This window comes from Emys orbicularis, chromosome 17, assembly GCF_028017835.1.
Source record: "Emys orbicularis isolate rEmyOrb1 chromosome 17, rEmyOrb1.hap1, whole genome shotgun sequence".
NCBI lineage: Eukaryota > Metazoa > Chordata > Testudines > Emydidae > Emys > Emys orbicularis.
This window is the reverse complement of record NC_088699.1, coordinates 20,618,408-20,671,963: the sequence shown is the minus strand read 5'-3', so window position 1 is coordinate 20,671,963 and position 53,556 is coordinate 20,618,408. Positions and strand designations below refer to the sequence as shown.

At 50.0% G+C, this 53,556-nt stretch overlaps 2 protein-coding genes across 2 annotated transcripts; one reads left to right on the top strand and one right to left on the bottom strand.

Moving 5' to 3' along the window:
• The first annotated feature begins 15,496 nt into the window (after window positions 1–15,496).
• Window positions 15,497–29,611, top strand: RASL10B (RAS like family 10 member B). Its single transcript, XM_065418533.1, has 3 exons — window positions 15,497–15,712; window positions 28,424–28,548; window positions 29,341–29,611. The coding sequence occupies exons 1-3, from the start codon at window positions 15,497–15,499 to the stop codon at window positions 29,609–29,611; spliced, it is 612 nt and encodes a 203-aa protein (XP_065274605.1).
• Window positions 29,612–42,219: 12,608 nt separating this feature from the next.
• On the bottom strand, window positions 42,220–53,162 carry GAS2L2 (growth arrest specific 2 like 2). The gene is made up of 6 exons (XM_065418499.1): window positions 52,748–53,162; window positions 49,554–49,792; window positions 48,632–48,739; window positions 46,658–46,754; window positions 45,200–45,485; window positions 42,220–44,239 (listed from the first exon to the last, which is right to left on the bottom strand). The coding sequence occupies exons 1-6, from the start codon at window positions 53,160–53,162 to the stop codon at window positions 42,220–42,222; spliced, it is 3,165 nt and encodes a 1,054-aa protein (XP_065274571.1).
• Window positions 53,163–53,556: the final 394 nt, after the last annotated feature.

The window sequence follows — 53,556 nt, the reverse complement described above, 5'->3', positions numbered from 1 at the left end:
TCTTGACTTTTGATATGGTCTCACATGATCTTCTCATACACAAACTAGGGAGATACAACGTAGATGGAGCTACTATAAGGTGCGTGTATAACTGATTGGAAAACTGTTCCCAGAGAGTAGTTATCAGTGGTTCACAGTCATGCTGGAAGGACATAACAAGTGGAGTCCCACAGGGATCAGTTCTGGGTCCGGTGCTGTTCAATATCTTCATTAGTGATTTAGATAATGGCATAGAAAGTGCACTTATAAAGTTTGCGGACGATACCAAGCTGACAGGGTTTGCAAGCGCATTGGAGGATAGGATTAAAATTCAAAATGATCTGGACAAACTGGAGAAATGGTCTGAAGTAAATAGGATGAAATTCAATAAGGACAAATGCAAAGTACTCCACTTAGGCAGGAACAATCAGTTGCACTCATACAAAATGGGAAATGAGTGCTTAGGGAGGAGTACTGCGGAAAGGGATCCGGGGGTCATAGTGGATCACAAGCTAAATAAGAGTCAACAGTGTAACACTGTTGCAAAAAAAGCAAACATCATTCTGGGATGTATTAGCAGGAGTGTTGTAAGCAAGACACAAGAAGTAATTCTTCTGCTCAGCACTGATAAGGCCTCAGCTGGAGTATTGTGTCCAGTTCTGAGCGACACATTTCAGGAAAGATGTAGACAAATTGGAGCCAGTCCAGAAGAGAGCAACAAAAATGATTAAAGGTCTAGAAAACATGAGGAAAGATTGGGAAAACTGGGTTTGTTTAGCCTGGGGAAGAGAAGACTGAGAGGGGACATAAGACTTCAGGTACGAAAAAGGTTGTTATAAAGAGGAGGGTGATAAATTGTTCTCTACTGAGGACGGGACAAGAAGCAATGGGCTTAAATTGCAGCAAAGGAGATTTAAGTTAGACATTAGGGTAGTTAAGCAAGTTACCAAGGGAGGCTATGGATTCTCCGTCACTGGCGGTTTTTAAGAGTAGGTTAGACAAACACCTGTCAGGGATGGTCTAGATAATGCTTCATCCTGACTCAGTGCAGGGGGCTGGTCTAGATGACCTCTCAAGGTCCCTTCCAGTCCTACGTTTCTATGATTCTATAATTCCCCCCTTACGCATTGGCTGCCAGCTGCACCCAGATGTACAGGCTGAAGGGAAAATGAAAGAGAAGCAGAAATCCAAGCCAGCCCATCTGTTGGATCCTTCCCCACCGCCTGGCACCGAAGGCTGGCTTTTGCTGCGAGCAGGGGGGAAGCAGGTGTGTGTGGCTGCCCCGCACAGCTGGGAGCTGAGGGACAGCGCTTCTATTTTGAGCTCTGTTGTGAGATGGTGCCTCTGGGTTTTTCAGCCACAGACGCAGGAAGTGGGAGGGGCCAGAGACGCTGATTCCTAGGCAAAGGGAGCATTTTAGCTGAACAAAAACAAACAGCCCAGTTCTTAGAGGGGCTGAGTGGTGGTCACTCCTACTGAAGTCAATTGGGGCTGCGGCTGCTAGACACCGAGAGAGATGAAGCCCCATAAAGTTTTAGCAGGTGGGCAAGTCACTTAATCTCTATGCCTCAGCTCCTTCTCTGTCCCCTACCTCCCAGGGATGCTGGGTGTGTGATGCGCACTAGAGGTCACATACATGCCTCGCTAGAGAAAAGGGAAGACTTTTATACACAGCACATGTTTAGCCGGTGGAACTCACTGCTCCAAGATGTCCTGGAAGCAAAGAGCGTAGCAGGATTTTTAAAAAAGGCTTGGACATTTCTCTGGAGAACACGAAGGCCCACGGCGACCAGACAAACGAAAAGGTGTATGAGAAGTAAATCCTCACACTTCAACCTCTAACGGCCTGGGATTAGGGAGAGACTGGTCAGGTGCTCCCATAACTGTCCAACGGGTTTCTGGCATTGTTCCCTGAAGCCACTGGCACTGACTAGTGTCTGAGAGGGGAGGGTGGACTAGATGAGCCGGTCTGGTAGTGCCTGTGGGCCATTCCCTCTCTGATGCCATGCACCATGCAAGCTCCCTCTCCCTCAGACCCCAGCTCGATCCAAACAGTGAGTTAGCTGGCTCTCTGCTGTCCCAGCCTTGTGACTTGATTCTGTGACTTCCTTCCTCTAGCTGCCTGGCCTGACCTCCCCAGTGGGTCAGAGCAGATTGTAAGCTCCTGGGGGCAGGGACTGTATCTTTACTTGCAGTGCCAAGGGCCACACGCACGCTGTACAAAGGCTAATGGTTTTTTGGGGTGCTCTCAAATGATGGAAAATACACAGAACACTTGTGAAAAGACACCGGCAGGCTTGGAGGACGCTCAGGATTCTGGGGGCTGAGTTTTCAGGCGCCACTGGGACTGAACCGCCCTTAGAAGAGAGTTTAGAGCAGCCTCCAGGATAGGTGTAGCACTGATTGTTGCAAACCTCTCTGCTTCCTTCTCATGGGCTGGGTTTCCAGACAGGCTTGGAGAAGGGAGCTGGCAATGGGACGGCAGCACCCAGGGAGTCCTGCTTAGAATTCCGGCGGCCACAGCCAGCGCGTGGTAGGATGGCAGAGGCTGAGTATGCCGGATGATCGCGGGAGAAAGACAAACTGTTTCCTTGTGCAGAAGCCCTCGGGGAAGCATGATGGAAAATCAGAAGCCTGGTGGCTGGCGCTTGCGTCTCTGCTTTCGCTCACACGCCACAACAAAGCGAACGCGGCTGTGTGTGCCAGGACTCACTGTGGTGAAGCACTGCGGGGAGGGGATCAGGGCAACGAATGCTGAGGAGACAAAGCTGCAGGTGCTAATCAAGGCGCTCACAGGGGGAGAGTCTGAGCCATAAGGCAAGTGTGATGTGCCACCCCGCGCTCTGGGTAAGGCCTGGAGCATGCTTTTCTATCACGGCTAGCTGGGCTGCTCGGACGTGGTTTGCAGAGGGCGGACCCAAAGGCAGCTCTGATCCTCCATAGGCTTATCACAAGCTTGCCCTTGGGGGGAGGAAGAGACCTGCATGGGACAGGCAGCTTCACAGTAATTCCCACCTCGCTGCTGCTTCCCTCCTGGACCTGTTCCCGTTTGACTAACGCGCTGGCTTATCCGCCCGGGAGGCCGGTTCTTCCAGCCTCCGTCTTCCTCCACCCCAAAGTTACGGGGCTCGGGGCAGGGCCAGCGCGCTGACTGGCTAGCAAGTTCAGGGATAAACCGGCCCCATGCTGGGCAAGACAAGGGTCGCCTTGCCATGGGGCTGGGGCAGATCGCCCCATTGCTGAGGAAACAGCTGGTTTCCAGACGTGCTGAGCACCCACAACTCTCGCTCCTCTGGGTCTGGAAGGAAGAGGAGCCTTGGCGCGAGGAAGGGGCAAGGTGAGGCCATGCAGGTCCATTGCAGCTGGGTGACCTATGACCAGGCATCCCCCTTTCCAGCTGGCAGCCCTGACAGAGCGTGCTCCGAGAGGCGGGCACATGCCAGCTCTGTGGAGCAAGGCCCAGCTCTTAGTTCTGTTTATACAGCACCTAGCACAGCAGGGTCCTGGCCCATAGCTGGGGCTCCGAGGTGCCGTGATAATACAAAGGCCCAGTGCCTCTGTCCTCAGGGGACCATGAAGAGCTGTCACTCACATGGCACAGCTGGTGAAGGGCTCTGCTGGCCATGGTGGGCGGGGTTGACACACTCATGGCAGGTGCAGGCAGCATGGGCCTGTGGGTGGGGCATGGGGCTGGGGGTCAGGAGATCTGGGGGTCTAAGCAGCTCTGCTGGTGACCTGGGACAAGACACCTCCCTTCCCTGTACCTCTGTTCCCCCTCCCACCCTTTGTTCAGAGGGTGAGTTCTTCAGGGCAGGGCCCATCTCTTACTACGTGTGTGTACAGCACCAAGCACACTGAGCCCCCGATCTACTTCGCAGCCTCCTGGAGCTACAGCAACACACTGAAATGAAAGCGCAAGGCCCACGATAGGGCCCTTAATGCACCTGCCTTCCTGCTGCACTTCGGCGGAGCTATTTCACGGAGGCACGAAATGAGCTTAGAGGAGCCTGTCTGGCACCTGACGGTGGGTGTGAGACGCTCTTGCAGCTGTTAAAGTCCGCACTCTCCCTTCCTTTCAATCCCTTGAGCTCAGGCAGCAACTTCTAGCTCTTGCCCCATCTCAAGTTAGAAGGTGGAATCTAACTTTTCTAGCCAAGCTTTTAAAACCTCCCTCGAAATTTTGCCCTGTGCCCACGATGGACCCAGGAATCTGGGCAGAGTACCAGCCCCCTGCTGAAATGCGTGGGTCTGATGCAGAGAGAGATTATATGACTTGCCCAAGGAGTCCAAGGCCAGGGCCATCCCTTTGCTTTCTGGAGAAGACCTGGCGCCAGGAGTTCCTGAGGGCCTTGCAGCTGGCTTTATGTTTGTCAGTTTCTTGTTTTAGTGGGGTGAGGAAGAGAATTCCCAGGCAACTGGAAATAAGGGGAATCCAAGTCTTTTTTCCCCCCATGTTAAAATTTCTTTTATAAAGAAAAATGCTGCAAGTGGACAACCTCTCTGTGGGTATTATTAAAGCCTCCAAAAATAGACTTGGATCCCCAGTGCAGACAGGAATGGAGGCTGAATTTTCCTGGAAAGCAGCAGAAAGGTTTATACGAGCTAGCATGCAAAGATGGTCACTGACTGGCCCCGTCCCATTCATACCGCAGGGGACTGACATAGGGGACGGTGTTTGATTTCTTGAAAAGCTGTGGAGGCTGTGCTTAGGCAATATACAAGAATAACAGAATAGATGAGAGACGGGAGAACAGCTACTGTACGCTACTAGGGCCAGGCCGGCCTCTACAGATGTCAGCAAGCATTGGATCAGACCTCTATAGAGCTGTCAGCTGAGGAGCTCGCCCTGATTAATTAAGCTTCATAACAGCTTTGGGAATTAGCCAAATGTTAGCTCAGATGCTCTGACAGTCTAGATATGATGTGGGACAAAGGTGCCTTTTCTATCACCTTTCACAGCCCCGGTCCCAGGACCACTGCTGCCTGGTCCCAGCCGTAACATAAAGCAACATGAATCTGCTCTATGTTCCACAAGGGCTGTGGGGCAGCTGAGTGCAGGGAGGTCCCAACCTCTCCCCCTTTCCCTGGCTACACCCCTATGCAGAAGACAGGCTGGGATAGCAGTTACCAGAGGTTTGTAGGTACAAATGTAGGGGGTTGTGAAAACAACACGGCTGTGTGTATTTCACCGGGTGCATTGGCTCCGTCCTCCTTTGAAAATGTGGCTTTCAAGGCCTGATTTTGAGCCCTCCCTCCCCACGACTCCATCTGTGCACCCACAACTTTGCCCCGGCGCCCCTCACTGGACACGCCTTTGGGGCATTAACTCCCCCGCCCGCTTGTCAGTGCCAAACGCATTTGTGCACAGATGCAAACTCCTGCAGCGTGGCATGCGCCAAAGCGGGGGCAGTGCACAGTACGCCTCAGCAGAGCCCGGCGTGAGCCCCTCCCCGAAAATCAGGCCCAAACCATCTCATGCCACTAAGAAATAAATGAAGCTAGAAACGACAGGGTCCTGGTTCTTTCCCCAGAACCATGCCCGATTCAGCATCAGGGAGAAACTGTGATCCATGGCACGGCCGGGACTGTATGGGTGGGGAACCGAGGCACAACTCCTCCAACGGTATTGAAATCAATGGACGTGAGGACACGAAATCCCTTGGAGGGTCTGGCCCTGAGAGATTAAGTGATTTGCCCAAGGTCACACGGGGGGCAGTGGCAGAGGCTGGGAATGGCACTCAGCCCTCTCCGGGGCTAGCCTGACCCCCAGGCCCGAGAGGGGCCGGGCTCCAGCAGCTCCACCCCTTGGAGGCTCTTGCTAGTGCTCAGGGCGCCAAAGACCTGGTGGGCCATGCAGCTGGGCCTGGTGGGTCCCCCCGGCTGCTTTTGGGGGCTCCTCGTGGTCATCCCTCCCCAGAGCCGAGCGAACAGCTGAGCCGGGTCCCCTCCCCGGCTGCAGCCTCCCAGCGCTGCTGACGCGTTGGCCCGGCCTGGAGCAGCTGCAGCTAAAAATCCCCCCCCCATGACTGCGGGAACATGGCAGGCGCTGTGACCCAGTGGAACAGCTGCAAGCCGAGGCGGGCGCCCTGCACGCAAGGAGCTGGAGAAAGGGGCAGCAGCCAGCCCGGAGGAGCGAGCAAGCTTCCCAAAGAGACAAGCCGAGTCCCCCCCCGGAGCAGCGGCAGCCCCAGCTGCCTGGCCGGAGCAGAGTCCCCGGGAGCTGGGGCTGCTGGATGGAAAAGCGACCCCCCCCCCCCCCCGCCGCCCCACTGCCAGGGGATCCGGGCAGACAGCAGGTGCCTGGGCTGGGGGCAGCGCGCCCTTGGGATTCGCACCGCGGCGAGGTAAGGACCCCGGGGACGGAGGGAGCTCCGGCCCCATAGACAGTCCTCGGGGCAAGGCAGAAACCCAGCTCGGGGGGCTGCGGGGGGGGGGGGGGGGGGAGTCTCAGGGGCTGCTGCGCCCAGCCCGCTGCAATAAAGTTCCAGATGGGGGGGGAGACTGTTTTTCCAGGCAAGGAACAAATCAGGAACCAAAGTTGAAATTGTGCAATTGGGGGGGGAAGCAGCCAGGCCGGCTGAGTCCAGGATCCCACCAGGACAGGGGCAGGGGAATTCAGTATGCCCTCCCCAGGCACACAGCTCTCCTCTGGGAGGGCTACAGGCACCTGGCGAGGGTGGAGGGCAAACCAGCCAGTGCATCGCTTCTCCCCCCCCCCCCCCCCCCAGTGCTGGAGATGGGCTACTGCATCCAGCAGTGGGGCAGACAGCCGGGGGGAGAGGGGTCGGCCTGGCAGCAAAGGGCTGGTCCAGGGAAGAGCTTGCTGGAGCGTTTCAGGGCTGCTGGCAGGAAAGGGGGAGACGGGATGGATTGGGAAGGTCCTGGGAATAGCCGGTAGTTTCCCTGGTGAGATTCCCACGCCGGGGAGAATGGAAGGGATGCTGCCTCTATACGGAGGAAGAAGTTTAACCTCAGTCTGACTCCCTGGGCCCCTTCCGGCTCCCCAGATACTGGACTGCTGAGCCCCCCACCCCCAGCAGTGCACCCTCTCCCTCCTGCTGCTGTTTGCTTGGTCTGTAATTCAAGAGAGAGCTAGTCAGCCTGGAACTGGGGAGATGCTGAAATCTGAACCGGGAGCTTCTCCCAGACCCTGTGTCCCTGACACACAGGGGAATCCACCCTCCAGGCTTCAGGGCTGGTCGGTTTCACAGGAGACCCCCTCCCTCCCCCAGGCCCAGGGCTGGTCCATCCAAGCTCTCCGTGGGCTCCATATTACACGGAGCTAGTTGCTAACGTTCCATCTGGGTGTCGCTGACTTTCCCTACAGCATATTGTGGTGTGCGCGGGTGGGCGTAGCAGCTTATTTTTCTTCCAACACCGCCATACAAACTCTCATGCATATTCACACCCCGACATCCTGACACATGCTCCCCGGCTACGCGCTTAAGGGCACACGCGGGCTGCCTGTGCTCACCTGCGCTCACATGGGCACTGGGTCCACGCTGAAGTGCACACACTCTCTGCACAGGCCCAGGCGCTCGCTTGCATGCGCCTGACGTGCAAGTGCTCGCTGCAAAGGCTGACCCGCCGAGGCCACTGCGCGCATCCCTCTGTGGATGCGCCCGTGGGCCGATGTGCACATGTTCACTGCATACATGCACTATTTATGTGCAAGCTCTAACTGCCAAACTCCCCCGTGCACGTGGTACTCTCCCTCGGAGTGTGAACCTGTAGCTAAAACCTTTGGCTGCAAGGGGCAGTAAGAAGGTGTCTAACCACGGTGGGAATTTGGCCGATATAAAAGTCTCGGCTGGATTGAGCTAGTTGCTACTTTAGCTCAGGACACGGCAGTGTTTGAGGTCCCACCTTAGAGTGCACTGTTAGGGGCACCGGTCCTGTGAAGAGGAGGGAGTTTTGCCTAGTGGTTAAAGCACAGGGCAGTCAGGAGACCTACATTCTATTCTCAGCTCTGCCATTGGCCTGCTGGGTGACCTTGGGCAAGTCACTTCCCCGTCCATGCCTCAGTTTCCTCCTCTGTTGGGCGGGGCTAACAGTCAAAGGAGGCTGGTGAGCCTTGATTGGTTACGAAGCACCGGAGGAACGGAAGGCCCCATGGAAATGTAGGGGGCTAGGAGAGTTCAGATTATTTCATTACTATTCCAGTTTCACTCTGCCTGTAGAAATCGTCTTGTTTCACAGCAATAACCTGGCTGTTTCCTTTGCTGGGAGAGCAGGAGATTGGCCTAGTACCGAGAGTGAGAGCTGTGTAGATTGCTCCTTGTGGCCGCTGTGAAGGGAGGAGGAGAGGTATGCTTTGGGCCTTTCAGATTCCCAGAGCCCAGGAACCGCTGGCCTTGTCCTCAAGCAAAACAAGCGGCTGCTTTGGACTCGGCATCGGCAACTCAGGGCCCAGTCTCGCTCTGGAGACAGGGACCAACTGGGGAAGGAATCACCACCCTGCCAAGCTCCCTTGCCGTCTCTGAAAGCAGGACCCCACGGGAAGGCAATTCCTGGCATGGTCCTCCATCCCCCACTTCTTCTTCCAACAGCCTGCGGACCCATCCCAAACTCTGGCCAGGGGGGCTACATATCTGGGAAGGAGGAGCAAAGGAGGCTGGGCCTAGCATTGCCACACATCCTCTGCCACTCTCCCCACCCCCAAACACATCAAAGGCCCCTCTCAGAAGTGAGTGGGACTTTGTCTGAGGAGAAACCACACAATGGAACGTGGTTACCCATGCTGGCCAGAACCATGGCCCTCCAGCCCAGCTCCCTAGACGAGGATCTCCCTGCCTCTCGTATGGAATCGGCTTGGTGGCTCGTGAGCTGCGTGCTCATGAACTGGTGATTATGTTGCCTTCTTGTGGGAGAGACCCACCAAGAGGATAAAAGCTTAAATACTAGCTAAGGGAGATGCTCCTGCAGCGTTCACAGCCACAGGTTTTGAGTGGGGGAGAGATCTAGCAGAGCAAGTGTGCTACCAACACTGAGGCCTGGTCTACCCTTAAAACTGAGGCTGATGTACCTTCATCGCTCAGGGGAGTGAAAAATCTCACCTAGTGTAGACACAGCCAGGGCAGCAGAAGAACCTTTCCATTGACCTAGGGAAGTGGTGTTCCTACAGTGATGGAAAAACCCCTTCTCTCTCCGTAGGCTGCATCTACGCTCTGTATACCAGCATAGCTCCAGTTGCTTGGACTCTGGAGCTCCAACCAGCCCCCCATTCCAAGCCCCCCTGATTGTCCTGTTAACATAAAGTCCCCTATTTTCTCTGCTTCCCCTCCATTAGTCCTGCATCTCAACCACACCTTTGCAGTGAAGGAAGAGAGCGAGCCTGTTGATAGGGGTTGCTGTTGGGCCAAGCGAGCCTCAACCTTCCCAGGGGTTCAGCACCCTGTCTTCCATCCAGCCCGAGTCAGGGCTAGCCTCTGTGGTTCTGGCTATTGCTAAACCGCTGGGTCATCTGTTTGACTAGGCAGCGCCCTGGTGGCAGTAATTTGGCTCCCCAAACTGGAAAAAAAGCAAGGCTGTTGCCTGGACGATGCAAGGAAGGCGAGGATCAATCATCCGAGCTTTGACGAAAGCATCGTACCTGGTTAAGGACACTCCTGCATTTCCCCATAATCCTTGCAGAGCTGTAGCCTAGATAAAAGTAGGGCCTTTGGTCCTGCACATACCACCCTTCTGGGTTATCAGGGGCACATCTTGATTTTTATGACGTTTAAATCTTCCTAAAATGCGTTGACCTCCTCCGCCCCCCTCACTCCCCCCCGCCCTGGGCTGACCTAGCTCCATTCATGTTGCACGTGACCCGGTGGTGATGTGATGGGTGGGGGGCATGTGATGCTGCTGATGCGGGGATGGCTTGTTGTGATCTGACAGTGTGACATGCATGGAAACATGGCAGCCTATGATGGTGTGAAGCTGCCTGGCCAAGCACTTGGTTCCAGGAGACAATATTTTCTCCAGGTGGCGACCAGCACCCTGGTTCTGGTGGCTGAATTCCAACCTGGGACCCCAGGAATATGAACCAGGCATGCACCTGCCGCAAGCCTGATGAGAGATCAAAGAAAGTCGTGCTGGGAGGAATGTGTCAAGAAAATGCAAGAGCAGGAGAAATACTTTATAGTGCGTTCCATTTGAGCATGACCAAGTGCTTTACAAACATTAATTAAGGCTCACAGCCCCTGTGAGGTTGGTCAGTATTATTATTCTCATCTTACAGGTGGGGGAAACCGAGGCACGGAAAAGGGAAGGGGCTAGTCCAAGATCAAGTCAGTGGCTGAGCCAGGAATAGAACCCAGGAGTCCTGACTCCCAATCTTCTGCCTTAGTCATTTTGGGGAAAAGAGAAGAAGTTAGGCTGGAAATGTTGCTGCTATTAAAGTCCGATCCTACTTCCTTTAAGACAAAACAAGACAAACACACCCAAGAGGGGAGAGAAAAGAACAGTCAAGATTGAAAATGCAGCTTCTGTGTCTGGCGTTGACTTTCATGTGCAACCTCACTGCTGGAAAACCACAGGCATGGCACAGCTACTCCGAGACCTGGCAATCTCGTACCGGCATCGGGGTGTTTCGGGCATTGGATTTAGCTGCCTCCCTGGTCACAGGCTTACAGCAGTGTTGTAAAAGATCAGTCTTGGCTTAGACAGAGGGTAAAACGGAGAGAGGAAAGAGAAGACGTAAGGTGGGGAGGGAAAAGGACACACTTGGAAAGGGGGTGTGACAGTTTCACATCCCAAGCAGTGGTAGGGATTTAGCCGGAGCTGCTGCAGGTGGTAGTGTCATTGGGCTCCCTGGGTCTGGCCTGGTTTGGTCAGGACATCTCTCAGGATCAAGGCGACGAAGACACAGCAGTATCATAGTGTGTCTCGGAGTGCCAGGGGACGGTATGGGTGGCAGCCGTGACATTGGCGAAGTTCGCTCCTTCCCCCTCTCTTGTCTTTCAGGCAGCCAGCATTCACGTCTGTCCATCTGTTTATTTTCTCCTCTAAGGCTCTTTTATGAGCTGGACAGAACACCCCCCTCATTGCTTTGTTCACCAGTTAGGCCGAATTTCCGACACACCAATTTTGGTTCATTGATTTCCAGTCCCCCGCTTTTCTTGCTTACCAGGTGTGATTTTAACATTCTTTGAGGAGGCCTTTGGGTTTGGATTAATTCAATCTGTCTCCCTTTTGCACTTTTTCCCATCAACATCTATTGTTGTAGGCTATTGTGACACTTTATCAACTTTGTTCCACTTTTCACAATGGAGCTCACAATCAGGGCAAAGTCGTAGACCCATGCGGGTCCCCACATCTGTACCTCGGGGGGGACCCTGACATGGTGGCAGCAGTGGGATTTTATGCTACTGCATACATAAAGGTTGCTAGCCTTCCCCTAGATTCATGACACAGTTATTACCACATAATCGGGGACAGTGCTGTTAGCCACAGCTGGTCAGCACTGCACTGTCACGGGGACTGGGTCAGGGCTTGCCAGCAGGCAAAACTGGGCTCACCCCGAGGTCCCTGTTTATTTCTTTTCTGAATCCTCTGCTTCCCCTAGACATAAAGAAACCCCTTTTCTTTCTTAACTGCCTGTGCCTGATGGGAAACCTTGGGCTACAACCAGACCTCTGCAGACAATGGCCCCATCCAAGTCAATGGAAGTTTGATCATTGACTTCAGAGCAGACAGGGTGCAACCACATGAGCATGTCTCCATATACATCTGTCCGACTGTGTGTGCATTGTTGTTTGCCTGTCTGTGAATGTGGCCAGGTGCATTTGTCTGTGGGCAGTGTTGATGCATGTGTTTGGGCTGGCATGTGTGGATGAACGTCTATGTGTGCCACGTTCTGTGTGCGCGCTTGTGTTGTGAATGTGTAGCCACGTCTCCATGAGTCCCAGAGTGTGTCTGTGTTCACGCGCACATCCCTGAGAGCGTATCCACATTTGTCTCCAGACACGAGCCTGCGTCTCTCCGCGTGTGTCCACGTCTGTCGTACTCGGCGGATCTGCCTGCTCAGAAATTAGCCTCCGTCAAGTTAATCACATAAATGATCAAACCCTGAAATGAAACATTAAGCCGTTCACGCAGCAGAGTGGTGGCCCCAGCTAAATACGATTCCACTTGTCCGAGCGAACACAAGATGGATTTCCCAGCTCTGGGAGGTGTCAGTTTAGAAATGCCCTAAGCTGTGGCTGGTGAATTCCACCTCTTCATCATCCCGAGCAGCCTGTACTAGTTTATCCTAGCCATTCATCTAGAGCTGAGATGATAATTGATTTTGTTTGGTTTGGGTGCCAAACTGAAACATTTGGGGTGGGGTGGGGTGGGGGGCAAGGGGAGAGAATCATTTCAGTTCAAACCAAAATACAAAATTTTGGTGGTTTTTTTTTTTGTTATTATTATTATTATTATTATTTTCTTGCTGAAACAAACCTAAAAAGATAATTTCAGGTTGAACAAAACACTTTGTTGGACGCAAACCAATTTTTTTTGTTTTCCGTCTGGGTTGTTGTCAGGTGTTTTTCACCTTTATTTAGTTTGCTAAATTTCCAAATGAACTGTCAAAATGCTCTAAAATTCTCTCATTCCTGGCCTACACTTGATTCTCTGGGGGGGGCTGCTACCAGGTCACTTTGGCCCTGATGGAGAAACAGATACAGATCCCTTGGGATATGCAGCTATCAAACACTTTCACATTTGGGCTGCCCCATTTTGGTCTGCCCCCAGCACGGGGCCCAGGTTCAGCGCTTGTCTACATGGGAACTCTCAGGAAAGTTAATCAGAATGAATGTTTAAAGTGGTGTCAAATATCAGAGGGGTAGCCGTGTTAGTCTGGATCTGTTTGTTGCTGTTTAAAGTGGATTAGTTAAAAATTGCAGAAAGTAAATGTGAATTAAGCTAAACTGAATTCAGAATAAGAGCATGCAAACAGGGGTTTAATGTGGTTTAACTAGTCTACTTTAACTTCGCACCATTAGTTAATTCAGATTAATATTGCTGAGGAATAACTAGCCTCATGTGGACATGCCCTTACGCAGTTTAGTAGGAAGGCCTTGAATTAACTTGCAAGAAATTGATCCAATGACTCGGACATTGGTTCGGAGCTCTGGGTTCTGTTCCTAGCTCTGCTGTTGGGTAGTGTTGGGCTAATCATGTCCCCTCTCTTTCCTTTATTTTGACTGTTTAGATTGTAAGCTATTTGGGGCAGCGACCATCTCTCACTATTCTTGGACAGGGTTACTGGCTTAGCAGGTAGGTGTAAGCAGTAGATTCGTCTGTTTTGATTTTAGTAAGGCTTTTGACGCAGTCCCACATGACGTTCTCATAAGCAAACTAGGGAAATGGGGTCTAGATGAACTTACTATAAGATGGGTGCAAAACTGGTTGAAAGACTGTTCTCCAAGTCCATTGAAGGCAGGACAAGAAGTAACGGGCTTATTCTGCAGCAAGGGAGATTTAGGTTCGATTGTCGGAAAAGCTTTCTAACTATTAGGGTGGTGAAGCTCTGGAATCCCTGTCACTGGAGGGTTTTAAGAACAGGTTGGACAAACCCCTGTCAGGACTGGTCTAGGTTTCCTTGGTCCTGCCTCAGAAGAGTGGGCGGGACTTCATGACTTCTTGAGGTCCCTCCCAGCCCTCCATTTCACTGATCCTATGTATCTATGCACAGCACCTAGTGCAATGGGGCCCTGATCTAGGTTGGAGAGTCTAGATGCTACAGTAATACAAATCCCGTTCTTTCCCTTTGGCTGGAATTGATTTGTGGCAGCCTCTTCTGACTCATTGCCTGTAGCTGGGGAAGGGGTAGGTGGAGGGATAAAGCTGAGGTGAGGTTCCCTCTGGACAGGGGAGGAAGGCCCGGTGAGAGGCGTGATCCTGAGACCTGCTGCTCCTCTTTTGTTCCTGTTTTCTGCCTGGTTTCTTTCTGGTCATCTGAGGCTAGGCCTGCCTTTCTTCCTTTATCAGAAGCTGTGCATGACCTGTGCTGTCAGGCAAGTCAAGATGCTGCTAGCTTAGCATTGGGAAGGCGCTGTCAGGACACGTGTGCTTAGCGCTGTCTTGCCCGCCCTGGCCATGACTTCCAGTGCAGCCTTTATGAAGTCAGGCTAATCAAGTCTCATGCTTCATGGCAGAAGCTGGTTGCCTGCAGGGGTCAGGAAGGAATGGGGCCCCTACCTTGTGTAGCACTGCGCAATTGGCCATGGGAATAGTGGAGGACCTAGTGGGATAATGTGCCTGCAGCCAGAAGCTGAATGTTGAACTGGGTAGACCTATGATATCATCCAATATGGGAACAAGGGGGCAGGAGTCTGGATTAGATGGGCCTCTGGACTGATCCAGCAGAGGAGGGGGCAGGATGGCAGGCCTCATGGATCTACGGAGCGATCTGGTATGGGAGAGGTAGGATACTGGTCTCTGGATCAGTCCAGTATTGTTTGGGTCTGTTACAATCAGTGTGTCTTCTATGTGCAGTACTAGGGTAGTTGTTACAAGAGTTGCACTGTTGCCCTTTGACGAAAGTGTTCCATTCTCAGCCTCACCACCCTCAGCCTGTTGTGCAATGCATTATGTGCCTGGCTGCTTCCTCCACCCCAGAGGTGGCTGCATTTCCATGCTGCTGAATGTAGTGAGTTTGTCCAGTTTGGGTGCGAGGCAAGGTGCTTTAACTGGTCATTACTGTCTCCCTTTTAATTGTTTAAAAAAAGGGGGGTTGTGACTTAATATCCTGTCTCATTTCCCTTCAGTGTAGCTGGTTACCAGACTCTCTGGCTCATTCTGCTCCCTTTGAGCCACTAGGGCTGCAGAAACATCTCTAAGTCCTCTACTGGGGGTACAGCCCAGCCAAGCCTGGAGCCCTCTCCTCAACCTCCCTCCCTGCAGCTCCCTGCACCGGAGCAAGGAGAGTGATGGAAACGGGATCCCTAGGGGACCAGCACCAGCTGGCGTCATTTAAAACAGCCCCCAATGGGACTGTTAAGAATCTGCTACCGAGGTGGCAGTGAGGGGGGAGGTTGGAGAGAGCCAGGGCTTTTTCAGCATAGGTGACGGAAAGGGGCAGAGGTAGGAGGAAGGATGGCCCAGTGGTTGGAGCACTCGGAGCATTTGGGAGACCTGGGTTCGATTCCCTGTTCTGGACAAGTCACTGAGTCTGTGGCTCAGTTTCCCACCTGTAAAATGGGCATAACAGCCCGGTGGGGCTGGGATGATGAATACATGAAAAGGCTGTGAGGTGCTCAGATACGGTGGGGCCAGGTAAGAGCTCTAGCTAGCTAGGCAGGGCTGTGTTTGTTTGTTTGGCGTGAGGCTGCCTGGGATACTTTGGGAGGGCGTGTCTTGTTTGACTAGGTCGCTCTTGGTCTTGCAGTGACAGGCTGGGCGGAGGAGGAAATGCTTCCTGAATGGGGCTGAAACCGCAGCCGCTGGAATATGCAGCCCGGGGGCCTTCCTGGCAGTGCAAACGCAGTGGCCTGCGCCAAGGAGCCGATCGCCACGTCGCGTGGGGAGGCCACGGCCGGGAGGCATGGTGACAACTTTCAAGGTCGCCGTGCTTGGGGCTCAAGGGGTCGGGAAGAGCGCCATCGTCCGCCAGTTCCTCTACAACGAGTTCAGCGAGGCGTGCGCGCCCACCAAGACGCGGCGTGTCTACCTGCCGGCCGTGGTCATGAACGGCCACGTGCACGACCTACAGATCATGGACTTCCCACCCATCACATCTTTCCCAGTTAACACGCTGCAGGTACGTGTGCCAGGCGCTGACCCGGTAACACCAGCCAAAGGCAGATGGGCCTGTCGGTAATAATGGGAGTCGGTTCTGAGTCTCCCCCCGAGGTCACATGTGCTCTGACTTATCAACAGAAGAGACCCAATGCCATGAGTCTCTTGCCATTTGACTCAGCATATGATGGGTTTCCGTTAAGGACACTAATCCACAGCCCTGCAAAGATGCAGCCCAGGGATATTTTTGCAGTAGTTTTCCTCTTAGGATCATGTTGTGTCTTGCATGTCCGGGGCAAGATTTGCCTGGTAAACAAATGTGTAAGAAGGGGGCTGCTCGGGGAAGGTTTGTTCTAGTGTTCTGAGCCTAGGAGTGGGAATCAGGACACCTGGGTTCTAATCCCTGAATCGCATCATGGCCTCGGTGAGTCGCTTCCACTCTTGGTGCCTCCGTTTCATGAATTGCTTTGAGACCCTTGAGTGGAAGGCGCTAAACCAGGGAAGGTGTCTTTAACATATTGCAATCTGGCTGATTCTCATGACAGTTACAATATATGGCCGGGCACGATCTGCAGTGTCATGGGAACTGACGCCTTTCAGTGCTGGAGAGATTAGGTCTCAGTGAGAATTGCAATGAACTTTAGGAATCACATAAACATGCAGAAAACGCATTGTGACCCCCATTATCCAAACCCCAAATAACCAACCTGCCCACCTGCGGCTCCGCGCTTAGCCCCCTCTCCTGTCACATGTGCCCCTCTCCCACAGGCCTGAACCCCCATTTTTGATGCCCCCAGAACATTTTGGATACTGTACATCATTCCAGAGGAGAAAGTAGGAAGCTAGAGCACTGGACTGGCATTCAAGAGGCCTGGCTTCTATTCCCGGTTTCGCCACTGGCCTACTGGGTGACCTTGGGCAAGTCACTTCCCCTCTCTATGCCTCATTTTCCCCATTTGTAAATTGAGATAATGATACTGACCTCCTTTGGCAAAGCACTTTGAGATCTACATAAGCGCTAGGTATTAATTATTAATTATTATTATTATTTATTAAAAGGATGGTGTCTTCTTAACTCAGCCTAGGCATTTGAGTGACCGTAGGAATTGTGGCCTGTCCAGCCCTGTTCAGCAAATCACCGCAGCATGTGCTTTCCGTTAGACACCTGCTTAAATCTCACTGGATATGTGTACCCCGCCGCTTGGAGGGGTAATTTCCAGCACGGGCAGAGGAACACGCACTGGCTTGGATCGAGCTAGCGCACTAAAACTAGCAGTGTAGCCGTGGCGGCATGGGCTAGTACGATCCTGTCTACGAACCTAGGTACGTACTCCTGTGGCTAGCTCATCCTGCCGCCCCGGGGCTGTGCTGTTGGTTTTACTGTCCTAGCTCGATCAGAGGTCTTGGACATCCACTAAAACAGCCCAATAACGTGACGTTTGGCCAGACTTGGATCTCTGAAGTCAGGCTCCTGAACAAGTAGGTTTGATTATCCCAGGCACCTAACTCCCTGTGTGAATCTGGACCTGCGTCTCAGTCCCTTGCTGTCCCTTCCTACCTTCCCCGATGTGTCGTATGTATTTGATCTGCCGGGTATGGTGCGTTTCTCTCGCCGTTCTTCACGTACAACAAACCTGGCGTCTTTGGGGGATGCTTGGCTGCTGTAACAGAAACAGGCAGTTCTGTTGAAAATTAGTCCTAGGTGGGATATTCTGCCCTCCAACATCAGCCGGCGAAATCAAAGGCTGTAATGGAGGGCATCCCAACCGACAGTCTGAGGGAGTGATTGAATTCGTAGTGTACCAGGGCATCGTGCTGAAACTGTGCAGTACAATTTCATTGATCTCCCAGCAGATGCAGAACGTAAAGTCGCCACTAATGTCTGACTTGTTTGCTGAGACGTTAACTTTATGCCTTCTGTCTGGGGAGGTCAGTACATTTTCTTGGGCGATCAGTCAGGGAGTGAGGGTGATTTCAGAATCTGTAGGGGACTGGTGATGGTTATTGAGGTAGTCAGGGTAGTGGCTCCATAGTTAAGGTGGCAGGACAGAATCCATGCTCTGATTCTCATCTCCAATGTAGATACTATGGGGATGGGTGCTTTATAATTAGCTAAATGCATATCGATTACCCAAGGGTATAATTGTCCCAAAAATGCCCTTTGAGGCTGAAATTTCATGTGCTTAATTTCAACCCAAAGCTGAATCCTCACAATGTCCCTTCTTGCAGATTGGTAAAGCGTAGTCCCAGAGAAGTGTAATAAGAACATAAAAACAGAACAGCCATACTGGGTCAGACCAATGGTCCGTCTAGCCCAATATCCTCTCTCTGACAGAGGCCAGTGCCAGATGCTTCACAGGGAATGAACAGAACAGGGCAATTTTGAAAGACCCATCCCATTGTCCAGTCCTGTGTTGACTCTTCCCAACCTATCGTGTTCATCTGTGTCTGATAATTCTGTTCTTTACTATAGTTTCCACCAATTTGCCTGGTACTACTCAAGTTAGGTTTACTGGTCTCTAATTGCCAGGATCACCTCAGGAGCCTTTTTAAAAAATTGGCATTACGGTAGCTATCCTCCAGTCATCTGGTACAGAGGCTGATTTACACAGTAGATTACATACCACAGTTAGTAGTTATGCAATTTCATCTCTGAGTTCCCTCACAACTCTTGGGAGAATACCATCTGGTCCTGGTGACTTATTACTGTTTAATTTATCAATTTGTTTCCAAACATCCTCTACTGACACCCCAGTTTGAGACAATTCCTCAGATTTGTCACCTAAAAAGAATGGCTCAGGTGTGGGGATCTCCCCCACATCCTGTGCAGTGAAGACCGATGCAAAGAATTCACTTAGCCTCTCCACAATGGCCTTGTCTTTCTTGAGTGCTCGTTTAGCACCTTGATCATCCGGTGGTTCTGCTGACTGGTTGGCAGGCTTCCTATTTCTGATGTATTTAAAAAGTTTTGCTGTTAGTTTTTGTGATCTTAGCTAGTTGCTCTTCAAATTCTTTCTTGGCCTGCCTTATCATACTTCGACATTTGACTTGCCAGAGTTTGTGTTCCTTTCTATTTTCCTCAGTAGGATCTGACTTCTAGTTTTTAAACTATGCCTTTTTGCCTCTAACTACCTCTCTTAGTCTGTTGTTTAGCCATGGTGGCATTTTTTGTCCTCTTACTGTTTCTTATTTGGGGTATACATTGAGTTTGAGACTCTATTATGGTGTTTTTAAATAGTCTCCATGCAGTTTGCAGGCATTTCACCCTTATGACTGTTCCTGTTGATTTCTGTTGGGATAGCTTCCTCATTTTAGTGTAGTTCCCCTTCTTGAAGTTAAATGCTACTGTGGTGGGTTTTTTTGGCATTCCTTCCCCCCCCCCCCCCAAAGGATGTTAAATTGAATTACATTATGGTTGCTATTACCGAGCAGTACAAGCTATATTCACCTCTAGGACCAGATCCTATGCTCCACTTAGGACTAAATCAAGAATTGCCTTACTCCTTCTAGGTTACAGGACAAGCTTCTCGAAGAAGCATCCATTTATGGTGTCTAGAAATTTTATCTCTGCGTCCTATCCTGAGGGATATTTGCCCGAGGGAGTGGATAGCAAGGGCCCTGTGTAGGACGAGAAGCCGTTCTTGACTTAGTTTTGAGTAACACTAAAGAGTTGACGGAGATCTCTGGCTGTGGGGAGGAAGCATTTCAGCATGAGTGACCAGAATCTCATTCAGATTGTGAAAGCCACAAAATGGGACCAAAATAGAGATAATTAAAGGCTGCTCAATTTCAGATGAGCTGCTGTTGGAGGACGTGGGCCATGCTGTGCAGAATCTAATGGAGGGGTGGGTATGAAAGGAACATATGCCTAAGGATTACACACGAGGCTCTCTGCTATTAAGATACAAGACAGTAATTTTTCATGGGGAAACAGCCTGGGTAGAATCCAAACAGTCCCCTCCCCAAACTTGAACTGAATCTGTTCTGAGTTGTGAAAAAACATCATGTGACCCTTTTCTTCATTTCCCACTGGCTCTGGCTTCAGTTAGCCCCAGGATAGGAAGTGCTGGCACTTTATTTATTCCAAGCATTTATCTAGAGCTCATCCCCATAATATCTGCACATGACGTAGATTAGAGCAAAAGCAATTTCCAAATTTAAGGCCTGATACAGTTTTGGACCAGAATAATTGTTTCAAGCAGAAACATCATGTCTACATTGCAATCACGGGGCATAAGAACGGCAGTACTGGGTCAGACTAAAGGTCCATCTAGCTCAGTATCCTGTCTACCGACATTGGCCAATGCCAGGTGCCCCAGAGGGAGTGAACCTAACAGGTAATGATCAAATGAACTCTCTCCTGCCATCTATCTCCACCCTCTGACAAACAGAGGCTAGGGACACCATTCCTTACCCATCCTGGCTAATAGCCATTAATGGACTTAACCTCCATGAATTTATCCAGTTCTCTTTTAAACCCTGTTATAGTCCTAGCCTTCACAACCTCCTCAGGCAAGGAGTTCCACAAGTTGTCTGTGCGCTGTGTGAAGAAGAACTTTCTTTTATTTGTTTTAATAAACCTGCTGCCCATGATTCCAGGTCATATAGACATACCCGAGTTAGCTTTAATCTAGCTAGCTTGAGCACCAGAAAGACACAATAGCATGGACTTCAGCAGGGCTAGTCACCTGAGTAAGTATCCAGGGTCCCGGCTTGGGCTTTTACAGCCTATGCTTCTGCAGCTTCCTTGCTATTGTTAGCCCTGGCCTACACTAGGGGGGGGATCGACCTAAGATACGCAACTTCAGCTATGAGAATAGCGTAGCTGAAGTCAATGTATTTAGGTCGACTTACCGCGGCGTCTTCACGGCGCTGAGTTGACTGCTGCCGCTCCCCCGTCAACTCCGCTTGCGCCTCTCGCGGCGGTGGAGTACCGGAGTCGATGGGAGAGCGCTCGGGGATCGATTTATCGCGTCTAGTCTAGACGCGATAAATCGACCCCTGATAGATCGATCGTTACCCGGCGGGTAGAGCTAGCTCGGGTATATCTACCCATGCTGCAGCCACACCTCTGATTTCAGTGTGGACAGGGGCCCAAATTTTTTAAGGTATTTATTGCAATGCCTAACTGATTTAGGAGCTAGTCTCATTTCCACCCAAGTGCCTAATTCCCTTTTGAAAATTAGACTTCGGCTCCTAAATCAGTTAGGTGTTGCAACGCTGAGCGCAGCAGCTCCTAAATAGCTTTAAAAATCTAGGCTGGTATGTCTACCCGTAGTGATGCTGGTACAGTCCCTAGAGTGGAGGCATTATTGCTTTATACCAGGATAGCTTATATCCCTTCCTACATGGGAATAAGCTGTATCTGCATGAACACCGTTATACCGATAGAATTATGTTCATACTAGGGAGTTGTGCCACTTTGACTTTACCAGCATATTTAAAAAGGTATAAATGTGTGTGTAGATGAGGCTTAAGGAGTTAATACACCGTGAACAGCCCTACCCCTAACTGGGGGGGGGGGAGAAAACGGAGAGCGGTCTAACTCTGTGTTTCTCAATGATTGGTCCGTGGAGCGATGCCAGTCCCTGACATAGTAGCAAGCCGGTCCCTGGTATCAAAAAGGTTGAGAAACTTTGGCCTAATGGATAGAAGAGGGAAGAGGTCCTAGAAGGTGCCTTTCACTGCACTGTGAGTGAAACAGCTGGTTGAAAAAATGCCAGTTATTTTTTAAGGGGCATTTAGGAAAAAAATGGGGGTTTTTTTGTTTGTTTCTCCCCAAATTTCCCACAAAACAGTTTTGGTTTTCAAAATCTGGTTTTGGCTTAAAAAAAAAATCAGTTCTCAGCAAAAGGTTTCTATTTGCAAAAACCTAATGGCCTCTGCCCCCCAATTTTGTAGAGACTAACAAAAATGTTAACCAAAAATTGTTTGGTTTTTAGTTTCAGGGGGCAGCGGGGGGGGCGTGGTTGGAAAAAGCTGGAAAACGTTGACCAACATGAAAAACTTCTGCTGTAATTGGGTTGTAAAACCATTTTGCTGAAAAATTTGGAGCAGCTCTGAGGAGAAATCAGGAGTGGACGTTTTACTAAAAGAGGTGCTCTAGTTCGAGCAGGAATTAATTCAAGGCAGTTCTCTGGCCTATGTTATACTGGAGGTTAGAGTAGATGATTTACTGTGGTCCCTGCTGGCCTTAGACTCTGTGAACTTCAAGTGTGTGCCAAGAGCCAAGCACAATGCCAGTGCCCCAGTTCAATCCCCTTTGAGCCCTAAATCAACCCTCAGTGCCCTGCACCCAGACAGATATAAATGGGGTTCAGCTGGGGGGTTCTGGGGGAGTTGCATTCATCCTCCCTCAGCTGGACAGGTTCAGAGCGGAGCATTGCTGTGATGCAAGGAGGTCAATAGAGTAAAGGGATAAAAATGGAAGGATTCCCCCAGACCTGCACAAGAAAGGAGGAGGATCAAAATTCAACACTGCACAAGGGAACAAAAAGGTCAGCGCAAGAGACAGACAGAAAAAGCAAAGGGTAATTTATTGACATGACGGATGATGCCTAAGATACTCCATGTCTCGGCGTGCACCACAGAGGGCGGACAGTGCAAACAGATGGAGATTTCCAGGGAAGGAAGAATGGGCCCTGGAATGATCTCAAAGGAGTGAAGGGAGGTGGGAAACACTACAGCCGACACTGCAGAGGAGGGATAAATGTAGAGGGGGTAGGAGTGCATCACCTGAATGGGAAAGAGGAGGCCTGGCTGTTGAAGGGAGAATGGATGGCTCAGGAGATTGGTCATGGGTTATAAAGGCTTTTCCTTCTAGATCACCCTATTGGTCCAGTTCGGTACTGACCAGAAGTCATTGCTTGGAGACTATCAGTAGAACATGGAGTGGGTTAGAACCGTTCGAGGAACAGATGCCCCCATCAGAACTGGAACCTTTCCTGGCAGGCTCAGAAGAGAGGCAGAGGACTAAGTGAGATGGGGTCCCTCCAGGGCAAGGTTGAGGGGCATGAATAGCTTGGCGTGGGTTCTGGCGATAAAGAATACCTGCTTTCCAGCAGGCCGTGTCCATTGCCCCAAGGGCTTCTGAAATGGGTTGCTCCAACACTCCTGGGACTGTGGGGAAGTTTAGACCTGGAGCCAGACTTCACGGCTTGGGCTCATCGCTGGTCAGAGGCAGAAGTTGAAATGCCAAAATGTGGAGCGAGGGGATCTGCCCTGTATTCCTCTGACTGAAAGGACCAAGTCCTGGAGAGGCCATGGGTGAGGCTGTCCTTAAGGGATTCCTAGCCCAGCGAGGCAGACTCCTTGTCTCCCATGGTGGCTGCTTGTTCATATCACAACCCACCACCACATTCCCATCGTGCCACTAAGGCCTGTGTGGTTGCCACTAGTGCAAACGGTTATTTGTGTAGTGCAGAGCCAATGGCTTGGTAAGTGAATCTGAACCTTATCTGGAGGCCAGGCCTTTCTAAGAGAAGTACCCTTAGATCACAGCACCATAGGTAACCACATAAGGGCCTGCTTTTCCGTCAGTCCCATGTCATGCTCTCCTATCTGCTGGTCAGACCAGCATCCCTGCCTATGGTCCTATGTGGCCTTCCTGGCTCCTTGCTTGGAACGCTGCACTTCAGCTTCACCTCCTAGCTTCCCAGTCTGCGCTGGGGTTAGCGAGACATCACAGATCTTTATATAGAGGTGAAGGAGGGGGTCACCCCAGCTGTAGGAAGGACACAGGCAGGAGATTGCCCAGGATTCATTTGGGGCATAAAGAGGGCAAAGGAGGACGGTGGATGGGCTCCACACACAGTACCTCACATGGGGGGCCAGCACTGCAAATAGAATTCGCCCCAAGCCCCCGTACACCAGGCATGGATCCTGTCACCCTGCCCTAGTTGCTTTAAATAGCTTCACTTGCCTCTCTGAAGCAGAACTTGGGGGCACCCGGGCCAAGGCTGCTACATCACCAAGTGGAAAGCGATGCTCAGCAATCTATAAATATGCCGTGTTTATAATCACACAAAATATAGGGCTTCTGGCAATGCATAATTCAGCAGGGCTGAGGCTGCGTGGGGAGCAAGCGAGCAGGAGATAAGCACCTCTCCCTGGGCATCCTTAGACAGAAGGAACAGCCCCTTATCCACTAATGCCCTAGGCAGGGGATGGCAACAGCTTCTCCCAGAACGGCCTTATTGTTGCACGAACAATTGTGAGAAGAATGTACCTCTCTCTCTCTGTGCTGGAGGAACATGGATTCGGCAGCTGAGAGCACACAGCTCTGTGCTGCCTTCTGGCCATCAATCCCCGCCCCTTTAGAATGCTCACTGATGGATCCCCGCCTCTTTGGAATGCTCAGCAGCCTATCACGATGGTTCCATCCATCCACTAGGCTTTATAGCCATGGGTCACACTCCACTCGGGGGTAGCGAGGAAGGGATGGCGTGCATGCTCCTCTTTCACAGGCGTTTCATGAAGGGACCGACAGGCAGCTAGACCTGACGGTCGCACACTTTTTGGGAGGTGCTTTTGAACAGAAAGAGCAGCGTGGAGCTAATTCATAGCAAACTTTCTCACACTCATGCCACAAAGGAAAACAACAGGAAAGCAGCAGCCTGATCCACCGGGGCGTCCAGGCTCAGTTTCACACGTGCGTCACAAGGGGAGCACAAGCTGGACGCTAATGCTCCAACAATTGGTGGGAACCTACTTTCTGGAATAGCCTCTTGAGGAGGAAGAACTGGCCAGCCTGGCACCTGCACTGACAGACCCTTGCTCCGAGTTCACTCAGCTCCCTTTCAGATACAGGGACCCTTTCAACCGTCAAGATAATAAAAATATGTTACGGCCGAGTGCTCCTGTCACTTACACCAGAGTAAATCCATTGTCTTCAGTGGCATTACTTGTAGAAATTGTCCTACTGGCTCAGACCCAAGTCCATCCACTCCAGTGTCCTATCTCCAATAATGGCCAGTACCAGATGCTTCAGAGGAACCCTACAGCAGGCAGGCTTACTCTACGGCAGTGGGGAATCAAGGTCAAAGATTCAAGTTTATCCTTAGTAGGACCTAACTGACAGGAGTGAAGTTACACCATTTATATATTTGACTTCCCTGTCAGAGAAACCAGTTTAACCTTTAGAAACTGGCATCAACTTCGCATAATCCACATCAGCCCAACTGCTCCTGTGTCCTGGGTGTTTTCTCAAGTTCTTTGTCTCTGGCAGTTGGGGCTTTTAGTCTCCCTGCCAGCAATAGCTACTTGCCTCCGGTGTAAGGCAATCAAACATGTTCACTTTCCTTCCATCAGCATTGCCACATCTTCCTCCTCCCCGATGTAGGATTATTTGGAATTCTTGTAATTCTCTGGTGCCTTTCACCTCCAACCTTCATGAATAAAGCTTCACAACTCATCTTTGAAGCAGCAGAATATTGTCAAATGCATTTTATAGAAAGGGAAACTGAGGCATGAAGCCGTTATGTGATTTGCCCGACTAGTTACTCAAGGATGCATTGCCACTGGAAAAGCAGAATTCAGGGACTGCTAGAATCCCTGCTGTAACCACTAGCCTATACTGCAGTTCCCCCCCCCCCGCATCACTGTAGTATTTGCCGTGTAATTTACCATTGCTCATTTATCTATTAGAAATCAGCCCTTAATCCAAGTGCCTAATCAATAAGCTACTGCAAACAGCAACTGATCATTAATGAACTAATCATCAGTCCTTGTTTTTTTTGTATTGCCAATAATTTTATTACAACACTTAACTGCAGGCATCATTAGGCGAAGCAACTTTAAGCGAAATCTAGATAAGATAACACCCTAGTGAAATCATGATGGACAATGCTGAAAATGACTCGAGTGATGGCATTCAAGCAAATTGCATCCCAGCCTCAATGTAATAAGCTGTAATATACTGATCTCCCTGACATATTGGAACTCTTCCATAAAGATATTAACCTACAGCTAATAAGCTGCCACTATAATAGTCTTTATCGCTTTGGTAACAGTCACTGAAAAGTCACCCTGTCATTTTCATGCACTGACCAGGGGACGTGGGGGTGGCACCATGAATGAATAGGTTTCTTTCATCGCTAATTCCAGTGATTCATTCAAACCTTTGTGGTCTGTAAAGCAGCAAGCCAAAAAAGTGTCCTTTGCCATTTCTTCCATTCCTAGCTCCTTTTGTTTGCTTTATTCCCAAATATCATAACCATAAAAGGGGATGATTGTACGAAAATGTCTCACTACAGGAAGAATTACTATAGTTTCTTCTAACTGTATTTTTATACTCTACAGTCAAGATTTTGCAGTTTCTCCTGCATAGTGCGCTGTCCCAAGCTATCTATCATAACAGGGACCATATTGTATGGAATCCTAAATCTCTACCCATTTCCATAGTGTCCGGGACGCCTTCCGCTTCCTCAGTCCATTAGAGCAGCTGCCATGTAAACATGGGTGATTCCTGTTTTGTTAGGAATTGTGCGTTGCATCCCTGTGCAGTGAGAGAAGTGCCCAATGGTGCCAGTTTGTATGGCTCACAAGAGGAGACCAGGCTGCCAGTGATCAGAGCTCTACAGCTTTGTGGTTCTGCCGTGGACTGGATTCTTGTGTACTCCACAAGGTCAGCAGGCAAAGACGGAATGTCTCCTATGTTTGTTTCCTGGGACTTGCGTCTTTCCGATCCTTTGACAGCAATTGTATTTCTAGAGTCACCTTTGAGCTGCGCTTGTGTCCAGGAGAACAGCATTCTGGAAGCCCCGATGCAACCTTTACACGGGGTTGGATTGGGCACTGGGAATTAGTATTTCTCTCAGTTTTTTTCTTGAACAAATGCAGTGTTAGCGGCTGCCGAATGGTGGCATTTAAGGAGGTAAAAGCAGGGCATATTTTCACTCATGCATCATGCACAAAACACTGACTGTTCTGTATGGGAAGCTCTTGAAAAGCCCCAGCTGTTCAACAAATGTCTTTTTTTATTAACACTTTATAGCCCTAAACTGTATATGTAGCATGGCTCACCCACACTGAACTAGTCCCCTACAGCCCTAGGCAATGCAGGGAGGAACACAAAGCCATGGAATGAGGGCCTGACTTTGTGTGGGCTGGGATTGTGCCAGGGCATCTCAATCCTAACTTGCAGCTTCCCCTTCTGTTATCATCCTGGACCACCCCCAGCTCTGCCAATACATCCAGTGCTGATCTATGGCATGCCCTGCTACTCCAGTCTTGGGACCACCCCACAACAACCACCACCAGTTTCGATCTATAGCTCCTTCTGCTATTCCAGTCCTGACCTCCGCAGCCTACACAAACTCAGCTCGGCCAATGACTCTCAGTTCTAACATGAAATACCACTGGATAGTCCAATTCTGGGCTTGTCTGGCCTCAGGCCTTCTGGTTAGCAAAACCTAGTATCCTAATCTTTGCCTTTCCTAAGCAAAGAGCTGTCCTGGCCCAGTCATTCTGTGATGTGGATGAATGGCCGCTCTAGACCAGGAAATGTATTTGATCTCTCTCTAGTTCAAACAAAATGTGTACAGTCTAGATTGCCAGAGGTGAACGCAAAAACGTTCAGTGAGTTCATTAAGTAAAGGCAAGCACTATAAATCTAGCAACAAGCTAATTCAGAACCATGGACAGATCATGCACTAATAGTGCCATCAAGTATCTAGCAATCAAGGTGAAATTAGTGCTGTTGGAAAGTACCTAATTAACAGACCTGGATCCTTCACGTGCTGGCTTTCCCTACATTGCCCTGCCAATGTGGATATAAAGGGGAACAAACTTTTAGGAACTAGGCTTCTCCCCTCCAACATCAATCGCAAATCATATAGCCCAAACAGCCCACGAACATAAGTAACTTTGATCGCTTTTCCCCTGAGTCAGCTTTGAACCCATCCTGTAAAGATGAAAGAGGACTTAACCCTGCGCTGGTCCCTGATCCTGAACTTTACCCAGGGTGAGGTAGCTGGAGATACTGGTGAGAGGAGTTTTGTTGATGTAGTTTAGTCTGACCTTGTGTATTAAAAACAGGCCATAGGACTTCCCGGAATTAATTCCTGTTTGGACTAGAGCATGCTTTTATTTGCCAGGGAGCAAGCCAGAGAAGACCGAGAGGCTAAAGGAGGAGAGGAGAGGAGAGGAGGGGTGGGGGAGTTTGAGGAAGGTTAGTAACCAGGATGGGATGAGCTTGAGGGGGCAGGTGGAGGAGAAACACAGTCACAGAGCAGTTTAGGTGACTACCCCTTGTCACACAGTGAGTCAGCAGCAGAACCAGGAATAAATCCCAGATCACTTGAGTCCCAGTCCTGGGCATTAACACTAGAGCATGTGCCTGCTATAATTATCTGCTACTTATTCCACCAGGGTGCAGTGAGGCTGCTGCTGGGAAAACCCCCATTATGCCTGTAATATCACCCATCCCAAAGCAACAGTAACCGCAGATCTGGACTCGCGTTAACTTGTACAGCAGGCCCTAGGGATGCTTGAAATAGAAGAGTACAATGGTGCTGGGGTTTTGTGGCACCAGCCATGTTTGCAGAAGCAGGCGTGGTATTGCGTTAGGAGCAGTGCCCAAGTCCAGCAAAGCCTGGGCATAGAATCCAGTAGCAGAAGGCCTGGCCTGGTCACAGTAGTGCCCTTGCACATGAGCTGGCAGAAAGGCTGGAGAGAGACCCCAAGGGGGGCTTCTGCACCTGAGCTTTGACCAATTCCTGTGTGCCTGTTGCAGGAGTGGGCAGACGCGTGCTGCAGGGGGCTTCGGAGTGTCCACGCCTACATCCTAGTCTATGACATCTGTTGCTTTGACAGCTTTGAGTACATCAAAACTATTCGACAACAGATCCTAGAAACGAGGTAAGTGCCTGCTTGCCTTACTCCTGGCCCAGCTGAGCTGGGGAAAGGGCCGCGCTCACAAAGCTAAAGTCACCTCTCAATTGTGCATCCTCTCCAGGAATATATTGGGGGCAGGGAAGAGGATGGAGGGTGCTGAGTTCCCTTCAGTGCTGATAGAAGATTTCAGTCCCTAGGGCTAACAGGTGCAGGCTAGATCCAGGCACCTTCCACCTGCACTAAATTCACTCAAGCATAATAGAAAAGCAAAGAGCAACAAACAGCTCAGAAGGGAGCTCTCCAAGCTGCCAGCAGCTGCCAATGAGATATTAAGAGCCACAGCGGGGCCAAGTCTAGTCATTGGCAAAGCAGCTTTGGGTTTCTTACCAGTATTTGTAAGCTGCGCTTGCTGTGACAAGGTAGGTGAGTGACTGGGCAGTTTGCTACAGCAGGATCTGCCATACCCCTCCATGCAGAACAAAGTTCCCTGCTGACAACCCAGCAGCAGCCGCCAGTCTGTCCCCACCACATTACACAAGGGAGGCTCCGGATTGCCATCCTCTGCCACTGGGACAGGCCCAGCCAGGACCTGAGGATGGGGAGGGATCCCCAGGAGACAGAAATAAAGATAAAATAGTGAGCTAGTGGGAAGCTGAAGAGCTATTGTAGGAAATTGGAAGGGGGTAATGGGTTGGAGGTTAAGGGACTGTGGCCTTCATACCAATGAAAGAAACTGACATGTTTCTTCTTTTCTGTTACCAATTCCCCCCACTACTCCACTCTGTCTGTGTCTGTCTCTGCCCTGCCTCTCTGCAGGGTCATTGGCACCACCGAGACCCCCATCATCATTGTGGGCAACAAGCGGGATCTGCAGAGGGGCCGGGTGATTCCCCGCTGGAACGTCTCCAACCTGGTGAAGAAGACCTGGAAGTGCGGCTACATCGAGTGCTCGGCCAAGTACAACTGGCACATCCTGCTGCTCTTCAGTGAGCTGCTCAAGAGCGTGGGCTGCGCCCGCTGCAAGCACGTCCACACCGCCATCCGCTTCCAGGGGGCACTGCGCAGGAACCGATGCACCATCATGTGAAGCCCGGCTCACCACCCCCTGCTCCCACGACCGCCCCCAGAGACCCTTTTGTAAAACGGAGGGGTGGGCGCAGGAGGACGCGAGCAGCTCTCTTGACAAAGGAAGCAGTGTCCGGGAGGGTGCCCAGCTCTCCTGGATGAAGCCTCGGAGTGAGCCACCCTCCGCCCTGCCTGTCCCCAGCGCATGGACGGCACGGCCGATTCAAGGAGGCGGCGTCATGCTCCAAAGTGCAAAAGGCTGTTAGGCACCTTCCTCTCCTCCTGCCTCTGCATTGGATCATGGACTGGATGATGTGGTGTCCAGCGAAGAAGGGAGAGGGACAGCTTGGAGAGAGCAGGGATGGGTGAAGTATCGCTGGTTACTGCGCAGTTGGGGGGGAGGGGGTCTTCTGCCGTCTCAGAGCAAGACGGTTATTACCTGCCGCTTGGTTATTACCTGAGGATGACCTAGTCTGGACAAGTGGCAGATTTGTATGGGTATCCATCTGTAATGCCAACGGCCTACCACGAGGTGTGGCATGGCATCCCCTGCTGCATGGCATCCCCTGCTGCCTTGGTAACCAGAGATGTTTTCACTGCAAACAGGGATACAAAGACCCAGTCAGCCTTAAGTCAACAGGTCCTTCACCCTTGTGCCAGGAGAGTAGCATGGCATCAGGGAAGCTGAACCCTCCCTTCTTTTGCCCATTGGATCAGGGACAGAGCAGCCTGACAGCGAGAGGCATGGCTGAAATGGATTTTTTTATTTTTTTATTTCGGGACAGAATTTTCAGATGGTTCAACACTCCCCCCCACACACCCACACACAACTCCCCCCCCCCAAACTGGTCCTTCCTCCCCTGTTTCCTTCCTGTGTTGTGTTTCTACAAGCTCCGAACCTTTTTTTAAATATCTCAACAGCGTGAGCGCATGTCTGAGGCTTGCCTTTCTTGGCATGTGCGTGTCGGCGTGTTCATTCTCACGTGTGTGCTGTGCACGAATAGCCCCTCCCCCCCCTTCTGCTGACAAGACACCCGGGTTTGGCAGTTAGCTGCATCATTTTTGTTCTTCCTTTTACATGGATTTTTTCCCCCCAGCACTAGGTTGAAAGCAAAATGATCCTGAAATTCTAGTGTTAGTTCCACCATCCCTGCCCGACTCCTATCTGACTGTACCAGATTTGCTGGACAGGCACTGGAGTTCTACCTCTTGTTGCTAGAGCTGACCACTGTCAGTTTTGTACAGATTTAAAAATGATCATCATAATGAAACCAAACTAGACAATGGCCTCCTTGAAGGATAACTAAAATACTGTATAGACCTGTACCTAGTGTTTGAGAAAGATCCGACAGCTAATATAAACACGATGGTTTTAATGTTCAAGGATCTTTTGCGCTCCTCTGTGTAAAGAGGCATAAGCATAAATAAGTATCAGGACTGATCGTTTATAAATTGATCCGACCCAAACACACCTACATCTTACTGTCATGGCAGGAGAGATCAATGAAAACTGAACTTCAGTTAGAAACGCCTGTTTTCCACAATTGTTTTACCATAATTGACCTGCTAAATTCACCCCAACTTAAGGCTACTTTGCAAAGACTGACTGACATTTCAGATGTCAACGTCTCCGTTTATATGCAAGTATGTACAGTTTCCGAATAGGCAAGGCTATCTCCTTACACTGTTTAAAAGGGCTGATCGGTAGCTGCAGTGGATCTCAGCTTCATTCCTTCCCACTGAAAGCAGCTTAGTTCTCACACACACATCCCCCCCGGGATAGCCGGGGGCTGTTGTAATAGAACAAATGAAACCTGAGAGGGAGAGTTCTGTGTTCAGGCTTTACTAGAAGGAGATGCTGTGATACTTTATACACGGTTACACTTTTTGGATTCTTCTATTACTTTTGTCCTAGACAATCCTTTCCCTAAACATAACCCTTGCCAGAAGCCCTCGTGCCATCCAATGGCAGACTCCTGAATTACACTATAGCAAGGCAGTCAAGTTGTTTAAAGGAGACATTCAAAAAAATGAGAAATTGGATTTGTGCCTCCCCTCACACACATTTTTTTCTTTTGGCTAATTTATGATTGATAAGAGGTCTGCCTTTTTAAAAAAAAAATGATTTTCTGCTTGTTTTATATTTTAGAAATGTAGGACTTGTCTACCCTATTTTTCCTTGTCTACCCTGTTTTTCCCCTCTTTAACTTGCTCAAACACATGAGAAACACTTGGGAGAAAAGATTTCTTGGTTAAAGTTTAGGGGAGGAGGAAGCTCCCAATCCATACCTGAGACCAACAAGTTCTCCAGTAAAACCAGACCTGCAGCTTCTAAAGGTTAAAAAATGTTTAAGCCTTCCTTATCTATAATAAAACAAAAAGCCCAATGTTTTCCCATTGGTAGGTCCCATTTCACAGTAATGCTATTACTATCTTGGTAACACTTTTTATTAAGAAGACATTTCTAAAAAAAATGAACTCTAAAGTTTCATTTTTATGACCAAATCCGTGGAATCTTGCTGTCATGATCACCAAAGTCACTTGCTGGAATACAAACTATATTGAGAGCACTTTTGCAATGTGATAGGCTGTGATTTAGCTGTCTAATTACCATTACCACTAAAGAGAGGAGCATTGCTAAGTCATTATCCACTGTGCTGAAATTGTATGCCGTGTACAGTTAGGTTTGCAAAATGGAATGCCATATACCATGTAGAGAGAGAACTGAAACAAATCTATGGCTACCTAGGTACTTACACCATAGCTACTTGGAACTTCACAGTAACAATGGGTAATAGATCCTCCTGCTCCAAAAACACAGGCCTCCATCACTTGAGCTAAAGGCAAATCTCTAGTATCAATATAGGGTCTATGACACACAGCTGAGTCCAGCCAGTAAAGAGAAGTAGTACATATTCACAGCAATCAATACATTACTCTATGAATAGTCAGTTGTAAATTTTAGGCTTATGATTCTACTGAGACGTTGGAGGACTTGGTCATGGTTTGTGACATCAGCAGACCCTTTTGCTGGAATTGTAATTCTAGAATTAACTGTTGCTTGTTATTTATCCTGTACGCTGCATGTACTACAATGTAATAACATGCTTTGCTACAGGTGGTTCTAATGTCATCTCTTTGGTACTTCGTACTTATTAACACATTATGTCCATATTCTTGTTCTCTAGCCAGCTTTATCCCTTAAACTTTTTTAATAAGAAAACTCATTTGTAAATGCTAATAATAAAGCATTTATAAATGTGCTATAATGTAAAACTATCACGTATTGAGCCAATACATAGATTACTATAACCCTATATCCTGCAGTTTATAACAGAAATTGGTCTAATAAAAGATATTACCCCACCCACCTTATTTTTCTAATATCCTGGGACCAACACAGCTACAAGACTGCAAACAGTTTATAACACACTTAGTTATAGGTTTTATAGCACTGATTAAGTATTTTGAAAAATGTTATAAATGTAATTATTATATTCTACAGTGACTCAGAGAAAATTATATTAGTAATAATAATACTTCTCATTTATATAGCATTTTTCAGCTTCAGAGTGAACTGCAGCTACAAACACTGAATCCTCACAATAGTCCGGTGGGGTGTAGTTAATTTACAGGTGGGGAAATAAGGTGGAAAGCTCAAGTGATTTGCCTAAAGCAACAGAAAGAGCTAGTAGCAGAGCTGGAACATGAATTGAGGAATTCCAGGCTTCCAAGCCCATGCTCAGACCCCAAGGTAGTATTGATTGGTGTCAGTATTGGGCTGTGAAGCCACAAAACAGGAGGGAGAAGATGACAAGCGCAATAGCATTTTTAATAAATATTGTAATAACTAATCACATAATTATTTATGAATTAACCTATTTCTAAAAATACCCTTAATACAAAGTGTTACCGTTCTCTTTCTTTAAACGAGGTTCTAAGAAGGAACATTTCCCCATATACATTTTTACACACACAATTGTGCTTCCTTGGCAGGAAAATTGTTCCCAAATCTTCCTGGTGAGTGTCTTCCCTGGGAGGGCTCAGGAGAGAGCCACATTTCTCTCTGCACTGTGCACCTATTATTCATTGGTCTACACTGGAGGAAATGTACAGACAGTGACGTGAAAGCCTCTAATTAGGAGTGTCTCTCTCTCTATTCCCTCCCATCCCTGCCCCCAGATGTTCTTCATCTGCCCTGTTTAGTTTGGGGGTTTCTTGGACTTGGTTTTCCACTTCCCCTTGGATTTCTTGTTGGAGATTCCCAATGTGTCTGTAAAGCCTGTAACACACTACACCCCCCGTTATCTGAAATCAGATTAAAATCAGGTGCATTTCCCCTTCTTCTGTACCTACGTCTCTGTCATTTTCCTGCGATGTCTGATTGCTTTCTTATATCCACACTCCTCACCAGCACCAAGTGACCAGCATGAGCAGCTCTGCTTCTAGAAACGTAGGAATTGCCAGACTGGATCAGAACCAAAGTCCAGCTAGTCTAGTATCCTGTCTCTGGCAGTGGCCAGCACCAGTTGTTTCAGAAGAAGATGCAGATGTGGGAAAATCTGCCTCTCCACCCACCTTGCATTCGATCTGATCCTGGTCTCTATAGTTGAGGTTGGCTTAAGCCCTGATACATGAGGTTTAATATCCCTTCCCACATTTTTGTGTCATGAATTATGTTAACTCTGCTAGTTTGATACCCATATAAAGATCCAATCAAATTCTCGTGAACTTTCCAAACCCAGCAACTTCCTACAGTTTTGTTTTTCTTTTAAAGAATCCCATTCCAGCTCCTCAATCACAGCAGTTTCTTACTAAGGCAAATTAATGATATTGGTTATTTTTTCCTTTTGACCAGAAATCAATCTAATGTTGAATCCACCAGGTTACATTTACAAATAAACCACACATCTTTTAGATGGTTACATTGAAACTGCAGTGGTTTGAAATCAAACCAAACGAACTGTTAACCTGAGTTAGAAGCCAAGCTGCCGTGTCATCACTGCTATTTTAACTTGAACTAGCGAACCCAAGTTAAGAACAGTTGTTGTTGTTGTTGGTTTTTTGCACTGTAGACATATCCTGTGTGGAGGAGGAACTGATTTTAAAGAATAGTTTTACATTGAATGAAGACTGTACCTTTATTACTCAGCAGAAATTATTTCTGTCTGCTTTCAGTCGTACCCAAGAGGAAGGATAGTGGAGTTTTGCCTGGTAAAGCACAGCTGGCTTGACATGTTGACATTTATCTCACTCTCTCTTAAAAAGGTCAGTTTTACAAAGCTGAAAACAATTATGAGCCAGATCAGCTGGGAGGAAGAATTCAATCAGAAAAATGTGAATGATAATTGGGATTTAAGAACACTTTACACGCTGCCCCAAAAGCCATAAACCTACAATCAAGTAAGAAGGCGGTATAGGCTGTGAGGGTCATGTTTAGCCGTGCAGCACTAAAAATCACACCTTGTGTGTAAAGACAGAAGCACTGCCTGAGCCTGATTCTCCATTGCTACAGGCAGCTTGGATGGTCATTTGCAGCTGGATAAGGGGACATTGGTGTTTTACAGCAACTGTGCACAGCTGCAAATGGGATGAGATGGGGAGAAATCAGACCCACTGGTTTTTGTCTTGACCCGATTTCCAGCTGGATGTGAAGGGACCTTTGCCCTGTGATGGCCCCTCCACACCACAGGGCGTGACCTTGCGAGAATTTGAAAACACTAGCTATGTAACAACCCCCAGCCTGGCGTCAATGATCACGTGCCAGGAATAGTGAGCACACAGCTCAGCTCTGGAGAACTTGAGAGAAGATGGTTCCTGAAGAGAATTTTAAAATGAGGCTAGGGAAACCTAAGGGGACAAAATTCCCCCAGCCAGACTGCAGCCTGGACCTATCTCCTTAACCCAACCAGGCAAGACCTCCCACTAGCTAGGCCTGGAGCCTGTGAACGACGGCCTGGTTAATAGTAGCAGTTGTTAGATGCATTACAAGTTGGGTATAACTGGCGCTAATTGAGGCAGAGGTTCCCTGGGCCATTGCCAGCCCAGCCTTTCACCTACATGACACGCGCCCTCACCACCTGAGCCGACTGAAGACCCTTTTGTATTGAAGACCCCATTGTGAAGCCCTTACAAGCTTGGAACACTAGATGTAGGGTGACGGAACATCAGTGATGTCTCTGTAAACCCGTGTTGCTACTTAGGGATGAGTCCTCTAGAATGTAAAAGAGAATGAGCGCCTTTCTGTAGGTTTTTAATGAACCATCCCATAGAATTTAATAGAGAATTCTATCCTCCAGTGTTCAGAAAAAAGGAGTTCATTTGGTTTTAGATTTTTTTTAAGAGTAATTTCTGAAGGATCCTCTTAATTTTCTGGGTGGTTTAAGGCCCAGTTGGCCAATTTAGGAGAGGCCCCTATGGCTCTGCTCCAAAGGCAATGGAAAGACTTCCATCCACTTTATTGGGTTTTGGCTCAAGCCATAGGTGCTGGAGCTCAGAACACAGTGATGCCCAATCCCTTTCCTACTCACTCTAATCACCTCACTTAATTGAACTGCCCAACTGTCATTCCTAACTGCCATGGAATCTTCAGGAGCCCCACATTCCATCTGACAACTTCTCCCCCACCTCCCCATCGTCACTACCACCAACTGCCATGGAATTTTCAGGGGCCCCACATTCCACCTGACAACTTCTCCCCCACTACCGTTGCCCGATGTCTGGTTTTCGACCGGAACATCTGGTCTAAAAGGGAACCTGGCAGTGTTCAGTCAGAAAAGTCCAGTTGGCCGCAGCAGGCAGCAGTGCCCGCCCTTTGGCCGGGGGGTGCATTAGGGCCAGGGTACCCCTCCTTGGCAGGGGCAGGAGGAACAATCATGTATCCCCTGGGGCGGGAGGTGCCCTGGGGGGCGGGGATGCCCCATGGCACACGGATGGCTGGGGAGCCTGGAGCAACGCCAAGCACCCAGCGTCTTGTTCCGGCTAACTCGGGTGGCACTGCCCCAGGGGTGAGGGGAGGAGAGAGGTCCTGGGCCGCAGGGGGGGGGCAGAATGGGGTGGGGCCACAGGGGAAAGGGGCAGAACAGTGTGGGGCCATGGGTGGAAGGGGCAGAACGGGAGGCGGGACCGCAGGCGGAAGGTGTGGGGAGGGGGCCCCCCACTTGCTCTGGCCCAGGGCCCCACAAAACCTTAATCCATCTCTGCTTCCATTCATGTCATTGCCCAGCGCAGTGCTGCATGCACCATGGCTATGCCTGCGAGCAGGACAAATACCCAGCATGACGTTGGGGGTCCGCCATTCTGTCCCCGTTAATACTCATGGCCTCTGCCTCCGGGGGGTGGGAAGAGCAGCAGCTGCGGCTGACGCCTGACAGAGAGCAGTGGCTGGCTTCCAGACCGGGCTCCAAGAGGCAGGTGCCGCCACCCGGGGGGGATCCTGTCTGCCCCCCCTTCTGCCCCGATTGCCATGGCCCCTCGCTACAGGGACTGACCCCTCCCTGGCCCCTGGTTCTGGGGACCGACCCCCACCGTGCCCCGATTGCCCTGGCCCTAGCACCTCACTATGGGGACTGACCCCTCCCCGGCCTCTGGCTCTGGGGACCGACCCCCACCGTGCCCCGATTACCCCAGTCCTAGCTCCTTGCTATGGGGACAATCCCTCCCTGCCCTGGCCCCTTACTCCGGGGACTGACCCCCGCTGTGCCCTGGTTGGCAGGTGGGCAGGCTCCACATCAGCTCCGCCCAGCCTGGCTCTGCAGGCAGCAGGTGAGTCCCGGGAGAAAGGGGAGTGAGCGGGGTGGGGGGAGTGGAGAGCGAAGGGGAGTGAGCAGGGGGCGGGGCCTTGGGGGAAGGGGCGGGGCAGAGGTGTATGGTTTTCAGCAATTAGAAAGTTGGCAACCCTATCTCCCCCCCCCCCCCCCCCCATCACTACCACCAACTGCCAGGGAAACTTCAGGGCCATCAGGTTCCACCTGATAGCTCAGTTGCCTCCCCCTCAACGGCCACGGGACCATCAGGGCAAGCACATTCCTGCAGGCAGCTCACCATCTCTTTCTACAAGTGAATCTCCATGCTCGATTAACCAGCACCTGAGCAGATGAGAGAACCTGTCATCCCCCATTTGTCTATTCCTCCTTTCAGGTGTTGCACTTACCCGGCCCTCCCTATTCACAGCTGGCCTTCCTGCTCTCTAGAGGGCTATCTCTGTTCATAAGGGTCTCTTTAGCTGCACACAGCCGCCACTGAATGCATGGAGGCTTATGAACACAGAGCAGGTCTGAGCTCCTTTAAAGCCCTCTTCAGCTGGGAACAAGTGGGACCTGATAATGGAGCTGTGTATTTCCTGATAACTGACACATTAACCCACCTCCCCGGATCCATGCCCCCTCCAGCTAGCCTGTCAGACACAGAGCCCTGAAGAAGGACCCTCTGTATCATGGGAAGCTTGTCTTCAAGCTTTAAATCCAGAAAAATGAGTTTCCAACCGGTATAAGACACAGAGCTCCAACCCTTTCTCCAGACATCTGCTTCCGCCTCGGTTCCTAATCTCCGACTGCCTCATTCTCATGCCACTTGAAACAATCACTAAATTGCCTCCTGATATTGAACCCTGCAGAGAGAGCTGTTTTACCCTTCCTGAAAGAGGAGGAGGGGCGTGATTGGTGATGAGTCATGGAGGAGAATTACTGTTAAAAGTTTCAAACCCATGTTTCTAAAGACATTACAGAAGCTACAGCAACACTAGGGAAAAACCCTTTCCGAGAGGGCTGCGTGAAAAATTTCCACAAACTGTTTTTCAACAGAAAATTGGCTTTTCAACTAAATGAAATTGTTTGCAAAGAGTATTGGCTTTCCACAGAAAATTGTGATTTGCCCAAATGCCCCAAAACTGGAATATTTAATCTAAAAGCCAAAATATTGTGAAATGCTGCCATGCCATGGTGCCTTGTGGGAGTTGTAATTCAGGTGTCTCAAACTCCTATTCTCTAGAGGCCAGGCTCCCCAGTCAGACTCGTGTCCCATGATGCATCTCCAACATGTGACTTCCAGGATGTGCCAACTACCCTCTCCAAGAAGGGAGACAGTGGTGTCTCATGGGAGATGCATTTCGCAATCAAAATGTCTTGGGTCTCAGCAGAAATATTTTACCAAAGTCTCAACATTTTCTGTTAAAAGAACCCTGACTTTTCCACCCAGCTCTACTTTCAGACCGTTTATCAAGGAGCTTGTAGTTCTGAACTAAGGAAATTAATCTGTATCCAATACATTTAAATTAAATACAAGTCTGTGACGGCACTTCTCCATTTTTGTTGGTTCTGTATATTTACGACACTCATCCAACATGGTTATGTTTGTCAAGGTATTCAACTGACCTATCTCGTGAGGCCTGGTCATAAACTAACAGAAACCACTACAAGTGAATGTTTAGCTGATCAGCTAAATAATTTCATTTCATTCTTAAAAGATCCTTCTTGCCAAGTAGTCTTGTTCCATGAAAACAACGAGGAGCCCAGTGGCACCTTAAAGACTACCAGATTTATTTGGGCATAAGTGAAAATTACTCAGTTCCTATCCCAGGGACAAATACAGCCCTGGCATTAAACTGATACAATTCTCAGTGCCTTCCCATTGTACCTGCTCACACCAGGACTTAATCTGGTTCTTGTCTCCATTATTACACTTTAAAGGGGGGGCTTGGTTTTAGCTGTAGGTTGCTAAGGGGTGACATACGCTTGATGAGATATGCAATGACAACACTGATCCTTCAAATTCATCCTATTTCCTGACTGCTGGGGAAAGAACATTTTCACGGGCCTGGTAGGATTTTTCATGTTCAGAGAGATCCCCTCCGTGATGCCTCTTTCTCTCTTCCATATTCTTTGTTTTCACTGGGCTGCCACCATATTCCTTCCCCTTGTTCTTAGACCCACCATCTAGCGGGGAACCGATGAGTTGGGCAATCAAGCAACATAACCCAGCGCTGTAATTCTCAGAATCAGTGATCCCATACCACGTCTCATACCCACAGTGGGGTTGTTAATGTGTTTCTAATGACAGCAACAGAACATAATGAAAATGGAACATGTGGCAACTGTGTGGGTAATGGAAAGTGTAAAATATCCCAACGCCGACCCCTAGCATTTAGGGTGGAAGATGGTGCCCCCGACACATCGCTCAAGTCAGTTTCAGCCCTGCAGCCTTAAGACTCTTGTAGAGGGTGTATTGAAATTCTCACTGAATCTCTAGTCCATTGAGATGGAAGCAGTGCTCCACCTAGTATTACCTGCGCAAAGGGTTATTAATGTTCCTTTCACCCTCACTGAATACAGTTCAGATCTAGATCTTGCTGAGACCACCTGAAAAAACAACATGGGTGAGCTGTCCAATCAAATCACTCAGCACATGGTTGAACAGCATTCCTGACCTCATTTAACAGCATTAACTCCCCCCGGCCCCCGCATCCACAATCTTAAATATGGAGCAGGCCACATCTGGACCTGACTTGTCCTACTGCCTGGACCTGACCTATTTCCTGCTGCCTCCTTTAATGAACAGAAATTAAAAAATCCAGAACATTTTTTTGCACAAAAATTCCAAATGTTTGGAAATCAGCATTCTAAAAATGCGAAAAATTCCCACCCGCTCTCATTAACAGAGACCAGGCAAACTCTTGCATTCTTGTCTTTATGAACTCATGGTTCTTATGTAATCCTCTCTTGGAAGGCCTAGCCATAGGTCCAAAGTTAGGGATTTCTAATGACCCAAAGGAAAAATAGGTTGTTTGGAAACAATTTATCCCACGTAAAGTGCAACAAAGGGTTCACCTAGTAATCTATATCATCCCTGGGTTATAGGCATCATTGCTATCAATGGATCAATCTTTGCATATCCCCATTGAAACAGAAGTTACTGAACCAGAAGAAGAGTTTTAGGAATGTCTCTATTGCACAAACACTGAGAGTCATACAGTGATCAAAGGGTTAGGAATACAATGGCTAACTGGAACAAGCAGCATGATTAATAATCACCTCAAATACTATTTCCAAGAGTTATAACAATAAAGACAATTCACACATAAACTACACAGAACATTCATGGGTATCAAGACACTACCGGTGGTCTCTATAGGTCTCTTTCCTGATATCACAGGGCATCTCTAGCGCCGGCATGTTGGTTAAAAACAAGCCCACCATCTGAATCTATTATTATATTTCTTTCAGCTGTGGTAGTAGCTCCGACAGAGCTCTTGTCATTTCAAGTAACTTCCTATTTCCAATGCATTGATGGCTACTGGTTTAACAATAATAATGACAAGCTTAAAATACGTGCAGGCAACTGTGGCCCAGATCCTGAGCTGAAGTAAATCAAATTTACATCAGCTGAGTATTTGGCCCCGGTAACTTCATGAAAAAAGGGGGAAATGGTCTGATTAGGGACTTTGACACAATTCACGCGCTATGCCACTTCCAGTGTTTTAGAAAACTCCCTTTGAATTCAACAAGACTTTTGTGAACAGAATGAGGGTGGCATGTTGCCCATTGCCTATAAAAGGCAGAGCAATCTTGGGGGAACCTTTCCAAAAGCAGGGCTCTATATTGCCTTCCAAGTGCACTTGGGATTCCCACTGGGATCAATACAAGATTCACCCATGGATCTAGGACGATAATAATAATATTTTACCTTCCTCTTGTGCCTTTCACCTGAGGATCTCAAAGTGCTTTACAAATATTCACTAAGATTCTTGGTGCCTTAAGAGGTAAGCATTATTAGCCCCATTTTACAGATGGGGAAACTGAGGCACAGAGAGATTTTTTTTTTAATTATTTGAACCCAATAGTCCTGCTCTAACAATGAGACCATGCTCTTTCTCCTCTCTGCATGAGCTAAATTGGCCTCTGTATTTGCAATTTATGGGCCAAATTCTCCTCCCAATTGCACAAGTACACCATCCCTGGAAATCCACCAAATTAACTGAGAGGGGAATTTGGAAGTACAGCTGTCAAAGAAAACTATTACAATGGATTTGGGGTGGGTCTCGGGGGCAAGGAGAAAATGATCATACATATCACTGGCATCTCCCCCTGCTGATAGTACTTTCGCAGTAAAAATATTTACATTTCCATCTGCTGGTAAAAAAAAAAAAAAAAAAAAGTGGCTTTCATTGTACCACACTATTAGAGCTTTTCTTAGGTTAGCAGTTTCCGCCCTTTGTTCTAAGTTCTGTTCTTAGTTCCAGACTTGGGACCAAGTTTTCAAAAGATGCCTCATGCCAAATTACAGGCTCAATTTTCCACTTTGAAGTGTTAGTGCATGTTCAAAACCCAGGAGAGAGCACAAAATTGTACCTGCGGGTTTTGAGGGTCGTGTCGAGGCCTCTCTGAAAATCTGCCTTCTCGTCCTTCAAAATAAATGTCAGATTTCTTCGGCTCAAATCAACAGGTCCCTTTTTTGAGCCACTCAGCTGAGAACTTGGGAGAACTTCAACTTCATCAGTTCACTGGCTTCGCATCTGTTGGGCCGGAGTCTCCTCTCTAACCCCTTTCTCCAATGGGGTTGGAGGAGAATGTGGCTCCCCATACAGCTACAAACACTGACAACTGGGAGGCAAAATTGGCGCCAGCAGGCAAGACATCAGACCCAGGATTCCTCATCTTCTTCTGTGAGCCACACTTTGGTATCTGCTAGGACTGTCTTCTTCCCAGCTTGTGGGGAGTCACTATGTTCTGAAAGCCAAGCCTCTTCCTCGGACCCAGCATTTCCTGTGCTGTTCTGCCTTGTGCTATCCAGGCTGTCCTGAGTTGGCCGGGTCTGATGCTTTGAGCTGTGGGCCTTCTCTTGGGCTTTGACGCTGGCTGCTTTCTGTGCCTGTCGATAGGTCACTGGAGTGGGGATTTTGGATGGCCGTTTCTCAGGTCTGTTGTCCCTGCGTGGGCGGATTTTGGGGCGTAGTTTTAGCTTGTAGATGGATGGCACCCGTTCAGGCTTCTTCAGGGACCTTTTGGGCTTACCTTGAGGCAGTTTGGACTTTTCAAGGCCACCCACAGAGGCTGGAGAATTGATAGATGCCTTGGGGCCATCAGAGGCTGCCTGAGGAGCTTTGCTATTTCTACTGACTACAGCAGACCCTGCATGGCTTGTGAGAGATGGCTGCCTCCTTAACCAGTTGCCTTTGGTTTCATTGGACACGTTCTCCTGGAACAAAGCCCCTTCTGGCTCCAGAAGCTTCTTTTCCACCTGGTTTCCATTCACCAGAGGCGAACTTGGCTGAGAGGAAACCCTCACAGCCCCCTTGGGTGGTATCTTGGTGATCCAGTTCTCCACGTCCACTGGGTGGAGTGTGTTGTGCCCCTGGGAGAGTTCGTCGATCACATCACCATAGCGGAATCCAGCCGGGTGCCATTTTGCCACTCCGCTGGGCACATAGACACCACTACGAGGCACATCCTCGCCACATGGCAAGGTCTGCCTGGCGCTTGTCAAGGAAGACAGGGAGGGTGTGGAGGACCTGAGCCCACTTACATCACTGGCGGCGGTGACGCTCGCTATGCTGCAGTCCAGAGCGAAGTCGTCCAGCTGGTTCCCCTCAGGGCAGTGGCTTTCATCAGAATCAGCCTCTAGAACCTTTATGTTGGATAAGATCTCATCTTCTAGGCTCCTGTACAGCGCCCGCTCCTGGGCCAGGTTGATGGGCAAAGGTGTATACACGCGTTCCCTCTCCTCTCTGCAGCCTATTGGATCTCCACCACTCCTGCTGCTGCTGCTGTCTTTGGTGTTTCCTGGCTCTACCTCCTGCACCAGTCTGGTGTTTGGACCCTTGTCCTTCCCTGCTGGAGCTGACTGGCTGAGTCTGTCTTTTGGGCTAGTGGGAAGGTTGGTCGTCAATGTCTCTGGCTTGACTGCCCCACTGCAATGTCTGTGCCCCTGAAAGCCATCCTCAGCCCTGGACATGACTTTGCTCTTTGAGAGAGCTGGGGCTTTTGCCATTTCACCGGCAGGGACTTTCCACCCATTTCGGAGGCGGGGCTCCCCCTGGTAGCTCTGAACAGGGGTTGGGGGCCTGCTGAATGCGGGGCCGGCTTTGACTGGGATCTTAGTGCTACTTTTTGGAGTCTGGCCCATGTGTTTGACTGGGGAGGATGGCCTCACAACCCCAGCATCCCCCCAGCCATGTGCAGCGTTGTGGCTCTGTGCAGCTCCCTTGGAATCCCGTTGTGGGGAGAGATGATGGGGTTTCATTGGGCTGGAGGAACGGACCATCCCAGGAAAGGTCTTGACCCCTGATTCCTCAGGCTTGTGAGCCTGTGGAACGGGTTTGACTCCATACTGGGCGCTCCTTGGCGGCTGAGCTGTTCTGTCCTTTGGCACTGTCGTCTGAGGCCTGGACTCTGTACAGCTAGCTTGCACAAACCTAGCTGGGTCCTTCTGATTCATCCCAGGGATTCTACTAGTCTGTCGCCCTCTCTGGGGCTCCGGGAGAGCTTCCGAGGCACCAGAACCATCCTCCTCGCTTCCAGTCAGCTGCGATGTCAGTGAAGACATAGAAACACACAGCTTATCCCTCCCGCTCTGGGTGGAGGAGTTCTGGTGGGTAGCAGATCTTTCTTCAGCAAATAGCTGCCTCCGCGAAGGAGTAGCAGACCGCTCTGTTGCCCTATAACAGAGACAAAGCGCCAGATCGGTGTGTCAGTCGCCTCTAGCCCTAGGGAGGTGGGTACCTGCGTTGCTCTGGGCGTGAAGCTGGTTCTGTGCTGACAAGCAGTGGGAGGGCATATACATCCCTCGTTAGCAGCTGTAACCATTTGCCTTGTGATGCACTGACAAGCTGGCACAAAGGCCAGTGCAGGCCACCACCTCTGGGAGGTGCTGACAAGCTCAAAGTCAGCAAAACAGGGCCCCGTAATGTCACCAACTCCACCAAAAAACACAGGCGTGGGGGTTTAACTAGTTACATTTTGGTGCTGCTGAGAGCGAGGGGCTGAGCGCGCTGTCTGAAGTCAGAGTTAGCACAGGCAGACACCCCAGTACAGCTCGGCCAGTGCATTCCTATCCTGACATACCACCCACCCTATCAACACGGAGACATCACACAGCCCGCCAATAATCTACCTGCATCTGGAAACAGCCTTCCCTCTACCTCTTCCAGTTCTGGGCCTTGTCCTACAGCTCTGCCAGTGCCCCTCAGTCCTGAACATACCCCCGGATGTTCCAGTCCTGGACCCTAGCACGCACAAGCACTGCCAATGACCCTCAAGCCAGCCCTGGGGCCTCACTTGAGCAGAAACCCTATAGCAGTTAAGTGACTCCCTCCAGCTGATCCTGAGATGACCGTGATGAGCACTGAAGGCGGCCATGGCCAACTACGCTCAAGCTTGAAACAGGTCCTTCGAGGTGGGAACCAAACAGGAACAACGGGGGGACTGGGAGTCCTGGAAGGCACCATAAAAGAGGCCTGGCTAGCACTAAAATGCACCATTCACTGTGTAATTATCCAGCTTTGTCCAATGCCAGCCGCTCTTCAGCGTCAGTGACTATACCGACTGCTCAGCACAGCATCCGTGGGAGTCATCCGGGAAACCAAGCCCAAGGCCTTTCACTAACTTCTTTTCATTACCTGGCCGAAGGGACCCGCCTGGGTTCTGACTGCTCCCGCGGGGACCTGAGCCTGGTGCTCTCTGGCGATGCAGATGAACGAGGCTTCCGGTTGGTGCTGAGGCTCTGTGGGGTGTAGGTCCTCCACTCCACTGGGGGCAGTGGGCTTTGGGACCTGCTCACGATCAGGGTGGGCTGGGGCTTCTTTGGGTTGTCTGTCCTGGGTGTCGGGCAGACCTTGATCTCGTGCTGCACCTGTATTGCCTGCAGCCTTTGAGGGCTTGTCAGCTTGACAGCCTGCTTGTGTGCTGTGAAGAGATTCAGGGACTCAGGATCTCTGGTCACCGCACGCCGGTGGATTACCCTTTTGGGGTAGCCGTACCGGTGTGCCAGACCTAAGCAGTGCCAGATAGTACCAACCACTTCCGATTCAACTGTGCATGTTCTAACTCGCCATGGAGACTGGGGGAGACCAGAATTGATGCCAATCCACTCCAAGCCTCATGGTGAAAATCCCTTGTGAATACTCACGATGGATTGGAAAGCTGGCACTGTGGCACACCTAGGAATTTCACATGGGTCTTTAACCTCCAGGAATAATTTATTCAGCTGGAATAAAGCAAGACCTCATTGTCTTATGACATTTCTACTGTCCAGGTGCTGAAATGCAGTGAGATCAGATCTCACATTATTCTGCCGCCGTAATTGGTTCCCGGAGGCATTTAAAACCTTGTGAAATATACAAAAAAAAACCTAAATACAATAATCCCAAAGGCAGGAGCGGCTCTATGTATTTTGCCTCCCCAAGCACGGCGGTCAGGCGGCTTTCGGCGGCATGCCTGCGAGAGGTCCCACCGCCGAATTGCCGCCAAAGTCGCGGGACCGGCAGACCTCCTGCAGGCATGCCGCCGAAGGCCGCCTGACTGTCGCCCTCACGGCAACCGGCAGGCTGCCCCTTGCGGCTTGCCGCCCCAGGCACGCACTTGGTGCGCTGGTGCCTGGAGCCGCCCCTGCCCAAAGGGCAATTCCTACACACACCCCTAGGCAGGACTGGGGTATTGCAGGGCTCTCTCCTGTCTGAAGTGCTAGCCTGACCTCTAGTGGCGCTCTGTGAGACAAACGGCTTCCCAGGAGCCTTCTCCATGCTGTAAGGAGTCATCTGCCTCCTGCTACAAGAACCCAGAAAGAAATGACCCCTACCAAAAAGTTCATGTGGCCCTGTCAGAGATTGATAAAGGCTGAGCTGGTTTCCACCCAGCATAGTAGCCAGGGGCGAGCCTCGGGAATTGTTCAGATTGGATGTACTTCTCCTGTCTGTCTATGCTTCTTTGCTGTTCTTCGCTGTGACCCACAGAGTCTTCTACTGATGACGGCGTGGGACACCCACCCACCAGATTCGAACCTCATCCAAGGCAAAGGGTCACCCCCCATGCAGACCTCCCCAAGGCTGCACACAGGGAAGCAGAACAAGGAGACTTACACAGCGAGGTGCACCGGCAGGGATCATGCTTATCCAGATAATGCTCCAGCGTGTCCCAGCCACCTCCAACCCGCACCATGACATGATTCCGGAGGATCTGGAACAAACAGAGCGCCCATGAGCGAGGGGCTCCCCTGGGCCTGCAGCGTCCTGGGCTAGAAATGAGTGAAAGCTCAACAGATGGATGTCACCATCCTGTTGGCTTTATTCCAGTGAGGTATATACAGTATTTCACACGCACATGACTGTGGATGCATACAGGGTTACATGCACACATATATGTGATGTGTATAATAATAATAATTCCAGGTGCCACAGCATACAGTGGTTTTCATGGTCATAGATGAGGAGAGAACCCAGGACCTTTGTCTTCCAAAACAGCCTCTACCCCTTGAACGAAAGGAGAACCTCATATTCTCTGTGGGCCAGCTAAGAGATAACATCCTCAAACAGATGTGCGGCCAGGTTTTCCAAAGAGATCAGCACCTGTTGTGTTAATACAGCACAGCCAGGGCGCATTCAATGTGCTGAGCTCTTGTGGAAATCCCAACGCTACGGACTGATCCTGATTGGTGCAGAATATCCTAGTCTTCCACTGACTTCATTGCTCAGCCCATCTCAGGAGCAGCGTTTACCTCATACACTACAATATACGCATGCAAACACATGCACACATTTGGTTTACATGCCTGCCTATGCATGCATACTTAGCCATGCGTATGGTTGCATACATGTGTGTGCACACACCTGCATGTCCGCTCTTACCCGGCTACATGTGGACAATGTGTAAAAAAATCATGTAGTCCAAAGGGGATTTGAATACACTCAGATGAACCGGAAGGGGTGGAGGACCTGGAGCACAATAGCATATGACTCCTGCCATGGAAAAGATGCAGGTTCTCACACACAACACAATACAGAGCTTGTTACCACCATGTCTTACTCCAGCAAGATGCCTCGGGAACCCAGAGATTATTCAGGTAATTGAGAGATGTACATGCAGGTCAGACCATGATGGCATCTCTGACGGCAGGAGAGGGGTTTGAGGGTTAATATGGGTGGCCACCCCCACAAAGAGAAGAAAATCCGAGGGTCCTCTCCAGTCAACCATAACCTGGAGGGCACATGACTTTCACTGCAATCACTGATAAGGCTATCAGCCAGGAAAGTTAATGAAGAGGCCTAGAGACCTGAAAGAAACCAACTGAACAGAATACAGAGGGGGATGGAGAGAGGGAGGGACGACCTATGTGCAGCCCATTCCCCCCCCCCCCATAGTGAATGCAGTGCTGGTGAAAGGCACCAGACTGACAGCTCTGGAGGCTGGAGCCCTGTACTCATCCACTGGACAGCTGGTATGGCACTGACAGCACCAAGGCGAGCTTCCCTCACGCAGCCCCATTCAGCTCAGACCCAGAGAGAGCACTTCTAGGGAGAAAGGGAAACTCACTCTCCATGGCCCAGCCAGTGCAACCAACAGGCCGGCTGGAGCAGTGGAGTTTTGAGACGTGGTCCCCTGTCCCACTAGGGAGCGGAGTGACTCATTTCACCCAGCGACATCAGAGGGTTTCAGTGTTAGTGACTGAGCTGTCCCATCCTACTTAAGGTGAAGACATGCAGATCCCGTTACTAACCCTCACGGCCATTCAGCCACTTCCCTTGAATGCGTTTTGCAGTGTGCGAACGCAGCATGGTATGAAATCTCTGCCTTGCTAACGGTCACGATGCTCAGTTACTCTGACTCCGGCAGCCTCGCTCGCCATATCGACACATGCCATCTTTTGGGGTGGGACCAGGCACAACGAGAGGTGAAGAGCCCGTGTTTGGTGACTCCCACCCCAAAGACACAGCATCCCAGCCCCAGATGGTAGCAGCAGTGCAGGTGCCCCTCCTACCCCCAGAGTAGATTAGAAGTTCCTGGTATCATATAGACCAACATAACAGCATCTGGAAAGCACACCCTCCTGGACTTACCCTGACAAAAATAAGGGTGTTGGAATCGCCCACGCGGTATTTTCCTTCAGACACCTTGATCATGGAGAACTGGACTGGGCACGTGCACCGGCTCACCAGGTGTTGGACCTGCAGAGTCCAAGGCAAACCATTCCTGGTCAATATGAGGAAAGTGCTACTCCCTGTGCATCCTGGATACCATTGTAGCCTTGGGGAGGGGCGTGCTAGGCTCCTTGGGCCCATTCTCCGTCAGAGAGACGGGGTGCCAGGGCTTATCCAAATCTCATCAAAGACACTTGATCCTGTAAAAACAGACTGGAAATCCCACACGAAAAGATTTCTGCTGCTGCCTTCTTGTGCTTGGGCCCTGAAAAACAGGCTTCTGGCTCTGGCTGTATTTGGAAACTGGAAGCACAAAAGCCACCACAAAATTAAAAAACCCAACAAGGGTTGGGGAGGAAATTAACTGAACATTCTTGAACCTCTAACAAGGTTCAGGTCAGGATCACCTAGCGCTCGATGTGAAGATCCAGGAAGTTGAAGCCATGCTAATTTGGGCCTTCGGAGTTCTACCTGGGGCCAGCTGATGATTGAAGAAATCAGTTCCCTTTGCCCAATTCCATTCAGTAATTTGACCCTTATCTTCTAACCTCAGTTAGTGCCACTAACCATCAGGGAGTCTGGCCTGCTGGAAACAGAGGCACAGAACTCCTGCTAACTCTGTTGGGTTTTAAATACCCAGGTGCACTGAGCAGAGAATAAGAATCTCTCACGTTCAGGTAGCATCTTCCTCCCTGAAAGGTCCCAAAGTAGATTGCATATAACAGAGGACCTCCCCCCACACTCCCCCCAGTCAGGTCCTCCTGAAGTTCCCACCTGGACAGAACAATGAGTATCAGGGAACTCAGACCCCCATTGCCTTACAGTGTCCCCTCCCCCTTACCATCTGGTCCAGGTTCTTGAAGTCACAAGGCTTCCTCTGCGGCTTGGGAAGTGGGGTATCCTCAGGGGGCAGGTCCATCTCCTCTCGGATCTCCTCCTCGATCTCCTCCTCCATTTGGATCAGGGTGGGAGCACTCATCCCGAAGCGAGAGGCCCGGCGGGCCACCTCCAGCAGGCACAGCACAAAGTTCTTCTCGTTCTTCCTCAGCACCAGGTCCTCCGTCTCAAACATCAGCACCTCTGGGGCACAGCGAATGAGTGACACGTGGGAAGAAGGAGGGGAAGGATGGGGAGAAGGAATGAGAGACAAGGGCAGAGCTAGTGAGAGCAGCAGCGCTGCTGTGTCAGGGGTGGTGAATTGTCCCACCGACGCAGCGTGTGTGCAATGAGTTGTGTTTAATCACATGGCCACAGATCTCTGCAACAGAGACTGTCTGATGCAGGAAGAGCTAAGCAAGGCCTGGTGTGGTTAGACAGTATGAGTGAGAGCCAGCCTGACCTATTACCATTCTGCGGGGAGCCGACTGTGCAGACATGGGTGCAGATGTACCCTCAGGCCTACGGGGGTACAGTAAGTGGTGGGACACATATTGGATATGCCCTGCCCTGATAGGCCAAGTGAAGGGGTACTTGTGTGGAACATCCTTGATATACCAAGCAAATGTGTAGGTACATACGAGGTGTCCGTATCCTTGCATGAACATACACCAGGTATAAATATCCTGCTCATGAGATGCCAGGCAAGTGGGCATTCAGACCCACCTTACAGTGGGAGAGTGGAGGGCTCACTCTGCTTAGTGTATCAAAAGGAAGACCTAGAGGTGACTTGAGCACGGTGTACAAGTACCTTTGTGAGGAGACAATGCTGGCTCTTTAATTACATCTAAGGGAGAAAAGTAGAATAAAAGCCAATGGCTGGTAAAAACAACAAGGAGTCCGGTGGCACCTTAAAGACTAACCGATTTCTTTGGACATAAGCTTTCGTGGGTAAAAAAACCCCACTTCTTCAGATGCAACTGGCTGGTAGTTAAAGTCAGACAAATTCAAGTTAGAAATAAAGCACGATTTTGAATAAGGAGGGTGATTAATCGTAGGCGCTAACTCCCAAGGGAAGGGGTGGATTCTCAATCTCTTGACATCTCCAAATAAGGCCTTTCTGGAAGAGGTGCTTGAGCCAAACACAAATCACTGGGCTCAACACAGGAGTAACTCGGGGAAGCTCTCTGGCCTGGGTTATACAGGAGGTCAGACTAGAATGATCTAATGGTCCCTACGGATCTATGAATCACTAGCATGCCCAGCTCTTTTCTGGAAATGGACGCTAAAGTGAGGCCTTGAGCACAGACACTGCTTTGGCTGGGGAAGGGTTAAACAGAATCTGGGCTGCCCCCAGCTCCAGCTGTTCAAGGAGCTGAGGACCAGAGGCCGGGTTCTGTGTAAGAGAACCAAGTCCTGGATTAACCCAACTGTAGCCAGCAGAAATGCTGCCAATTTGACCAAGGAACTAAAACAACCACGTGGGCACAACCTCAGCCAGTCAATGAGGCAGAGAGTCACACGCTGCTAGAGCACACCCCTCTCCGTGTCCCTAGCTGCCAGTGCTGCAGTGAACCCCGATCGGAGGGGAAATCAGGAACTACATGAAGGCAGTGCTGCGTTAAAGACATTCACAGCTGCTGTTGCACTGCGGTCTAGCGCAGGCTGCCAAAGAAGATGTTCAAGGAGCAACGCAAATAAATCCAATCTACTAGCCACCTCCGACACATAGCGCTCTTACGTCCCTTTGCCAACTCCCATCCCTACTGCAGGTTGTTGTTATTGTAGGGTTGCCAGTGCTAACTTTAAATCAGATTTGCAATTCTTTTTTTAGGGGGTGGGGAAAGCATCCCGACTCCCAACGTGTTGTTGTTATTGTTATTGATTATTTGTATTGTGGTAGCACCTGGAGGCCCCAACTGAGAGCGGGGCCCCTTTGCGCTGGGCGCTGCACGTACACACAGCGAGAGACCAGCCCTGCCCCAAGGAGCTGACAAGCGAAATAGACAAGACACACGAGAAGGTGGGAGAAACTAAGGATATTGGCCCCCTTTGCAGATGGGGAAGTGAAACCCAAAGAGATGAACTGAATTGCCCAAGCTCACATGGCTGCTCAGCGGCAGAGTCAGGAACAGAATCCAGGCCAGTGCCTTAGGACACAATACTAGACAACATGCCCTCCCTTAAGATGCTTTCACTTGGAGGGTGGTGAAGCACTGGAATGGGTTCCCTAGGGAGGTGGTGGAATCTCCTTCCTTAGAGGTTTTTAAGGCCCAGCTTGACAAAGCCCTGGCTGGGATGATTTAGTTGGGAATTGGGCCTGCTTTGAGCAGGGGGTTGGACTAGATGACCTCCTGAGGTCCCTTCCAACCCTAAGATTCTATGATTCATCTCAGAGTTGAATCCCCAGACAGCTACTTAGTTTGGGCGAAGTTTAATGAGATGGGAGATATACCTATCTCATAGAACTGGAAGGGACCCCAAAAGGTCATTGAGTCCAGCTCCCTGCCTTCACCAGCAGGACCAAGTACTGATTTTGCCCCAGATCCCTAAGTGGCCCCCTCAAGGATTGAACTTACAACCCTGGGTTTAGCAGGCCAATGCTCAAACCACTGAGCTATCCCTCCCCCCAGGAGGGAGAACACTCTTGTGATCAAGGCTCAGGATGGGGTCAGGACACTGGGGACCTTCCTAACTGGGCCACTTTGTGATCTTGAGCAAGCGGCTTCCCTCCAGTTTCTCCTGTCTATAAATGGAGGATAAAGATGGGGGTGGCGGGGCTAACTGAATGTTTGCCAAGTGCTTTGAGCTCCTCAGAGAGAAGGCACTAGGAAAGAGCAAAGTATATTAGATAGTCAGCTTTTGGGGGGGCAGGAGCCATCTTTTTGTTCTGTGTTTGTACAGCATCTAGCACAGTAGGGTCTGGTCCATGGCTGGGGCTCCTACAGGTTACCGTAATACACCTAATAAATAACATACAGCACCCAGCATAATGGGGTCCTGGTGCATGACTGGGGTCCTAGGCACCAAAGCAAGACAAATAAATAATGAGAAGAAGAAGAATTGCCATGGGGTAAGAGGGCAGGAAAAGGTGTTAGAAATAAAGAGAAATGAAAGGAATGGAAAGAAACAGGAGGGAAAGATCAGAATCCTCTTTACCTTTAATATCCATCTCCTTCCTGCACCACTGGATGAAGTTAGACACGTTATCCCTGGCCTGGAAGGTCCCTGGCTGGGCAGAGTCATTACACGTCACCCCATATCTGGGCAGCTGGAGCTTGTGGGCCAGGCCCGGATAGTCCCGGGAGAACTCTCCGGCCACGTGGGTGATGTTGTTGGCATGGTAGCACAGCATGGAGCCCGTCTCCAGCACCTCCAGGAGGGACCCAACGTTGACGTCCACGTCATAGAGTTCCTTGAGCCACTCGGCCAGGTCCTCCTTCATGGCGTAGAGATACTGCTCGCTGGACTTGTAGGGCCGGATGCTCTGCACCGTGGCCCCCTGAATCCCAGCCATCTTGCCATGAGATGTGGGGCTAAAGGGAGACAGAGAAGGGGCATCGAAGGCTTCCATGCAGGACACTGAACCATCAACCCCTTGGTTTGGTTCCAGACTTACCCAGGTATGGTGAGTTTCCACGTCTCCGTCCCCAGAGCGGGTTCTCATGGTCCTGTCCCTGGGCCCCCCATTGCCACGACTCTCGCCAAACTGCAGCGTGCAAAGGACACTCCTGATCTAGGCAGAAAAAGTCACAATATTTCTCCCCTCCTGAGGAGCGGCAAGTTCACGGGTGGCAAAGCTCCACTTGGTCCCCTAGCCATCGCAATTGCATTCCTTCAGGGAGAGCAAGTTCCTCCATCCAGCCCACATGCAGACGCTCCGAGCCCTCCACTGGAAGGTGTTGTCCTCACGCCTCATTTCTGCGCCCACGGCCCAGAGCCCTTGCTGCCCCAGCCCCCTGGGGGAA

What these genes read in the sequence shown, in the direction of transcription:
- RASL10B (XM_065418533.1), top strand. Translation starts at nt 15,497, where the DNA reads ATGGTGACAACTTTCAAGGTCGCCGTGCTTGGGGCTCAAGGGGTCGGG. An exon ending in TCCCAGTTAACACGCTGCAG is followed by an intron (nt 15,713 to 28,423) that starts GTACGTGTGCCA and finishes TGCCTGTTGCAG; the next exon opens with GAGTGGGCAGACGCGTGCTG. An exon ending in CAACAGATCCTAGAAACGAG is followed by an intron (nt 28,549 to 29,340) that starts GTAAGTGCCTGC and finishes GCCTCTCTGCAG; the next exon opens with GGTCATTGGCACCACCGAGA.
- GAS2L2 (XM_065418499.1), bottom strand. Translation starts at nt 53,162, where the DNA reads ATGGAAGCCTTCGATGCCCCTTCTCTGTCTCCCTTTAGCCCCACATCT. An exon ending in TCAAGAACCTGGACCAGATG is followed by an intron (nt 48,740 to 49,553) that starts GTAAGGGGGAGG and finishes TGGACTCTGCAG; the next exon opens with GTCCAACACCTGGTGAGCCG. An exon ending in AGGCGGGTCCCTTCGGCCAG is followed by an intron (nt 44,240 to 45,199) that starts GTAATGAAAAGA and finishes TCTCTGTTATAG; the next exon opens with GGCAACAGAGCGGTCTGCTA.